The sequence below is a fragment of the Papaver somniferum genome, chromosome 9 (genome assembly GCF_003573695.1).
Source record: "Papaver somniferum cultivar HN1 chromosome 9, ASM357369v1, whole genome shotgun sequence".
Classification (NCBI taxonomy): Eukaryota; Viridiplantae; Streptophyta; class Magnoliopsida; order Ranunculales; family Papaveraceae; genus Papaver; species Papaver somniferum.
In genome coordinates, this window is record NC_039366.1 from 64,940,356 (window position 1) to 65,012,444 (window position 72,089).

Sequence of the window (72,089 nt, forward strand, 5' to 3'; positions counted from 1 at the left end):
AGTTGTGGGTGAGATCAGCTAAGGGAATCAAGTGCGCATTATCCTGTTGGGATCAGAGGCGTAGGGAGTATAATTGTACCTCGGATCAGTGGGAGACTGATTGGGGTTCAAGTATAGTCCAGTCCGAAGTTAGCTTGGAGTAGGCTAGTGTCTGTAGCGGCTTAATAAAATGTGTATTCAATCTGGACTAGGTCCCGGGGTTTTTCTGCATTTGCGGTTTCCTCGTTAACAAAATTCTGGTGTCTGTGTTAATTCTATTTCCGCATTATATTTGTTTATATAATTGAAATAATACAGGTTGTGCGTTTGAATCAGTCAATTGGAAATCCGACCTTTGGTTTTTGATTGATATTGATTGATCCTTGGACATTGGTCTTTGGTACTGTCCAAGTTATTCCTTGTGTTTGATTACAGACTCGCTGATTTCTATTAGCTTGAGTGAATCAAAACAAGAGAGAGATATTAACTCCTTGAGATACTTTTATCTAGATTGAGTATGACTGTCTAGTTGATTCTCTAGTAAGTGTTTCGGAGTTAGTCCATACAGATTGCTAATCGAAATATTGGGTGGTGTTGTTAGACCCCCGCTTTTTCACTTCGCAATGGTGTTCATCTCTCATTTTCCAGGCTCTACTAGTGATTCTGAGTCGTCTTCTAGTTCTTCCGCGTCTCGTCTTAAACCTGTTGACATCCAGCCCGATTTGCCGATTCCTGAGATTAGTTTCTCGTCTCTTTTCTTTTTTGCGTTGTGATTTCATTCGCTCGTTTGCTAAAATTTCATCGTTGGCGCTTGGATATGGGTAAAAAGCGTAAAGAGGTTGCTAAACCCGATATGGACGGTGTGCGACGTGTAGTCCCTAGTGGCGGTGGCTCTATTAAACACGCTCGGGTGGATGGTAGTGGTTCTTCCACCCCTTCGGAGAAGCAGAATGTTGTTCCTGACGTACCAGCCGTCCCCATTGTGCCAGAGAATCTCGAGGACGCACATATTCGTTTTCCTTTAGTGGTGAGTGTTGTCGATGCTGGAATGGATCCTGACACTCATACACTCGTTCACGGCTTTTGGGTTCCGAATGTTTTTGTCGCTAATTATAGGGATATTTTGGAGCGTAGTGGTGGTCACATGGCGAAGGCAGGTCTTCTGGATGTTCGCACTTTGTGCCACATGACCAAAAACCTCTTGGAAATCGCCGACCAGCTCACGCGGGTAGGGGATGATCCTATTGACGCGACGACAATGCGTGGCTGGGAGACTGCCGTGCGGTCGACAGTTAACATCAAGTTTCCAATACTGTGGTTAGAAGAATTGTTGGCGAAGGTGAAGAGTCGTAGTGACCCTCGTGGTCGGCTTACGAGTCAGATTTCTAAGCTAGAGGAGGAGCTGGACAAGCGCTCCGAGGCAACTGCTAGCAAGAAAGAGGTGCTGAATCAATTGGTTGTTGATGTTGGGGTGGCCAACGATGAGGTGATACGGGTTGAGACCGCATAAGCAGCGGTTCGCGCGTAGCTTGAGAAGAAACGACAGGAGGTGTATTCGCTTCAGTCTACTTAAAGCGCTTCCTCTTTATGTCGTCTTTTCCTTCGTCTTTCTTTGACTATGTTGGACCCTTTTCTCTCGGATGATTTGTTTGTTGTGTTGTGTTTTTTTTTGTGGGATATTATTATGGTGCTTGGTTAACTATTAGTTCGTTATTGGTGTTTCTTGTTATTCTTGGTTTCATAAAGCATCAACTATTTTGGAAGGATGTATAGGGTTGGGTGGGCGTTTTTATAACGCACTCACTACCCCTTTTTCTTTTTATCAGAAGAATGCAGTGAGATGGGCGATCGTTGATAGAACACGCCTACTCCATTTTTTTCTTATTTTATCAGAAGGAAGCGGTGGGTTAGGTAAGCAGTGATAGAACGCGCATACTCCCCTTTTTTTTCTCTTTTTATCAGAAGGAAGCGGTGGGTTGGGTAAGGGTGATAGAATGCACCTACTCCCTTTTTCTTTTTATCGAAAGGAAGCGGTGGGTTGAGTGAGTGGTGATAGAACGCACCTACTCCCCTTTTCTTTTTATCAAAAGGATGCGGTGGGTTGGGAGAGCGGTGATAGAACGCGCCTACTCCCCTTTTTCTTTTTTTTATCAATAAGAAGCGGTGGGTTGGGTAAGCGGTGATAGAACACGCCTACTCCCCTTTTCTTTTTATCAAAATCAAGCAGCGGTTTGAGTGAGCGGTAATAGAACACGCCTACTCCCCTTTTCTTTTTATAAAAAGGATGCGGTGGGTTGGGAGAGCGGTGATAGAACGCGCCTACTCCCCTTTCTTTTTATCAAAAGGATGCGGTGGGATGGGCGAGGGTTGATAGACCGCGCTTACCCCCCTCTTGTGTTCCCATAGCCTTTTGTAGATTTATCAGCCGATTGGGCGTCTTTGACATTCCTGTAGCCTTTTGTAGATTTGTTAGCCGATTGGGCGCCTTTGGCATTCTCGTAGCCTTTTGTAGATTTGTTAGCCGACCAGGCGCCTTTGCCATTTCAGTAGCCTTTTATAAATTTGTCAGCCAATTGGGTGCCTTTGGCATTCCCATGACATTTTGTAAATTTGTTAGCCAACTGGGCGCCTTTGGCATTCCCGTAGACTTTTGTAGATTTGTCAGCCGACCGGGCGCCTTTGGCATACCCGTACCTTTTTGTAAATTTGTCAGCCGATTGGGTGCCTTTGGCATTCCCATGGCCTTTTGTAAACGTCAGCTGACCAGGCGCCTTTGGCATTCCCGTAGCCTTTTGTAGATTTGTCAGCCGACCGGGCGCCTTTGGCATATCCATAGCCTTTTGTAGATTTTTCAGCCAGTCAGGCGCCTTTGGCATTCCTGTGACCTTTTCACATCATATTTCCCATGAATTCCAAAAAAAATAAATTATTATTACCACAAAAGAGGGTTGTTTACAATTTGTAGCCTCATCTTTCGTATTCTTACCTTTCCCCCCTCTTTTTAGTTCAATGGAGAGGAAATTGGTCGTACTCGGTTGCCTGCTTAGTTGCCTCGAGCTCCCCAGAGGCGCGCTTGTGCTGGAATATGCTTCTTATGGCAAAAAATTCTTCCGTCGGGTATCCCAATCTTCGATGGTAGTGGCAGTACTTGGACGCCTTCTTATCCATTTTGTTGACATCTACCACTGTCGAGGGAAGCTGGATTTCCTTGTCGATAACCCACTGGTTCAGTAATTCGACTGCGCGTTCCTCGCTGTAGGGCAAAGGGGGTGGTGGATTTGAGTCGCGCCTAGTCCATCCATTCCTTCATTGGATCCCATCGATGGTTTGGAGCTGGTCCCTTCTCTCCCTATTAGTGTTGGGTCTTGCATTGCGTAGCGCATCAGATGCGGTGCTAACTGTATGACGCCAAGCAGGGTCTATGGGTGTTTCTTCTATGCAGTCGGCGATCCTCTCAGCTTGCTTCTTTTAGCTCAACAAAAGTATGGATCCTGAAATTGATCAAACTCCCCTTAAAAGATGGGATTATTCCTCGCACACAAATTTCAACAAGCTTTCCTTCACCGATGTCTTCATGACAGTCTAGTGCCAAGCGCCGGAACCGCAAGATGTACTTTCCTATTTCTTCTCCTATCCGCTGTCCGCTCTTGCTCAAGTCTATTGTCATGATTTTCCTCTTGGATGAATAGAATTTCTCGAGGAAGAGTGTGGATATAGTTGGCCAAGAATCCACACTTTCCGCTTTTAAGTTATCATGCCAGGTGAATGTCGTGCCTGTGAGCGATTTGGGGAATTCACTTAGAAACAATTTTCCATCGGAGGCTCTGTCATTCATTGCTGATAGGAATCGGCTGAGATGTTCTCGCGCGTTCCCTTGTCCATCGTATATCTTGAATTCCGGAGAAGTGTGGTCCTCGGGATATTGATATTCTCGGATGTTTGCTGGGTATGGACTGCTTACGAGATAGTGACTGTCTTGTTTTATCACATGGTAATTTTGCTCCAAGTATTATGCAATTTCTTCCTGTGACGTCGATGTTGTCTTGTCGTTTTTGTGCCCTTCTCCCTTTGTCGTTTCTTCAAGAGCGCTTTGTCCTGCTATTACTGCTTGTGCTATCCAGTCTTCAAGCTCCTGCCTTCTTCGTAAGCGTTCTTCTAGTTCTTTTTGCATGCCTTGCAAGGCTGGCGATGTGGGTTTCGGTAGCTGGATCGCTCGCGTGTTCTTCCCTTGTGTTGCTATTATCTCTCTGTTTTGGGATCCATTTCCCGTCGATTGTTTGATAGCATCCTGGGCCGGCGTTTCTTCTTCGATGTCATCATCCTTCATTGTTACCTCATCAATGTTGATATGCCGACTGGTCTCTTGGTTTTCTATCGCGTCTGAGCTAGCGCCTTCTGGGTGTATCATGGTGAGCTAGGCACAAGCCTCCGGGTGTGGTCGCCAAATGTTGAGGGGTGATTTTAGTTTTGATTCTACCCGTCCTAGTCACACCAAATGACCTCACTTTTCTAGGAATAGTAAGAGAGAGAGTTGCCTTTTCATTGTACCTTGTCCTTCCTTATATAGACTTTCCCAAAGGTCCCTCCTTTTATGACATCATGACACATGTCCTAAACCTCCTTAATTACTTCTAATCCCATTCTTTAATATAACCTCTTCCTTATCTATTAATCCCTTCCTTGTCCTTCTTATCTCATGAGTATTTTCTCATTGGGCTTGGGCTTAACCCTAAGTCTCAATATCTCGTACTAGACTTACCTCCCCTCCTAGGGGCAACCCGAACCCGTTAAGGGGTATTATTTTTCATGTATCAACACCTATAATTTCCCCCTCTATAAATACTCAATTTCAAACTCATTTCAACTCACCAGAATTTCTAAATCTCTCTAGAATTTCTCAAACTCTCAATCTTCTTCAAATCTAAAACAATCACACCTTCTCTACTCTTCTTAATTTTTTGTAATATGAATTCACAATCTCAAAGACAAGGCAACGTTAAAGGTAAAAAGGTCAAAGTCCGGGGTGCAAAATACAACATCACAGAAGATGAATGCATTTTTCGTAATTATGTTTAATTTACCCAAGATTGTGTGGATGGTGCAAAACAGCATGGTAACACCATGTGGGATGACATATTTCGCAAATATGAAGAAAAAAAACCATGAACATTAGCAGTCGTGATGCAAAAGGATTGTCAGAATGCTTCATTGTAATCAATAGGGAAGTCGCCAAATATGTTGTTGCGATAATGCAAACCAAGAGAGGCATGGAGAATGGTCTTATGGATGGTGATGTTGAAAGACAGGTTAGTACATAATAGCAGCGAAAATATGGCAAAAATTTCGGTTTCGAAAGTTGTTATCATATTTTGAAGGTGTTGAGCAAATATAATCCAGATGTGTTAGCAGATATTCAACAAGTACCTGAAATGTCACCATACAATTCTTCTTCTCCAATAACAAATTCTTCACCATTTTCACCAGGTCCATCAAATTCTTCACCGGATACCCTAGGAAATTCAAATGTCAACTTAGTTTCAACAATGATGATGCTAATGTAAGAGCATTGCTCGATCAAACTCACAAGTGTTTGTATCTCAAGCTTGTTGTTAAATTTAGTTTTAAAAACTATATCTTGATTTCTAGTCTACAATAAGTTAAGTCTCTGATTAGGATAAAAGATGTAGTTGAGAAACAGACATCCCGATAGTCATCATTGTGTTCTACCGTTTGAAGGTGAAGATCAACTGAAGCTTTTGAAGAACTTGTCCAACAAAAGATAAGTGGAGATTGAACCACCTATTTCTCAAGTTATATTCACCTTTCTATCTTTGATACGTTGTCGCGTAACTAATTAAACTATCGTAACCATATCAAGAATTTCGAGTCAAGATCCTTCTTGTAATTAGTCCTCGAAATATGACCAAACTTAATGAGCATTTCATACTTGATGAATTTCGGTAAAGAACAATTTATTGTTCGCAATCAAAATCATGATTCAAGATTATCATTCGAAAATAGCCTGAAACAGTGACATGTGTCATTGATGTTATTCAGGAATGTTTTGAATCGATTTAGAAAAATATAGAACTACTACAAATTCAGATGTAAGACAGCGTACATATCAGTCTTACAAACTGGGAAAACTGTTATAAGTCTGAAGCCGTAATACATGTACTCTACACGTAACAGAGTAGTTATATGTCGACAAACAGATTTTTGGTATGCATATTAGTATGCACACCTTTAAAAGTATGTGAACTCGTGAATCTGGATCGGTATGCAAACCAGTACGCGTACTAGAAAGGAAATGTTGGTTACGTAACTGGTTTGGTATCCATACCGGTACACGTACCAGAAAAGTTTTGTGAACTTCGGAACTTGGTTATGTTTAAATGGTATCCATACCAGTACGCATTCCGAAATAGTTTTGTGTTAACTCCGGAACAGGGTTATGTTTAAATGGTTTACATACCGGTACACATGTAGAAAAAGTTATGTGAACTCCGGAACTCGGTTATGTTATAAAGATACATATCGGTATACGTGCCATGACATAATTATTCATGAACAGGTTAAGTACTTCTACTTTGTACGCCTACTTACCATGTCGATTAAATTCATACGCACATAAAATTATTTCTCCGAGATAATTAGCATTTGAATAATCTCTATTTATAAAAACACCATAGACATAATTGATCCCTTAATTGTGTTTCGAGTTCAGTCTTAAGTGTTTATGTAAATGCTCAAGCTTATAGTTCAACTGGCTAGCTTCGGCTATCCTTCCATCAGTGTGATCTTATACACGGTTCGGCTACGATTCGTCCTAACCAGAGTGTATATCTTGATTATGTAAGTTAGATTCAAAGATTCATCCAACGGTGGATATTGTTTGCTTGGTTCCCAAAGCTATCTCATCTTAAACCTAAAACAACCTATAGTTTGGATATCTATATAAGGAGAACCTCAAACAACTGGGATCTTTGAATCCCGACACTAATTTTTGGTGTGTCCTAGTTGTTACTAGATTCGTCCTCTCCAGAAACCCTTTTAGGTTTTAGCGACTACAAAGACTTCATAGGGATTCGTGAAGCTAGGTCCAACTATTTTTTTATTTGATAGCTCGAGTATCCTGATCTTGATCGATTGTTGAGATGCTCACTTGATCAAGATAGATGGTAATCATCAAAGTTCTCTTCGTATCAAAATTTGTTGATTCCACAAGTTTTATACTTGTGAGGTGAATAATAATCTAGGCTGCACTTCGGGTTGCATAAGTATGGATTTTGAGGTTAGCTAGACTTTGTCTATTGCTATCGATTTCCATTACCTTGATCTTTGATCAAAAAGGGAATCACATATATAATCTTATCTATGAGAGGTAGATTGCTTTAAAGTCTTCAATTGAGTTGAAGCAACTCTTAGTTAGTGTGACGTCAGCTAAGGGAAACAATTGCGCAGAGTCCTGCTGGGATTCAAGAGGCGTAATGAACGCGATTGTAACTGAATTGCTGGGAGGTTTTAATTTTGGTCTCAACTACATTCCAGTCAGAAGTTAATTGGTAATAGGCTAGTTTTTGTAGCGGTTTAACACAGTTTGGTGTTCAATCTGGACTAGGTCCCGAGTTTTTTCTGCATTTGCGGTTTCCTCATCAACAAAATTTATGGTGTCTGTGTTATTTATTTTTCCGCATTATATTGTTTATCTTTATCACTGAAATATCACAGGTTGTACCTTAATCAATCATAGTAGATACGTCCGACCTTGTTTGTTGGATATGACTTGATTGATTACTTGAGAAATTGATCTTTGGAATCACCCAAGTACTCCCACACGTAAATCAGGTTCACGGACTAGTCTCTGTAAACTTTATGATCGTGAGAGATAGAGATATAACTCTAGACCACATTCCTTGGTTGAAATTCATTAAGTTGAACTCTCGGAATTGTGTTGAGTTTGTCCATATAGATTGCCTAAGAAAAAGTTGGTGGTGTATTTTGGTACCCCCACGTTTTCAATTGGTATCAGAGCATGCAAACACGTTTAAGACCTAATAAGTTTGTGTTTGAAGCAGTCTAACTATATGGACATCAGTAAAATCTCTGATAAACGTTGCACCAGTTTAAAAGAAACTGTTTTTATGGATTCTATGAAGGAGTTTAAAAGAAACTGTTTTTATTTACGATTCAGCCATTCTTCACCGACCCATTCTTCAACCGATGGTTGTGGATATTTTTGTAGTTAGATTCTCAATGCACGGCTGGTGATGAAAAATTAACGGACATAGATGAATGAATGGATAATCCATCTCTTGTTTTTATCACCTCACATATACTTTACCCAAAACTTCTTTTATTCTCATTTTTCTCCTCTCTTTTCTCTTCTGGTTATTCCTTCGGCATGTGTAGTTGCAGGAAATCCCACAACACACCCCTTGTATTATCATGGCTATAATTTCTAGATCTAAACTTATTTGATATGAAAATAAAGATAAAAATAATGAAAATAGAAAATAAGACACAAGATTTACGTGGTTCGATCAATATGATCTACATCCACGGGGTTAGGGATCTTCACTATGATTGTTTGTAATTACATATGGATTACAATTTAGACTCCATTAATGAGTATTTGGAGCTCTCTCTCTGGTTTTTGGGGAAGAATCAAAAGATAATAATAATACAAGTTCCTTTTCTCTCTCATACCTTTCTCTTTATATAGATATTTACATAGTGGATGACAGCTTATATGTGATGGGATACAACTCACATTTCTCATAATTTCGAAATTACCGTGCGATGTTCTCCTAGGCTCACGTTGGATCTTAATTTGCACACATGCCACGTTCTCGCAAGCTTCCCTACATTCTCGCGAGATCTTATTATTGTGCCATATTTGGATCCTACGACATGTTTAGAGAAAAAAAGAAAAATCATTCCCCACTTCTCCTCTCTTTGGTTGTTTCCCCAACACCACTTAATCTTAATAGCCTTCATCTCATCTTCTTCTTCTGTCCTCTAGGGTTAGCTCCATTCACAGTTCACAGCTAGCATAACTACCATCTCCCATCACCACGAGCAACACCATCAGGTCCACTACCTCTTCTTCTTTTTCTTATTACCATTCTTTTGGTGATTATAATTTGTAGATGATTGAATTGGATTTTGATTTTGATGTTTTTCTTTTAGGGTTCGGAATTGATTCCTCCGAAAATATCTTGTAAGTTCCAAATCTGTTCTAGTTTCTTTAATTTACCTGTAGCTAACTAATCCTAGATCTATGCAAGATTTCATACATTTTCTTCTTGTTTTAATTTTGGGTTTTTGTTTTTGATTTATCTTGTTTATTTGTTTTCAGAAATCGCAGGAAAAAACATAAAGGGTATTTTTCAATTTTCAGAAATGGAGATAAAGCTCCTTCTGCGGATAATGAGGTTATGAAGGTTCATGATTTTAAATCCCCTAATTTATATTAGTCCACTGTTGTGTTTTTCTTTGAAAATATTTTTTCAGATTGCTTTAACTCCCCTAATTTTCATTAATTATGGTGTGGTTGGTCGATTGATTTCTATTAATGAAGCAGTTTAAGCCTCAAACCTCAATGGTTTAACCATCATACACAATGTTGATGTGTGCTTTTGGTTTCATAGATGTTGGGTTGGTTTTTGTTTATGATTTTGATTAGGTTGCCAACAGTAGATTGCTTTTTCCTTTTTGGTAGTTGAAGAAACTAATGTTGTTTACAAATCTCAGTTCTTTCCATTGCTTACAAAGTTTTACTTTTTGTCTTTTGACTAATTTAAGTTTGATTTTTTTTTTAAATATTGAGTTAGCTGCTCAGTTGCATGTTCTGAATTGTTAGCTTCCTTTTTTCAATCAAGACTTCTCTCTCTGTTGTAAATGTGTTTTATTTTCCTTTAATTATTATGTTTTTGTAGAGTTTAAAATATTTAGATCCTGGGAAATCAGGGAAATATAAAGGGATACATGTTCCTGGAAGATAACTTGAAGGTATAGTTTACTACTGTGGGACAACCTAAAGCTCAGAACTTGCAATTTTACGAACTTTAATATGCCATTCTCTAGAAAACACTTGTTTAATATAAAGTTATCTTCTTTCCCACGATAGGCGATGATCAAGCCTCATTATGTGGATCACATCCCAAAAGAAGTGCAAGGAATGTTGTGCAAGTTCTGGAATAGAATGATGAGAGAGAGGTGAAAGAGGAACTCTGTCGTGAGCTTAATCAGGTTATAGATCGAAACGTCGGTCATTTGTCAGGTGGAGAGATGCAAAGATTTGCTATTTCTGTGGTTGCCATACATAATGCAGAGATTTTTATGTTTGACGAGCCTTCCAGTTATCTTGATGTGAGACCAAGGCTTAAAGCTTCCCAAGTTATCCGATCATTGCTCAGGACAAATAGGTATCCCCTGCTTCAAAACTCTCATGCTACTAAATTCATTCATGCTGTCAAGCGGAACTCTGAATATGCTTTTACCATTGATGTTGTATGGGATAGGGAAGACAACATTTATCGCATACTGGTACAATTCTTTAGATTCATATAGTTTGATATGTGGTTTTTTACCATTGATGTTGTATGAACTCGAAATGAGTGGGGTACTTGTTTATGTTGCATCTACAGGCTGGTCTCTTGAAGTCAGATGAAGTGGAGAGTTCATATGCAGAAATACCTGAATTCAATGTTTCTTACAAGCCCCAGAAGATTAGTCCAAAGTTTCAAGCTTCTGTCAAGGGCTTGCTGCATCAAAAGATCCGGGATTCATATATGCATCCTCAGTTTGTGTCAGATGTTATAAAACCACTCCGAATTGAACAGTTGATTGACCATGAAGTGGTGAATTTGTCAGATGGAGAGCTGCAATGAGTTGCATTATGTCTTTTCCTTGGAAAGGTTTGCATTATTACGTTTTGTTTGCTTTGATCTTCAGTCACCTTTCCTTATGGTATTAATAAATTTTGCATATTACCACAATAATGATACGATGACCAAAAATTGATTTCATTGTGACTGGAGATTGGGCAAAGGATTACTCTAGATATATGTCTCAAGATGGAGTGGAGATGACACATGTATGTCGTTCGGGTTGATGTTTTTGCTCCATAGTATTTATTAAGAATTAGTTGTCATGTCTCGATTTGATTTCACCTAACGTGTATTCGTTCTTCCTTTCCTTAGCTGCTTTACCACCATGGATATGGATATGCACCCTATGGCGCTTATAGTCCAGCACGTTCTCCTGTTCCTACCATGGGACATGATGGACTGTACGGGCCTCAGCACTACCAGTATCCTATTCCTTACTATCAATCACCAACACCACCTCCCAGAGACTGTATTCATCTAACCAAACTTCTGCTGCGCCAACAGATGTTCCCACTACTGTTGCTGCATACCAGGCCCCTGCGTCAGTAGAAGCCGTTAATGGAAATGTTAATGGTGTCTCGAAAATCGAAAGCAAGTGCTGGTGGAAACAACAATAATGGGGCTGCACCTGTAAAATCTGCCAATTCCAAACTCTTATGGGAGGTTGTTTGTCTATTCAGAGAAACAACTGGTGGGGGTGGTGTTGTATAGTGATGATGACTGAGTTTTACCTTTTGCTTTTACAGAGGCAAGCCTTCTCAAGAATTAGAGAAAATGGATTTTGAAAAGATTCCAAAATTCAAAGCTGGGTCATTGAATAAAAAGGTAAGTTTACTTTCCTTTTAGTTTTTGAAAACATTTGGGTCTGAGATAACATTTGTACCTAGTATTAACGAGTTTAAGTATTTTCTACCAGATTTTTGAGAACAAAGGAGGCTTGGGATGTAACTCAACATCAGGTGACAAAGCCTTGGAAGTTCCACTTTGCAATTGATGAAAGGATTCATTCTGCAAGAACAGTTTTTGAGTTGTTTGACAAGGTACAGACAACATTATCACTTTGCTCCTCTTCTTATCTGAAATTATTATCTATATATATATAATTGGATATTCATTATCAAAAATGTTCTCTTACATCTTTCATTGCCATCACACTGAGCAGCCACTTCCAACTTCCAAGACTCACAACACAAAACCCATTTCATCTCCACAAATAGGTAACTTCTCAAACCACATTTTGCTTATGTTATATCATTTGTAACTTCTGAAGGTAATGATGAATGAATGATTGGCATGCAGCTGTAAAGTCTTCCACATTGTCAAAGGATAAGGCTGAGGTTAAGGGAGCTTCAAATCCCAACATGAGGTGACTATCAAGAATTCCTTGTAACTGCTCGGACCAAGCTTTGTTTATTCCTTCCATGCTCTGTTAGCTTTGCAGGTGTTCGATGTAGTCTAATTCATTTTAGACAAGCATGTCGTTAATTAGTTCTAAGGTTTAGATTGCTGATGGTTTAAATGCTCATGACATATTCACTAATGATGTGGTTGTGTATATATACATACCGCTTTACATCTTCAACACATGATCCGATAGACCACTTTGAATCCTATGGTATGTCCTGTAGTACCATCATCGTAGTGGCCACATATGCTTGGCAGTAACAAATATCATATGTTGTATGCTACACGAGGCTCTTAGAGTTGCTTTCATTAATGTCATTAGGAATGTCATAGACTTCTTATTATTACCCTGGAAAGCTAGTCCAGGATCGGAACGCTGAAAACCTGATTTTCTTTTCATGTGCAAATCATACATATTTCTGGATAGCTTTCACCCCCTTGTTGTAAGCTTTCAAACCCTCAAATGCACATTTTATGTTAATTACTCAGTACACGTATAAGTCTAGTTATACTTATATCCACCTTATATTGTTTTTTCATAACTTCACAAATCTGATCCTTGTTTCGATCTTGCTGTCAACATCATATCAATAGCTAATAGCAACTATGCAACTTTAACTTTGGTGATCATCACTATGAGGTTACTGATGCTACTTTATATTCGTGAATTTTTTTTCATCCAATTTGATTAAGCATATTCTTTTGGTTTGATCCTTTGCTGGTGGTGTTGTGTTCGATGTGGGTTTGAATTTTTGTTGTTGTTCTTGAACGGTGAATATGGGTGATATATTCAAATTGCCTAGGACTCTACCTTGCTTCAATTATGACAGGAGGGGCTTATTGTTTCTAGTCGGCATTTTTCCGTACTAGAAAGGGTTTACATTTAGTGATCACAATTGTTTATTTTTCAATTGCTTTCAGTTTTTATTTAAGATATTAAATTGGGACATTTTTTCTGTACACAGGGAGGGGATAATTGCTAGTGGAGATCGTATTTCAGATCCTTCTATGGATTTCGACTTCTAGTTATGGTGTTACTTGTTTTTTTGCTTAATGATACATTTGATTTATGTTGTTAGTCGTATGATTTTCCCAACCAATGCCTTCAGTACATCTGATAAAGGTGATGCAGATCCTAATTTTTTTTATATGCGACGCATTACAGGTTGATAAACTAGGAAGGATAAGACTCACAAAATGGATGTAAATGCAGTACACTGGAGTTCTCAGGTCTGTTTTATTTTTCTAAATTAAACACACTTCATGATGTTAAAGAGACCTGTCCCTGGCCTTATAACGATTACTTACATAAACTTATCATGCAGTGTAAATTTCTGAATTAAACAAGTCCCATATATTTAGGTTCAGATACACGTGGTTCTAGCTAATTCCATATGGGTTCTTTTCACTGTCTCTTATTGTATCCTCCTTCGCATTTTGTCATTAAACCAATCAAATATTGACTGCTCATGCTTGCACGTTCTATCAAAATTCTAGTCATTGCATTTTTCACTGCAACTGAATATCAGATAGTTTTTCCATAAGAATGCAAATCTCTAGAAGTGTATCTCTTGAATACTTTCTTTTTAGATCCGTCATAGCATAGCATACAAATAAGTTCACAACTATGAACAACAAGGAACTGAAAATTGTTCTCTTGAAAACAGGTTTTCAGAAAGTTGTTGCCTATGAGTGCAAAATTGTTCAAGGTGTGCTCAGCCATCAGCTCAAGCAGTTTGGAAACAAGGTTGTACTCAGTGTTCCTGAAACCACAGTTGATGATGCAGAATTCCACGAGAATGATGTTTATGCAATTGCTATGGAGTAAATCATTTTGCTGGTTAACTGAACTTGTCTTCCAACTTATTGTTAGTTAGGACTTAAACTTATATTGGTATGAACTCAGAATTTAAACCCTTTTTTGTGTAATTTGAACCGAATGAATCAATGAATGTTAAATGGAAAAATTATTTGAGTTTGCCGGTGCAAGTTTGATTTGATTCTCATTTGATTTGGTTATTGTTTTGAGTTTGATTTGATTCTCACTTGAATTCTCATTTGATTCTCATTTGAGTTTCATTTGTGTTTGATTTCAGATTTACTCAGATTCAGTCAGGCTAGACAGCCAATCTGAATCTATTTTTTTTGTATTCAGATTTATATCTGTGACTGATTGAAGTCAGTCATAAAGTATTAACAGTTGACACACGTTGATATAAGATTTTCAACACCCTAGAGACACGTCATAGTTGAAAAGACGCTCAAACAGCGACCCTTTCTTCGACCAACAAAGCAAGTCATAGATACGAGTTAAATGACTTGCTTTGGCGGTCGCGAAACTGTTGATTTCCACTATTGTGGCGATGTGGGTTTCGGTAGCTGGCGTGTTCTTCCCTTGTGTTGCTATTATCTCTCTGTTTTGGGATCCATTTCCTGTCGATTGTTTGATAGCATCCTGGGCCGCCGTTCTTCTTCGCTGTCATCGTCCTTCATTGTTACCTCATCGATGTTGATAGGCCAACTGGTCGCTTGGTTTTCTATCGCGTCTGAGCTAGCGCCTTCTGGGTGTGTCATGGTGAGCTAGGCACGAGCCTCCGGGTGTGGTCGCCAAATGTTGAGGGGTGATTTTAGTTTTGGTTCTACCCGTCCTAGTCACACCAAATGACCTCACTTTTCTAGGAATAGTAAGAGAGAGAGTTGCCTTTTCATTGTACCTTGTCCTTCCTTATATAGACTTTCCCAAAGGTCCCTCCTTTTATAACATCATGATACATGTCCTAAACCTCCTTAATTACTTCTAATGTCATTCTAAAATATAACCTCTTCCTTATCTATTAATCCTTTCCTTGTCCTTCTTATCTCATGGGTATTTTCTCAATGGGTGGGCTAGCCTAAGTCTCAATATCGTACTAGACTACCTCCCCTTCTAGGGGCAACCCGAACCCGTTAAGGGTATTATTTTCATGTATCAACACCTATAATTTCCCCCTATAAATACTCAATTTCAAACTCATTTCAACTCACCAGAATTTCTAAACGTCTCTAGAATTTCTCAAACTCTCAATCTTCTTCAAATATAAAACAATCCCACATTCTCTACACTTCTTAATTTTTTGTAATATGAATTCACAATCTCAAAGACAAGGCAACGTTAAAGGTAAAAAGGTCAAAGTCCGAGGTGCAAAATAAACATCACAGAAGATGAATGCATTTGTCGTAATTACGTTTAATTACCCAAGATTGTGTGGATGGTGCAAAACAGCATGGTAATACCATGTGGGATGACATATTTCGCAAATATAAAAAAAAAACCATGAACATCAGTAGTTGTGATGCAAAAGGGTTGTCAGAATGCTTCATTGTAATCAATAGGGAAGTCGCCAAATATGTTGTTGCAATAATGCAAACCAAGAGAGGCCTGGAGAGTGGTCTTATGGATGGTGATGTTGAAAGACAGGTTAGTACAGTACAATACAGCGAAATATAGCAAAAATTTTGGTTTCGAAAGTTGTTATCATATTTTGAAGGTGTTGAGCAAATATAATCCAGATGTGTTAGCAGATATTGAACAAGTACCTGAAATGTCACCATACAATTCTTCTCCTCCAATAACAAATTCTTCACCATTTTCACCAGGTCCATCAAATTCTTCACCGGATACCCCAGGAAATTCAAATGTCAACTTAGTTTTCAACAATGATGATGCTAATGTAAGAGCATTGCTCGATCAAACTCACAAGTGTTTGTATCTCAAGCTTGTTGTTAAATTTAGTTTTAAAAACTAAATCTTGATTTCTAGTCTACAATAAGTTAAGTCTCTGATTAAGATAAAAGATGTAGTTGAGAAACAGACATCCCGATAGTCATCATTGTGTTCTACCGTTTGAAGGTGAAGATCAACTGAAGCTTTTGAAGAACTTGTTCAACAAAAGATAAGTGGAGATTGAACCACCTATTTCTCAAGTTATATTCACCTTTCTATCTTTGAGACGTTGTCGCGTAACTAATTAAACTATCGTAAGTATATCAAGAATTTCGAGTCAAGATCCTTCTTGTAATTAGTCCTCAAAATATGACCAAGCTTAATGAGCATTTCATACTTGATGAATTTCAGTTAAGAACAATTTATTGTTCGCAATCAAAATCATGATTCAAGATTATCATTCGAAAATAGCCTGAAACCGTGACATGTGTCATTGATGCTATTCAGGAATGTTTCGAATCGATTTAGAAAAATATAGAACTACTACAAATTCAGATATAAGACAGTGTACATATCAGTCTTACAAACTGGGAAAACTGTTATAAGTCTGAAGTCGTAATACATGTACTCACTACACGTAGCAGAGTAGATATATGTCGACAAACAGATTTTTGGTACACATATTAGTATGCACACCTTTAAAAGTATGTGAACTCGTGAATCTGGATCGGTATGCAAACCAGTACGCGTACTTGAAAGGAAATGTTGGTTACGTAACTGGTTTGGTATCCATACCGGTACACGTACCAGAAAAGTTTTGTGAACTTCGGAACTTGGTTATGTTTAAATGGTATCCATACCAGTACGCATTCCGAAATAGTTTTGTGTTAACTCCGGAACAGGGTTATGTTTAAATGGTTTACATACCGGTACACATGTAGAAAAAGTTATGTGAACTCCGGAACTCGGTTATGTTATAAAGATACATATCGGTATACGTGCCATGACATAATTATTCATGAACAGGTTAAGTACTTCTACTTTGTACGCCTACTTACCATGTCGATTAAATTCATACGCACATAAAATTATTTCTCCGAGATAATTAGCATTTGAATAATCTCTATTTATAAAAACACCATAGACATAATTGATCCCTTAATTGTGTTTCGAGTTCAGTCTTAAGTGTTTATGTAAATGCTCAAGCTTATAGTTCAACTGGCTAGCTTCGGCTATCCTTCCATCAGTGTGATCTTATACACGGTTCGGCTACGATTCGTCCTAACCAGAGTGTATATCTTGATTATGTAAGTTAGATTCAAAGATTCATCCAACGGTGGATATTGTTTGCTTGGTTCCCAAAGCTATCTCATCTTAAACCTAAAACAACCTATAGTTTGGATATCTATATAAGGAGAACCTCAAACAACTGGGATCTTTGAATCCCGACACTAATTTTTGGTGTGTCCTAGTTGTTACTAGATTCGTCCTCTCCAGAAACCCTTTTAGGTTTTAGCGACTACAAAGACTTCATAGGGATTCGTGAAGCTAGGTCCAACTATTTTTTTATTTGATAGCTCGAGTATCCTGATCTTGATCGATTGTTGAGATGCTCACTTGATCAAGATAGATGGTAATCATCAAAGTTCTCTTCGTATCAAAATTTGTTGATTCCACAAGTTTTATACTTGTGAGGTGAATAATAATCTAGGCTGCACTTCGGGTTGCATAAGTATGGATTTTGAGGTTAGCTAGACTTTGTCTATTGCTATCGATTTCCATTACCTTGATCTTTGATCAAAAAGGGAATCACATATATAATCTTATCTATGAGAGGTAGATTGCTTTAAAGTCTTCAATTGAGTTGAAGCAACTCTTAGTTAGTGTGACGTCAGCTAAGGGAAACAATTGCGCAGAGTCCTGCTGGGATTCAAGAGGCGTAATGAACGCGATTGTAACTGAATTGCTGGGAGGTTTTAATTTTGGTCTCAACTACATTCCAGTCAGAAGTTAATTGGTAATAGGCTAGTTTTTGTAACGGTTTAACACAATTTGGTGTTCAATCTGGACTAGGTCCCGAGTTTTTTCTGCATTTGCGGTTTCCTCATCAACAAAATTTATGGTGTCTGTGTTATTTATTTTTCCGCATTATATTGTTTATCTTTATCACTGAAATATCACAGGTTGTACCTTAATCAATCATAGTAGATACGTCCAACCTTGTTTGTTGGATATGACTTGATTGATTACTTGAGAAATTGATCTTTGGAATCACCCAAGTACTCCCACACGTAAATCAGGTTCACGGACTAGTCTCTGTAAACTTTATGATCGTGAGAGATAGAGATATAACTCTAGACCACATTCCTTGGTTGAAATTCATTAAGTTGAACTCTCGGAATTGTGTTGAGTTTGTCCATATAGATTGCCTAAGAAAAAGTTGGTGGTGTATTTTGGTACCCCCACGTTTTCAATTGGTATCAGAGCATGCAAACACGTTTAAGACCTAATAAGTTTGTGTTTGAAGCAGTCTAACTATATGGACATCAGTAAAATCTCTGATAAACGTTGCACCAGTTTAAAAGAAACTGTTTTTATGGATTCTATGAAGGAGTTTAAAAGAAACTGTTTTTATTTACGATTCAGCCATTCTTCACCGACCCATTCTTCAACCGATGGTTGTGGATATTTTTGTAGTTAGATTCTCAATGCACGGCTGGTGATGAAAAATTAACGGACATAGATGAATGAATGGATAATCCATCTCTTGTTTTTATCACCTCACATATACTTTACCCAAAACTTCTTTTATTCTCATTTTTCTCCTCCTCTTTTCTCTTCTGGTTATTCCTTCGGCATGTGTAGTTGCAGGAAATCCCACAACACACCCCTTGTATTATCATGGCTATAATTTCTAGATCTAAACTTATTTGATATGAAAATAAAGATAAAAATAATGAAAATAGAAAATAAGACACAAGATTTACGTGGTTCGATCAATATGATCTACATCCACGGGGTTAGGGATCTTCACTATGATTGTTTGTAATTACATATGGATTACAATTTAGACTCCATTAATGAGTATTTGGAGCTCTCTCTCTGGTTTTTGGGGAAGAATCAAAAGATAATAATAATACAAGTTCCTTTTCTCTCTCATACCTTTCTCTTTATATAGATATTTACATAGTGGATGACAGCTTATATGTGATGGGATACAACTCACATTTCTCATAATTTCGAAATCACCGTGCGATGTTCTCCTAGGCTCACGTTGGATCTTAATTTGCACACATGCCACGTTCTCGCAAGCTTCCCTACATTCTCGCGAGATCTTATTATTGTGCCATATTTGGATCCTACGACATGTTTAGAGAAAAAAAGAAAAATCATTCCCCACTTCTCCTCTCTTTGGTTGTTTCCCCAACACCACTTAATCTTAATAGCCTTCATCTCATCTTCTTCTTCTGTCCTCTAGGGTTAGCTCCATTCACAGTTCACAGCTAGCATAACTACCATCTCCCATCACCACGAGCAACACCATCAGGTCCACTACCTTCTTCTTCTTTTTCTTATTACCATTCTTTTGGTGATTATTAATTTGTAGATGATTGAATTGGATTTTGATTTTGATGTTTTTCTTTTAGGGTTCGGAATTGATTCCTCCGAAAATATCTTGTAAGTTCCAAATCTGTTCTAGTTTCTTTAATTTACCTGTAGCTAACTAATCCTAGATCTATGCAAGATTTCATACATTTTCTTCTTGTTTAAATTTTTGGGTTTTTGTTTTTGATTTATCTTGTTTATTTGTTTTCAGAAATCGCAGGAAAAAACATAAAGGGTATTTTTCAATTTTCAGAAATGGAGATAAAGCTCCTTCTGCGGATAATGAGGTTATGAAGGTTCATGATTTTAAATCCCCTAATTTATATTAGTCCACTGTTGTGTTTTTCTTTGAAAATATTTTTTCAGATTGCTTTAACTCCCCTAATTTTCATTAATTATGGTGTGGTTGGTCGATTGATTTCTATTAATGAAGCAGTTTAAGCCTCAAACCTCAATGGTTTAACCATCATACACAATGTTGATGTGTGCTTTTGGTTTCATAGATGTTGGGTTGGTTTTTGTTTATGATTTTGATTAGGTTGCCAACAGTAGATTGCTTTTTCCTTTTTGGTAGTTGAAGAAACTAATGTTGTTTACAAATCTCAGTTCTTTCCATTGCTTACAAAGTTTTACTTTTTGTCTTTTGACTAATTTAAGTTTGATTTTTTTTTTAAAATATTGAGTTAGCTGCTCAGTTGCATGTTCTGAATTGTTAGCTTCCTTTTTTCAATCAAGACTTCTCTCTCTGTTGTAAATGTGTTTTATTTTCCTTTAATTATTATGTTTTTGTAGAGTTTAAAATATTTAGATCCTGGGAAATCAGGGAAATATAAAGGGATACATGTTCCTGGAAGATAACTTGAAGGTATAGTTTACTACTGTGGGACAACCTAAAGCTCAGAACTTGCAATTTTACGAACTTTAATATGCCATTCTCTAGAAAACACTTGTTTAATATAAAGTTATCTTCTTTCCCACGATAGGCGATGATCAAGCCTCATTATGTGGATCACATCCCAAAAGAAGTGCAAGGAATGTTGTGCAAGTTCTGGAATAGAATGATGAGAGAGAGGTGAAAGAGGAACTCTGTCGTGAGCTTAATCAGGTTATAGATCGAAACGTCGGTCATTTGTCAGGTGGAGAGATGCAAAGATTTGCTATTTCTGTGGTTGCCATACATAATGCAGAGATTTTTATGTTTGACGAGCCTTCCAGTTATCTTGATGTGAGACCAAGGCTTAAAGCTTCCCAAGTTATCCGATCATTGCTCAGGACAAATAGGTATCCCCTGCTTCAAAACTCTCATGCTACTAAATTCATTCATGCTGTCAAGCGGAACTCTGAATATGCTTTTACCATTGATGTTGTATGGGATAGGGAAGACAACATTTATCGCATGCTGGTACAATTCTTTAGATTCATATAGTTTGATATGTGGTTTTTTACCATTGATGTTGTATGAACTCGAAATGAGTGGGGTACTTGTTTATGTTGCATCTACAGGCTGGTCTCTTGAAGTCAGATGAAGTGGAGAGTTCATATGCAGAAATACCTGAATTCAATGTTTCTTACAAGCCCCAGAAGATTAGTCCAAAGTTTCAAGCTTCTGTCAAGGGCTTGCTGCATCAAAAGATCCGGGATTCATATATGCATCCTCAGTTTGTGTCAGATGTTATAAAACCACTCCGAATTGAACAGTTGATTGACCATGAAGTGGTGAATTTGTCAGATGGAGAGCTGCAATGAGTTGCATTATGTCTTTTCCTTGGAAAGGTTTGCATTATTACGTTTTGTTTGCTTTGATCTTCAGTCACCTTTCCTTATGGTATTAATAAATTTTGCATATTACCACAATAATGATACGATGACCAAAAATTGATTTCATTGTGACTGGAGATTGGGCAAAGGATTACTCTAGATATATGTCTCAAGATGGAGTGGAGATGACACATGTATGTCGTTCGGGTTGATGTTTTTGCTCCATAGTATTTATTAAGAATTAGTTGTCATGTCTCGATTTGATTTCACCTAACGTGTATTCGTTCTTCCTTTCCTTAGCTGCTTTACCACCATGGATATGGATATGCACCCTATGGCGCTTATAGTCCAGCACGTTCTCCTGTTCCTACCATGGGACATGATGGACTGTACGGGCCTCAGCACTACCAGTATCCTATTCCTTACTATCAATCACCAACACCACCTCCCAGAGACTGTATTCATCTAACCAAACTTCTGCTGCGCCAACAGATGTTCCCACTACTGTTGCTGCATACCAGGCCCCTGCGTCAGTAGAAGCCGTTAATGGAAATGTTAATGGTGTCTCGAAAATCGAAAGCAAGTGCTGGTGGAAACAACAATAATGGGGCTGCACCTGTAAAATCTGCCAATTCCAAACTCTTATGGGAGGTTGTTTGTCTATTCAGAGAAACAACTGGTGGGGGTGGTGTTGTATAGTGATGATGACTGAGTTTTACCTTTTGCTTTTACAGAGGCAAGCCTTCTCAAGAATTAGAGAAAATGGATTTTGAAAAGATTCCAAAATTCAAAGCTGGGTCATTGAATAAAAAGGTAAGTTTACTTTCCTTTTAGTTTTTGAAAACATTTGGGGCTGAGATAACATTTGTACCTAGTATTAACGAGTTTAAGTATTTTCTACCAGATTTTTGAGAACAAAGGAGGCTTGGGATGTAACTCAACATCAGGTGACAAAGCCTTGGAAGTTCCACTTTGCAATTGATGAAAGGATTCATTCTGCAAGAACAGTTTTTGAGTTGTTTGACAAGGTACAGACAACATTATCACTTTGCTCCTCTTCTTATCTGAAATTATTATCTATATATATAATTGGATATTCATTATCAAAAATGTTCTCTTACATCTTTCATTGCCATCACACTGAGCAGCCACTTCCAACTTCCAAGACTCACAACACAAAACCCATTTCATCTCCACAAATAGGTAACTTCTCAAACCACATTTTGCTTATGTTATATCATTTGTAACTTCTGAAGGTAATGATGAATGAATGATTGGCATGCAGCTGTAAAGTCTTCCACATTGTCAAAGGATAAGGCTGAGGTTAAGGGAGCTTCAAATCCCAACATGAGGTGACTATCAAGAATTCCTTGTAACTGCTCGGACCAAGCTTTGTTTATTCCTTCCATGCTCTGTTAGCTTTGCAGGTGTTCGATGTAGTCTAATTCATTTTAGACAAGCATGTCGTTAATTAGTTCTGTTGTTAAAGGTTTAGATTGCTGATGGTTTAAATGCTCATGACATATTCACTAATGATGTGGTTGTGTATATATACATACCGCTTTACATCTTCAACACATGATCCGATAGACCACTTTGAATCCTATGGTATGTCCTGTAGTACCATCATCGTAGTGGCCACATATGCTTGGCAGTAACAAATATCATATGTTGTATGCTACACGAGGCTCTTAGAGTTGCTTTCATTAATGTCATTAGGAATGTCATAGACTTCTTATTATTACCCTGGAAAGCTAGTCCAGGATCGGAACGCTGAAAACCTGATTTTCTTTTCATGTGCAAATCATACATATTTCTGGATAGCTTTCACCCCCTTGTTGTAAGCTTTCAAACCCTCAAATGCACATTTTATGTTAATTACTCAGTACACGTATAAGTCTAGTTATACTTATATCCACCTTATATTGTTTTTTCATAACTTCACAAATCTGATCCTTGTTTCGATCTTGCTGTCAACATCATATCAATAGCTAATAGCAACTATGCAACTTTAACTTTGGTGATCATCACTATGAGGTTACTGATGCTACTTTATATTCGTGAATTTTTTTTCATCCAATTTGATTAAGCATATTCTTTTGGTTTGATCCTTTGCTGGTGGTGTTGTGTTCGATGTGGGTTTGAATTTTTGTTGTTGTTCTTGAACGGTGAATATGGGTGATATATTCAAATTGCCTAGGACTCTACCTTGCTTCAATTATGACAGGAGGGGCTTATTGTTTCTAGTCGGCATTTTTCCGTACTAGAAAGGGTTTACATTTAGTGATCACAATTGTTTATTTTTCAATTGCTTTCAGTTTTTATTTAAGATATTAAATTGGGACATTTTTTCTGTACACAGGGAGGGGATAATTGCTAGTGGAGATCGTATTTCAGATCCTTCTATGGATTTCGACTTCTAGTTATGGTGTTACTTGTTTTTTTGCTTAATGATACATTTGATTTATGTTGTTAGTCGTATGATTTTCCCAACCAATGCCTTCAGTACATCTGATAAAGGTGATGCAGATCCTAATTTTTTTTATATGCGACGCATTACAGGTTGATAAACTAGGAAGGATAAGACTCACAAAATGGATGTAAATGCAGTACACTGGAGTTCTCAGGTCTGTTTTATTTTTCTAAATTAAACACACTTCATGATGTTAAAGAGACCTGTCCCTGGCCTTATAACGATTACTTACATAAACTTATCATGCAGTGTAAATTTCTGAATTAAACAAGTCCCATATATTTAGGTTCAGATACACGTGGTTCTAGCTAATTCCATATGGGTTCTTTTCACTGTCTCTTATTGTATCCTCCTTCGCATTTTGTCATTAAACCAATCAAATATTGACTGCTCATGCTTGCACGTTCTATCAAAATTCTAGTCATTGCATTTTTCACTGCAACTGAATATCAGATAGTTTTTCCATAAGAATGCAAATCTCTAGAAGTGTATCTCTTGAATACTTTCTTTTTAGATCCGTCATAGCATAGCATACAAATAAGTTCACAACTATGAACAACAAGGAACTGAAAATTGTTCTCTTGAAAACAGGTTTTCAGAAAGTTGTTGCCTATGAGTGCAAAATTGTTCAAGGTGTGCTCAGCCATCAGCTCAAGCAGTTTGGAAACAAGGTTGTACTCAGTGTTCCTGAAACCACAGTTGATGATGCAGAATTCCACGAGAATGATGTTTATGCAATTGCTATGGAGTAAATCATTTTGCTGGTTAACTGAACTTGTCTTCCAACTTATTGTTAGTTAGGACTTAAACTTATATTGGTATGAACTCAGAATTTAAACCCTTTTTTGTGTAATTTGAACCGAATGAATCAATGAATGTTAAATGGAAAAATTATTTGAGTTTGCCGGTGCAAGTTTGATTTGATTCTCATTTGATTTGGTTATTGTTTTGAGTTTGATTTGATTCTCACTTGAATTCTCATTTGATTCTCATTTGAGTTTCATTTGTGTTTGATTTCAGATTTACTCAGATTCAGTCAGGCTAGACAGCCAATCTGAATCTATTTTTTTTGTATTCAGATTTATATCTGTGACTGATTGAAGTCAGTCATAAAGTATTAACAGTTGACACACGTTGATATAAGATTTTCAACACCCTAGAGACACGTCATAGTTGAAAAGACGCTCAAACAGCGACCCTTTCTTCGACCAACAAAGCAAGTCAGAGATACGAGTTAAATGACTTGCTTTGGCGGTCGCGAAACTGTTGATTTCCACTATTGTGGCGATGTGGGTTTCGGTAGCTGGCGTGTTCTTCCCTTGTGTTGCTATTATCTCTCTGTTTTGGGATCCATTTCCTGTCGATTGTTTGATAGCATCCTGGGCCGCCGTTTCTTCTTCGCTGTCATCGTCCTTCATTGTTACCTCATCGATGTTGATAGGCCAACTGGTCGCTTGGTTTTCTATCGCGTCTGAGCTAGCGCCTTCTGGGTGTGTCATGGTGAGCTAGGCACGAGCCTCCGGGTGTGGTCGCCAAATGTTGAGGGGTGATTTTAGTTTTGGTTCTACCCGTCCTAGTCACACCAAATGACCTCACTTTTCTAGGAATAGTAAGAGAGAGAGTTGCCTTTTCATTGTACCTTGTCCTTCCTTATATAGACTTTCCCAAAGGTCCCTCCTTTTATAACATCATGATACATGTCCTAAACCTCCTTAATTACTTCTAATGTCATTCTAAAATATAACCTCTTCCTTATCTATTAATCCTTTCCTTGTCCTTCTTATCTCATGGGTATTTTCTCAATGGGCTTGGGCTTAGCCCTAAGTCTCAATATCTCGTACTAGACTTACCTCCCCTTCTAGGGGCAACCCGAACCCGTTAAGGGGTATTATTTTTCATGTATCAACACCTATAATTTCCCCCTATAAATACTCAATTTCAAACTCATTTCAACTCACCAGAATTTCTAAACGTCTCTAGAATTTCTCAAACTCTCAATCTTCTTCAAATATAAAACAATCCCACATTCTCTACACTTCTTAATTTTTTGTAATATGAATTCACAATCTCAAAGACAAGGCAACGTTAAAGGTAAAAAGGTCAAAGTCCGAGGTGCAAAATAAAACATCACAGAAGATGAATGCATTTGTCGTAATTACGTTTAATTACCCAAGATTGTGTGGATGGTGCAAAACAGCATGGTAATACCATGTGGGATGACATATTTCGCAAATATAAAAAAAAAAACCATGAACATCAGTAGTTGTGATGCAAAAGGGTTGTCAGAATGCTTCATTGTAATCAATAGGGAAGTCGCCAAATATGTTGTTGCAATAATGCAAACCAAGAGAGGCCTGGAGAGTGGTCTTATGGATGGTGATGTTGAAAGACAGGTTAGTACAGAATAACAGCGAAAATATAGCAAAAATTTTGGTTTCGAAAGTTGTTATCATATTTTGAAGGTGTTGAGCAAATATAATCCAGATGTGTTAGCAGATATTGAACAAGTACCTGAAATGTCACCATACAATTCTTCTCCTCCAATAACAAATTCTTCACCATTTTCACCAGGTCCATCAAATTCTTCACCGGATACCCCAGGAAATTCAAATGTCAACTTAGTTTTCAACAATGATGATGCTAATGTAAGAGCATTGCTCGATCAAACTCACAAGTGTTTGTATCTCAAGCTTGTTGTTAAATTTAGTTTTAAAAACTAAATCTTGATTTCTAGTCTACAATAAGTTAAGTCTCTGATTAAGATAAAAGATGTAGTTGAGAAACAGACATCCCGATAGTCATCATTGTGTTCTACCGTTTGAAGGTGAAGATCAACTGAAGCTTTTGAAGAACTTGTTCAACAAAAGATAAGTGGAGATTGAACCACCTATTTCTCAAGTTATATTCACCTTTCTATCTTTGAGACGTTGTCGCGTAACTAATTAAACTATCGTAAGTATATCAAGAATTTCGAGTCAAGATCCTTCTTGTAATTAGTCCTCAAAATATGACCAAGCTTAATGAGCATTTCATACTTGATGAATTTCAGTTAAGAACAATTTATTGTTCGCAATCAAAATCATGATTCAAGATTATCATTCGAAAATAGCCTGAAACCGTGACATGTGTCATTGATGCTATTCAGGAATGTTTCGAATCGATTTAGAAAAATATAGAACTACTACAAATTCAGATATAAGACAGTGTACATATCAGTCTTACAAACTGGGAAAACTGTTATAAGTCTGAAGTCGTAATACATGTACTCACTACACGTAGCAGAGTAGATATATGTCGACAAACAGATTTTTGGTACACATATTAGTATGCACACCTTTAAAAGTATGTGAACTCGTGAATCTGGATCGGTATGCAAACCAGTACGCGTACTTGAAAGGAAATGTTGGTTACGTAACTGGTTTGGTATCCATACCGGTACACGTACCAGAAAAGTTTTGTGAACTTCGGAACTTGGTTATGTTTAAATGGTATCCATACCAGTACGCATTCCGAAATAGTTTTGTGTTAACTCCGGAACAGGGTTATGTTTAAATGGTTTACATACCGGTACACATGTAGAAAAAGTTATGTGAACTCCGGAACTCGGTTATGTTATAAAGATACTATCGGTATACGTGCCATGACATAATTATTCATGAACAGGTTAAGTACTTCTACTTTGTACGCCTACTTACCATGTCGATTAAATTCATACGCACATAAAATTATTTCTCCGAGATAATTAGCATTTGAATAATCTCTATTTATAAAAACACCATAGACATAATTGATCCCTTAATTGTGTTTCGAGTTCAGTCTTAAGTGTTTATGTAAATGCTCAAGCTTATAGTTCAACTGGCTAGCTTCGGCTATCCTTCCATCAGTGTGATCTTATACACGGTTCGGCTACGATTCGTCCTAACCAGAGTGTATATCTTGATTATGTAAGTTAGATTCAAAGATTCATCCAACGGTGGATATTGTTTGCTTGGTTCCCAAAGCTATCTCATCTTAAACCTAAAACAACCTATAGTTTGGATATCTATATAAGGAGAACCTCAAACAACTGGGATCTTTGAATCCCCACTAATTTTTGGTGTGTCCTAGTTGTTACTAGATTCGTCCTCTCCAGAAACCCTTTTAGGTTTTAGCGACTACAAAGACTTCATAGGGATTCGTGAAGCTAGGTCCAACTATTTTTTTATTTGATAGCTCGAGTATCCTGATCTTGATCGATTGTTGAGATGCTCACTTGATCAAGATAGATGGTAATCATCAAAGTTCTCGTCGTATCAAAATTTGTTGATTCCACAAGTTTTATACTTGTGAGGTGAATAATAATCTAGACTGCACTTCGGGTTGCATAAGTATGGATTTTGAGGTTAGCTAGACTTTGTCTATTGCTATCGATTTCCATTACCTTGATCTTTGATCAAAAAGGGAATCACATATATAATCTTATCTATGAGAGGTAGATTGCTTTAAAGTCTTCAATTGAGTTGAAGCAACTCTTAGTTAGTGTGACGTCAGCTAAGGGAAACAATTGCGCAGAGTCCTGCTGGGATTCAAGAGGCGTAATGAACGCGATTGTAACTGAATTGCTGGGAGGTTTTAATTTTGGTCTCAACTACATTCCAGTCAGAAGTTAATTGGTAATAGGCTAGTTTTTGTAGCGGTTTAACACAGTTTGGTGTTCAATCTGGACTAGGTCCCGATTTTTTTCTGCATTTGCGGTTTCCTCATCAACAAAATTTATGGTGTCTGTGTTATTTATTTTTCCGCATTATATTGTTTATCTTTATCACTGAAATATCACAGGTTGTACCTTAATCAATCATAGTAGATACGTCCGACCTTGTTTGTTGGATATGACTTGATTGATTACTTGAGAAATTGATCTTTGGAATCACCCAAGTACTCCCACAGTAAATCAGGTTCACGGACTAGTCTCTGTAAACTTTATGATCGTGAGAGATAGAGATATAACTCTAGACCACATTCCTTGGTTGAAATTCATTAAGTTGAACTCTCGGAATTGTGTTGAGTTTGTCCATATAGATTGCCTAAGAAAAAGTTGGTGGTGTATTTTGGTACCCCCACGTTTTCAATTGGTATCAGAGCATGCAAACACGTTTAAGACCTAATAAGTTTGTGTTTGAAGCAGTCTAACTATATGGACATCAGTAAAATCTCTGATAAACGTTGCACCAGTTTAAAAGAAACTGTTTTTATGGATTCTATGAAGGAGTTTAAAAGAAACTGTTTTTATTTACGATTCAGCCATTCTTCACCGACCCATTCTTCAACCGATGGTTGTGGATATTTTGTAGTTAGATTCTCAATGCACGGCTGGTGATGAAAAATTAACGGACATAGATGAATGAATGGATAATCCATCTTGTTTTTATCACCTCACATATACTTTACCCAAAACTTCTTTTATTCTCATTTTTCTCCTCCTCTTTTCTCTTCTGGTTATTCCTTCGGCATGTGTAGTTGCAGGAAATCCCACAACACACCCCTTGTATTATCATGGCTATAATTTCTAGATCTAAACTTATTTGATATGAAAATAAAGATAAAAATAATGAAAATAGAAAATAAGACACAAGATTTACGTGGTTCGATCAATATGATCTACATCCACGGGGTTAGGGATCTTCACTATGATTGTTTGTAATTACATATGGATTACAATTTAGACTCCATTAATGAGTATTTGGAGCTCTCTCTCTGGTTTTTGGGGAAGAATCAAAAGATAATAATAATACAAGTTCCTTTTCTCTCTCATACCTTTCTCTTTATATAGATATTTACATAGTGGATGACAGCTTATATGTGATGGGATACAACTCACATTTCTCATAATTTCGAAATCACCGTGCGATGTTCTCCTAGGCTCACGTTGGATCTTAATTTGCACACATGCCACGTTCTCGCAAGCTTCCCTACATTCTCGCGAGATCTTATTATTGTGCCATATTTGGATCCTACGACATGTTTAGAGAAAAAAAGAAAAATCATTCCCCACTTCTCCTCTCTTTGGTTGTTTCCCCAACACCACTTAATCTTAATAGCCTTCATCTCATCTTCTTCTTCTGTCCTCTAGGGTTAGCTCCATTCACAGTTCACAGCTAGCATAACTACCATCTCCCATCACCACGAGCAACACCATCAGGTCCACTACCTTCTTCTTCTTTTTCTTATTACCATTCTTTTGGTGATTATTAATTTGTAGATGATTGAATTGGATTTTGATTTTGATGTTTTTCTTTTAGGGTTCGGAATTGATTCCTCCGAAAATATCTTGTAAGTTCCAAATCTGTTCTAGTTTCTTTAATTTACCTGTAGCTAACTAATCCTAGATCTATGCAAGATTTCATACATTTTCTTCTTGTTTAAATTTTGGGTTTTTGTTTTTGATTTATCTTGTTTATTTGTTTTCAGAAATCGCAGGAAAAAACATAAAGGGTATTTTTCAATTTTCAGAAATGGAGATAAAGCTCCTTCTGCGGATAATGAGGTTATGAAGGTTCATGATTTTAAATCCCCTAATTATATTAGTCCACTGTTGTGTTTTCTTTGAAAATATTTTTTCAGATTGCTTTAACTCCCCTAATTTTCATTAATTATGGTGTGGTTGGTCGATTGATTTCTATTAATGAAGCAGTTTAAGCCTCAAACCTCAATGGTTTAACCATCATACACAATGTTGATGTGTGCTTTTGGTTTCATAGATGTTGGGTTGGTTTTTGTTTATGATTTTGATTAGGTTGCCAACAGTAGATTGCTTTTTCCTTTTGGTAGTTGAAGAAACTAATGTTGTTTACAAATCTCAGTTCTTTCCATTGCTTACAAAGTTTTACTTTTTGTCTTTGACTAATTTAAGTTTGATTTTTTTTTTAAAATATTGAGTTAGCTGCTCAGTTGCATGTTCTGAATTGTTAGCTTCCTTTTTTCAATCAAGACTTCTCTCTCTGTTGTAAATGTGTTTTATTTTCCTTTAATTATTATGTTTTTGTAGAGTTTAAAATATTTAGATCCTGGGAAATCAGGGAAATATAAAGGGATACATGTTCCTGGAAGATAACTTGAAGGTATAGTTTACTACTGGGGACAACCTAAAGCTCAGAACTTGCAATTTACGAACTTTAATATGCCTTCTCTAGAAAACACTTGTTTAAATAAAGTTATCTTCTTTCCCACGATAGGCGATGATCAAGCCTCATTATGTGGATCACATCCCAAAAGAAGTGCAAGGAATGTTGTGCAAGTTCTGGAATAGAATGATGAGAGAGAGGTGAAAGAGGAACTCTGTCGTGAGCTTAATCAGGTTATAGATCGAAACGTCGGTCATTTGTCAGGTGGAGAGATGCAAAGATTTGCTATTTCTGTGGTTGCCATACATAATGCAGAGATTTTATGTTTGACGAGCCTTCCAGTTATCTTGATGTGAGACCAAGGCTTAAAGCTTCCCAAGTTATCCGATCATTGCTCAGGAAAATAGGTATCCCCTGCTTCAAAACTCTCATGCTACTAAATTCATTCATGCTGTCAAGCGGAACTCTGAATATGCTTTACCATTGATGTTGTATGGGATAGGGAAGACAACATTTATCGCATGCTGGTACAATTCTTTAGATTCATATAGTTTGATATGTGGTTTTTTACCATTGATGTTGTATGAACTCGAAATGAGTGGGGTACTTGTTTATGTTGCATCTACAGGCTGGTCTTGAAGTCAGATGAAGTGGAGAGTTCATATGCAGAAATACCTGAATTCAATGTTTCTTACAAGCCCCAGAAGATTAGTCCAAAGTTTCAAGCTTCTGTCAAGGGCTTGCTGCATCAAAAGATCCGGGATTCATATATGCATCCTCAGTTTGTGTCAGATGTTATAAAACCACTCCGAATTGAACAGTTGATTGACCATGAAGTGGTGAATTTGTCAGATGGAGAGCTGCAATGAGTTGCATTATGTCTTTTCCTTGGAAAGGTTTGCATTATTACGTTTTGTTTGCTTTGATCTTCAGTCACCTTTCCTTATGGTATTAATAAATTTTGCATATTACCACAATAATGATACGATGACCAAAAATTGATTTCATTGTGACTGGAGATTGGGCAAAGGATTACTCTAGATATATGTCTCAAGATGGAGTGGAGATGACACATGTATGTCGTTCGGGTTGATGTTTTTGCTCCATAGTATTTATTAAGAATTAGTTGTCATGTCTCGATTTGATTTCACCTAACGTGTATTCGTTCTTCCTTTCCTTAGCTGCTTTACCACCATGGATATGGATATGCACCCTATGGCGCTTATAGTCCAGCACGTTCTCCTGTTCCTACCATGGGACATGATGGACTGTACGGGCCTCAGCACTACCAGTATCCTATTCCTTACTATCAATCACCAACACCACCTCCCAGAGACTGTATTCATCTAACCAAACTTCTGCTGCGCCAACAGATGTTCCCACTACTGTTGCTGCATACCAGGCCCCTGCGTCAGTAGAAGCCGTTAATGGAAATGTTAATGGTGTCTCGAAAATCGAAAGCAAGTGCTGGTGGAAACAACAATAATGGGGCTGCACCTGTAAAATCTGCCAATTCCAAACTCTTATGGGAGGTTGTTTGTCTATTCAGAAACAACTGGTGGGGGTGGGTTGTATAGTGATGATGACTGAGTTTTACCTTTTGCTTTTACAGAGGCAAGCCTTCTCAAGAATTAGAGAAAATGGATTTTGAAAAGATTCCAAAATTCAAAGCTGGGTCATTGAATAAAAGGTAAGTTTACTTTCCTTTTAGTTTTTGAAAACATTTGGGGCTGAGATAACATTTGTACCTAGTATTAACGAGTTTAAGTATTTCTACCAGATTTTTGAGAACAAAGGAGGCTTGGGAAACTCAACATCAGGTGACAAAGCCTTGGAAGTTCCACTTTGCAATTGATGAAAGGATTCATTCTGCAAGAACAGTTTTTGAGTTGTTTGACAAGGTACAGACAACATTATCACTTTGCTCCTCTTCTTATCTGAAATTATTATCTAATATATAATTGGATATTCATTATCAAAAATGTTCTCTTACATCTTTCATTGCCATCACACTGAGCAGCCACTTCCAACTTCCAAGACTCACAACACAAAACCCATTTCATCTCCACAAATAGGTAACTTCTCAAACCACATTTTGCTTATGTTATATCATTTGTAACTTCTGAAGGTAATGATGAATGAATGATTGGCATGCAGCTGTAAAGTCTTCCACATTGTCAAAGGATAAGGCTGAGGTTAAGGGAGCTTCAAATCCCAACATGAGGTGACTATCAAGAATTCCTTGTAACTGCTCGGACCAAGCTTGTTTATTCCTTCCATGCTCTGTTAGCTTTGCAGGTGTTCGATGTAGTCTAATTCATTTTAGACAAGCATGTCGTTAATTAGTTCTGTTGTTAAGGTTTAGATTGCTGATGGTTTAAATGCTCATGACATATTCACTAATGATGTGGTTGTGTATATATACATACCGCTTTACATCTTCAACACATGATCCGATAGACCACTTTGAATCCTATGGTATGTCCTGTAGTACCATCATCGTAGTGGCCACATATGCTTGGCAGTAACAAATATCATATGTTGTATGCTACACGAGGCTCTTAGAGTTGCTTTCATTAATGTCATTAGGAATGTCATAGACTTCTTATTATTACCCTGGAAAGCTAGTCCAGGATCGGAACGCTGAAAACCTGATTTTCTTTTCATGTGCAAATCATACATATTTCTGGATAGCTTTCACCCCCTTGTTGTAAGCTTTCAAACCCTCAAATGCACATTTTATGTTAATTACTCAGTACACGTATAAGTCTAGTTTACTTATATCCACCTTATATTGTTTTTCATAACTTCACAAATCTGATCCTTGTTTCGATCTTGCTGTCAACATCATATCAATAGCTAATAGCAACTATGCAACTTTAACTTTGGTGATCATCACTATGAGGTTACTGATGCTACTTTATATTCGTGAATTTTTTTTCATCCAATTTGATAAGCATATTCTTTTGGTTTGATCCTTTGCTGGTGGTGTTGTGTTCGATGTGGGTTTGAATTTTTGTTGTTGTTCTTGAACGGTGAATATGGGTGATATATTCAAATTGCCTAGGACTCTACCTTGCTTCAATTATGACAGGAGGGGCTTATTGTTTCTAGTCGGCATTTTCCGTACTAGAAAGGGTTTACATTTAGTGATCACAATTGTTTATTTTTCAATTGCTTTCAGTTTTTATTTAAGATATTAAATTGGGACATTTTTTCTGTACACAGGGAGGGGATAATTGCTAGTGGAGATCGTATTTCAGATCCTTCTATGGATTTCGACTTCTAGTTATGGTGTTACTTGTTTTTTTGCTTAATGATACATTTGATTTATGTTGTTAGTCGTATGATTTTCCCAACCAATGCCTTCAGTACATCTGATAAAGGTGATGCAGATCCTAATTTTTTTATATGCGACGCATTACAGGTTGATAAACTAGGAAGGATAAGACTCACAAAATGGATGTAAATGCAGTACACTGGAGTTCTCAGGTCTGTTTTATTTTTCTAAATTAAACACACTTCATGATGTTAAAGAGACCTGTCCCTGGCCTTATAACGATTACTTACATAAACTTATCATGCAGTGTAAATTTCTGAATTAAACAAGTCCCATATATTTAGGTTCAGATACACGTGGTTCTAGCTAATCCATATGGGTTCTTTTCACTGTCTCTTATTGTATCCTCCTTCGCATTTTGTCATTAAACCAATCAAAATTGACTGCTCATGCTTGCACGTTCTATCAAAATTCTAGTCATTGCATTTTTCACTGCAACTGAATATCAGATAGTTTTTCCATAAGAATGCAAATCTCTAGAAGTGTATCTCTTGAATACTTTCTTTTAGATCCGTCATAGCATAGCATACAAATAAGTTCACAACTATGAACAACAAGGAACTGAAAATTGTTCTCTTGAAACAGGTTTTCAGAAAGTTGTTGCCTATGAGTGCAAAATTGTTCAAGGTGTGCTCAGCCATCAGCTCAAGCAGTTTGGAAACAAGGTTGTACTCAGTGTTCCTGAAACCACAGTTGATGATGCAGAATTCCACGAGAATGATGTTTATGCAATTGCTATGGAGTAAATCATTTTGCTGGTTAACTGAACTTGTCTTCCAACTTATTGTTAGTTAGGACTTAAACTTATATTGGTATGAACTCAGAATTTAAACCCTTTTTTGTGTAATTTGAACCGAATGAATCAATGAATGTTAAATGGAAAAATTATTTGAGTTTGCCGGTGCAAGTTTGATTTGATTCTCTTGATTTGGTTATGTTTTGAGTTTGATTGATTCTCACTTGAATTCTCATTTGATTCTCATTTGAGTTTCATTGTGTTTGATTTCAGATTTACTCAGATTCAGTCAGGCTAGACAGCCAATCTGAATCTATTTTTTTGTATTCAGATTTATATCTGTGACTGATTGAAGTCAGTCATAAAGTATTAACAGTTGACACACGTTGATATAAGATTTTCAACACCCTAGAGACACGTCATAGTTGAAAAGACGCTCAAACAGCGACCCTTCTTCGACCAACAAAGCAAGTCATAGATACGAGTTAAATGACTTGCTTTGGCGGTCGCGAAACTGTTGATTTCCACTATTGTGGCGATGTGGGTTTCGGTAGCTGGCGTGTTCTTCCCTTGTGTTGCTATTATCTCTCTGTTTTGGGATCCATTTCCTGTCGATTGTTTGATAGCATCCTGGGCCGCCGTTTCTTCTTCGCTGTCATCGTCCTTCATTGTTACCTCATCGATGTTGATAGGCCAACTGGTCGCTTGGTTTCTATCGCGTCTGAGCTAGCGCCTTCTGGGTGTGTCATGTGAGCTAGGCACGAGCCCCGGGTGTGGTCGCCAAATGTTGAGGGGTGATTTTAGTTTTGGTTCTACCCGTCCTAGTCACACCAATGACCTCACTTTTCTAGGAATAGTAAGAGAGAGAGTTGCCTTTTCATTGTACTTGTCCTCTTATATAGACTTCCCAAAGGTCCTCCTTTATAACTCATGATACATGTCCTAAACCTCCTTAATTACTTCTAATGTCATTCTAAAATATAACCTCTTCCTTATCTATTAATCCTTTCCTTGTCCTTCTATCTCATGGGTATTTTCTCAATGGGCTTGGGCTAGCCCTAAGTCTCAATATCTCGTACGACTTACCTCCCCTTCTAGGGGCAACCCGAACCCGTTAAGGGGTATTTTCATGTATCAACACCTATAATTTCCCCCTATAAATACTCAATTTCAAACTCATTTCAATCACCAGAATTTCTAAACGTCTCTAGAATTTCTCAAACTCTCATTTTCAAATATAAACAATCCCACATTCTCTACACTTCTTAATTTTTTGAATGAATTCACAATCTCAAAGACAAGGCAACGTTAAAGGTAAAAAGGTCAAAGTCCGAGGTGCAAAATAAACATCACAGAAGATGAATGCATTTGTCGTAATACGTTTAATTACCCAAGATTGTGTGGATGGTGCAAAACAGCATGGTAATACCATGTGGGATGACATATTTCGCAAATATAAAAAAAAAACCATGAACATCAGTAGTTGTGATGCAAAAGGGTTGTCAGAATGCTTCATTGTAATCAATAGGGAAGTCGCCAAATATGTTGTTGCAATAATGCAAACCAAGAGAGGCCTGGAGAGTGGTCTTATGGATGGTGATGTTGAAAGACAGGTTAGTACAGAATAACAGCGAAAATATAGCAAAAATTTTGGTTTCGAAAGTTGTTATCATATTTTGAAGGTGTTGAGCAAATATAATCCAGATGTGTTAGCAGATATTGAACAAGTACCTGAAATGTCACCATACAATTCTTCTCCTCCAATAACAAATTCTTCACCATTTTCACCAGGTCCATCAAATTCTTCACCGGATACCCCAGGAAATTCAAATGTCAACTTAGTTTTCAACAATGATGATGCTAATGTAAGAGCATTGCTCGATCAAACTCACAAGTGTTTGTATCTCAAGCTTGTTGTTAAATTTAGTTTTAAAAACTAAATCTTGATTTCTAGTCTACAATAAGTTAAGTCTCTGATTAAGATAAAAGATGTAGTTGAGAAACAGACATCCCGATAGTCATCATTGTGTTCTACCGTTTGAAGGTGAAGATCAACTGAAGCTTTTGAAGAACTTGTTCAACAAAAGATAAGTGGAGATTGAACCACCTATTTCTCAAGTTATATTCACCTTTCTATCTTTGAGACGTTGTCGCGTAACTAATTAAACTATCGTAAGTATATCAAGAATTTCGAGTCAAGATCCTTCTTGTAATTAGTCCTCAAAATATGACCAAGCTTAATGAGCATTTCATACTTGATGAATTTCAGTTAAGAACAATTTATTGTTCGCAATCAAAATCATGATTCAAGATTATCATTCGAAAATAGCCTGAAACCGTGACATGTGTCATTGATGCTATTCAGGAATGTTTCGAATCGATTTAGAAAAATATAGAACTACTACAAATTCAGATATAAGACAGTGTACATATCAGTCTTACAAACTGGGAAAACTGTTATAAGTCTGAAGTCGTAATACATGTACTCACTACACGTAGCAGAGTAGATATATGTCGACAAACAGATTTTTGGTACACATATTAGTATGCACACCTTTAAAAGTATGTGAACTCGTGAATCTGGATCGGTATGCAAACCAGTACGCGTACTTGAAAGGAAATGTTGATTACAGAACTGGTTTTGTATCCATACCGGTACACGTGCCAAAAAAGTTTTGTGAACTTCGGAACTTGGTTATGTTTAAATGGTATCCATACCAGTACGCATACCGAAATAGTTCCGTGTTAACTCCGGAACAGGGTTATGTTTAAATGGTTTACATACCAGTACACATGTAGAAAAAGTTATGTGAACTCCGAAACTCGGTTATGTTATAAAGATACATACCGGTATACGTTCCATGACATAATTATTCATGAACAAGTTAAGTACTTCTACTTTGTACGCCTACTTACCATGTCGATTAAATTCATACGCACATAAAATTATTTCTCCGAGATAATTAGCATTTGAATAATCTCTATTTATAAAAACACCATAGACATAATTGATCCCCTAATTGTGTTTAAAGTTGAGTCTTAAGCGTTTATGTAAATGCTCAAGCTTATAGTTCAGTTGGTTAACTTCGGCTAACCTTCCATGAGAGTGATCTTATACACGGTTAGGCTACGATTCGTCCTAACCAGACTGTATATCTTGATTATGTAAATCAGATTCAAAGATTCATCCAACGGTGGATATTGTTTGCTTGGTTCCCAAAGCTATCTCATCTTAAACCTAAAGCAACCTATAGTTTGGATGTCTATATAAGGGGAACCTCAAACAACTGGGATCTTTGAATCCCGACACTAATTTTTGGTGTTTCCTAGTTGTTACTAGATTCGTCCTCTCCAGAAACCGTTTTAGGTTTTAGCGACTACAAAGACTTCATAGGGATTCGTGAAGCCAGGTCCAGCTATTTTTTATTTGATAGCTCGAGTATCCTGATCTTGATCGATTGTTGAGCTGCTCACTTGATCAAGATAGATAGTAATTATCAAAGTTCTCTTCGTATCAAAATTTGTTGATTCCACAAGTTTTATACTTGTGAGGTGAATAATAATCTAGGCTGCACTTCGGGTTGCATAAGTATGGATTTTGAGGTTAGCTAGACTTTTTCTATTGCTATCGATTTCCATTACCTTGATCTTTGATCAAAAAGGGAATCACATATATAATCTTATCTATGAGAGGTAGATTGCTTTAAAGTCTTCAATTGAGTTGAAGCAACTCTTAGTTAGTGTGACGTCAGCTAAAGGAAACAATTGCGCAGAGTCCTGCTGGGATTCAAGAGGCGTAATGAACGCGATTGTAACTGAATTGCTGGGAGGTTTTAATTTTGGTCTCATCTACATTCCAGTCAGAAGTTAATTGGTAATAGGCTAGTTTCTGTAGCGGTTTAACACAGTTTGGTGCTCAATCTGGACTAGGTCCCGAGTTTTTTCTGCATTTGCGGTTTCCTCATTAACAAAATTTATGGTGTCTGTGTTATTTATTTTTCCGCATTATATTGTTTATCTTTATCACTGAAATATCACAGGTTGTACCTTAATCAATCATAGTAGATACGTCCGACCTTGTTTGTTGGATATGACTTGACTGATTACTTGAGAAATTGATCTTTGGAATCACCCAAGTACTCCCACACGTAAATCAGGTTCACGGACTAGTCTCTGTAAACTTTATGATCGTGAGAGATAGAGATATAACTCTAGACCACATTCCTTGGTTGAAATTCATTAAGTTGAACTCTCGGAATTATGTTGAATTTTTCCATATAGATTGCCTAAGAAAAAGTTGGTGGTGTATTTTGGTACCCCCACGTTTTCAATTGGTATCAGAGCATGCAAACACGTTTAAGACCTAATAAGTTTGTGTTTGAAGCAGTCTAACTATATGGACATCAGTAAAATCTCTAATAAACGTTGCACCAGTTTAAAAGAAACTGTTTTTCTGGATTCTATGAAGGAGTCTGAATTTTCGAACTCTCATAGATACGAACATCTTGATTCCATAAAACAGTTGGATGTTTATAAGTGTTATCCATATTATTTACTAATGATTCTTACTCAGAAGTAGAAGGGGAAGCATCCAAATAAAGTTCTGAAATTTTCAAGCGTATACAATTTCAGTCTTCTGAGGTCAGTCGGCTGAAACACAAAGTCAATACTCTCATTGGTATTATTTCTAAACATGATTCCAAAACAAGGATTTTCCTTAAGAACATGCCAAAGTGAAATCGAGAATTCTTTTACTCGAAGCTAAACTTAAATATAATACCTTGGAGATCGATCAACTGACGAGTAAGAACATTACTCTATGTTGCGATAGTGAATCAAAAAAAAAAACTACCATGAATACAACCGCTGCACAAAACGATGAGTTGGCAAAAGTAAGAACACCTGTTGTTCATGATATGCTAACAAAATCACAGTCAGAAACTGATGAACAAAGTACTATTACTTTGATAAGAGATGATCAGTTAAAATTCTCTGACCAAGAAAAACTGTGTCTCCAAGGAGGAAAAGTTATTTACAAGACGAGTATGATAAAACTACCTATTCTGATTTTATTGAAACTCAGAAAGTGTGCTTTTACTGCAACACTAAAGGACATGTTCAAAGAAAGTGTAAGCGAAGGTTGGAAAACTTTCAGTTTGACCGTCTTCAAAACACCATGGATTTAATTCTGAAAGGTGTGACTGATATTCGGATGTCTAAACCTTTTGGGTTGAAATCACATCCAAGCAAATGTGATTCTAAGAATGTCAGTACTTCATGGTCCACAAATATTCGAACAAGTCAAAAAGGTAGTATGCAAAATCGGTTCAAGGAGAAATCAGTGAAACCTTCATAGATATGGGTTCGTAAGGATACTCATACGCCTCTTTAAAAAGCTGATAAAACGATTCAACAAGCTAAAATGAATTTGATCATTACAAGATATAAGGATTCCATTGATAAACTGTCATTCTCCTCGAGGCAAGCAATCTTAGGTAAGGATTCTAATAGTGTCTCTTATTGTGATGACAGAAATTTCTATGATCATTTTTCACGTTCCAAAAGGATTTTCTTAGCAAGAGAAAGAGGTAAAAACAGTAAACTACAGCATAATTCCTCCCGTGAGCATATGGCTCACCCTTGTGCAAACTAGGAACAAGCTTTGGAACCTTATCCATGAAAATCCTTCTGGATAAGGATTACTGGGTGACAAATGCACTATTTATCTCAAAAAGTACTTAGGTGTGATGATCTATAATCTTTTCATATTGCAACCTTTACGTACTCTCTATGATAATTTCAATCAGACACAGATGTTGAAAATTCTTATTGAGCCAAGCTCCAAAAAGGTAAGGCATTCTCTAATAAAAATATTTACAGAAATATTAATTCTCTTGTGCTCTAAACACACGTTTATTGAGCTAAGAATGCATTAATATTCAAAGAAGAATATCTGTCATAAAAAAGGTAGAAAATTGCAGTATTGAAATTTGTCATGTGCTCTTTAAAAATTGTTTTCCACCCTCGAAAATTTGTGTCAAAAAACAGTTAGGAACGATGGATCCCATACCATGGGAATATAACATACCTTTTTTCTTTTGTGGCCGTACGAAAACCCTAATGACTGGATAAGTCATGAACCGACCGTCATCCCAGAGAATACCGCTTACAAACTCTTTTATATACCTTAACTTTGTGATTGAGAAATTCCCATCCAAGGTTCCGCACCCAAGCATGTATTTTATGTCACGAATTCTTGACAGCATGGAGAAAGCTCTTAATTGCGATGGTATTGAAACAAGAGGAAAAAAGAGAACTCTAGTTGATGACCTTCTGATGTGAATTGCTATTTTGCATATGATCATCAAGATGTTGAACGGGAAGAGATGATCTCTGCTGATTTTGTTTATGATTTTCTTAACCAATTTGAGGAAGCAAAACTAGAACTTGTTTAAACGCTAAAAGGTTTATATATGTTAAAGACTGAGTTGAAAAAGGTTTCTGCTGGCCTTATTCTCATGAAATCTCATGTTCGTGGACTTCTCAATGAGGATATTTTCTCTGAAGAGCTCGTGGATACAGCTGATGACAAATTCAAGGGTCTCAATAAGATGAATAGTCTGGAAAAATATTTTTTTGTTTTCTATTTCAAATACTAGGAAACTTCTTGTGAGAATTTATTCTTACTTTTGAGAAGGATAACTAGGATTTGGTATAGAAAAAATTGTGATTATACAAGCTATTTCCAACGATTTTCATCATGCATGTTTTTGGATTTATTTATTTAAATTTTAGAGTTTTTGGAAGATGAACTTGCAGTATGTAATCATTATTGGTTTAATTATTGCAAAAGTCTTATGAAATATATGTGCCTTTACGTCTTCGTGAATCGAACTGATATTTCATATATGCTCAGAAATTTAATCTATTATGTTTTTATAAATTGAAAATAGAACAAACTCTTTGTGAATTTCTCGTAGTATCGATCTATTTGTGATCACACTTTTGTGTTATTACTGTGTTATACATTCCGTAATATTTTCTTATGTTGAGTCATACCGATTTAAATTATCTTTTTGTCCGTAACTGACGTTGAGATTAATTTAAGTCGATTTTCAGGATACAAATCCATGTGATTTGTCAATGTACGAAAAAATTATTCTTTTTCATAAAGTAAGGTCACTCATGTTGTTCTCTTGGGAATGACATCAAATGGGAGTTCTTAAATGAACTTGTGCTTAATTGATATATCTTTGTGGGGAGTGTGGCTGTGGAATTTAAAGGAGATGCTTGTATCTTAAAACTCATAGATGAGCGCTAAGTATTTTCTTACTATGTGATATCATCTAAATAAAGTTGGTATGTAACCACCTTTGAATCCTGAAATATCTTTTAGTTGTATTCATTACGATCCCACGATTTTCGTACCTTTGACACTTATTGACAAAAAAAGGGAGAATTATTTAGCAGTTTCGCACTACATACATATGGTTTACTGATCATTATGTAAGTGGGAGTGAATCAATAATCTATAGGTTTCACCTATTATGCAAAAGATGTAAGTATTGATTAAGGAGGGGGGGGGGCATATCACCGTAGTATTACTTCAAAGTTGGGATACAATTTAACTTTGGGGAAGATTATAATACTATGTTTCTGTATAACGACGATTGAGAATATTTATTTTCAAAAGTTGTTATAGCTATGGATATGGATCTTCAACAACAACGATGCTGAGTTGAACACGTTCAAAATCATTGCAACTTGAAATAATGAAGAGTTCAAGGAGTTGAAGAAACCAAGGAAATCAAGGCAAGATGGATCCAAGGAGTTTTTCGAACCTTTATTTTTTATCCATATGTATTGATGGTTTTGTCACTAAAATTGACAAAATGGGAGATTGTTAGAGCATTGCTCGGTCGAACTCATAAGTGTTGCTATCTCAAGATTGTTGTCAAATTTAGATGTCAAAATTATATCTTGATTTTTAGTCTAAAATTAGTTAAGTCTCGGATTAGGATAGAAGATGTGGTTGAGAAATGTACATCATGGCAGTCATCATTGCGTTCTACTGTTTGAAGGAGAAGATCAACCGAAGATTTTGGAGAACATCTTCAACAAAAGGTAAGTGAAGACTGAACCACCTATTTCTCAAGTTTTATCCACCTTTCTATCTTTTAGAAGTTATCGTGTAACTAATTAGAATACTGTAAGCATATCAAAAATTTCGAGTCAAGATCCTTCTTGTAATTAGCTCTCGAAATATGACTAAGCTTAATGAGCATTTCATACTTGATGAATTTCGGTTAAGAACAATTTATTGTTTGCAATCAAAATCATGATTCAAGATTAGCATTCGAAAATAGCCTGGAACAGTGATATATATTTGTCATTGATGTTATTCAGGAATGTTTCGAATCGATATAGAGAAATATAGAACTACTATAAATTCAGATATAAGATAGTGTACATATCAGTCTTATAAAATGGGAAAATTGTTATAATTCTGAAGACGTAATACATGTACTGAGTACACGTAGTGGAGTAGCTATATTTCGACAAACAGATTTTTGGTACGCATATTAGTATGCACACCTTTAAAACTCTGTGAACTCGTGAATCCGGAATTGTACGCAAACCAGTACGCGTACAAGAAAGGAACTGTTGGTTACAGAACCGATTTGGTATCCCAACCGGTACACGTACCAGAAAGTTTCCGTGAACTCCGTAACTTGGTTATGTTTAAATAGTATCCACACCAGTACGCATACCGAAATAGTTCTGTGTTAACTCCGGAACTCGGTTATGTTTAAATGTTTTACATACCGGTACACGTACTAAAAAAGTTCTTTGAACTTCGAAACTCGGTTATGTTATAACGTATACAGACCACTGCACGTACCATGACATAAATGTTCACGAACAAGTTAAGTACTTGTACTTTGTACGCCTACTTACCGTGTCGATCAAATTCATATGCACATAAAATTATTTCTCCGAGATAATTAGCATTTGAATAATCTTTATTTATAAAAAACCATAGACATATTTGATCACTTGATTGTGTTTTGAGTTAAGTCTTACGTGTTTATGTAAATGCTCAAGCTTATAGTTCGGTTAACTAGCTTCAGCTAACCTTTCATGAGCGTGGTCTTATACACGGTTCGGTTACGTTTCATCCTAACCAGAGTGTATACCTTGATTATGTAAATCAGATTCAAAGATTCATCTAACGGTGGATATTGTTTGCTTGGTTCTGAAGATATCTTAGCTAAAACCTAAACCAACCTATGCTTTGAATGTCTATATAAGGGGAACCTCAAACAACTGGGATATTTAAATCTCGACACTATTTTTTGGTGTGTCCTAGTTGTTATTAGAGTCGTACTCTCCAGAAACCCTTTTAGGGTTTAGCAACTACAAAGATTTCATAGGGATTCGTGAAGCCAAGTCCAGCTATTGTTTATCTAATAGCTAGAGTATCATGATCATGATCGATTGTTGAGCTTCTCACTTGATCAAGATAGATATTAATCATCAAAGTTCTCCTCGTCTCAAACTTTGTTGTTTCCACAAGTTTTAATACTTGTGAGGTGAATAATAATCTAGGCTGCACTCCGGGTTGCATAAGTCCAGATTTTAAGGTTATCTATACTTTGTCTATTGCTATCGATTTCTATTACCTTGATCTTTGATCAAAAAGGGAATACATATATAGGATTGTTAGAGCATTTCTCGGTATAACTCGCATGCGTTGCTATCTCAAGCATGTTTTTCAATGTTAGTGATCAAAACTATAAGTCTTGATTTCTAGCCTATATAGTTAAAGGTCTCGGACTAGGATAGAAAGTGTAGTTGAGCTCAAGACTCCATGGAAATCATCATACAAGACGAAGGAATACTCAAGGAACTGGTGGATCTTCATCGACTAAAAGGTATGTGGAGACTTGAGCTTATCTGTCGCTCAAAAGTCTATCTACTCTATCTCCTATTCTTGAGACAAAAGCCGTTTTAATATATAAACTTTCATTATACACATTTTTTATTCCGAGTGTAACTCGCCTATCTATTTCTCGAAATATGTGTTGGTAAGCTTTCGCTTTAGCCAAATTCATCTTTACCTAGTGACGAATGTCATGTTATGTTTCAATCACTTTGGAAATTGCTCTGACAAAAAATGGTCTGTGAATAACGGCTATATAACATCCTCTGAGAATGTTTTAATGATTGAAATGAGAGTTTAGATTACATAACCATTAGTAGGACATAAGCATTGTTGTGGAAACACATATATGTATACGTCCTTATTCCTTGAACCAAAGTTTACGAACTTTGTTGATCAAAAGAAACGGAATGTGGCGTGAGCCAAGTCCGCGAACTCAGTCTGTGAACTGGCGGAAGTTCTCGACCCGAGAATTTCTACTGGAGTTTGTGAACTCCTTCCGTGAGCTTAAGTCCGCGAACCCAGTCCGCGAACTTGAGCAGGTTATATCTAAAATCGGTTGTTCTTGAACTCATGTTTATATAAACTAAGGAATGCTTTTGCAAATCGTGGCTATAAAGTTTATGAACCGATTCGAGTGAATCAAACCGTTTTTGCTTAGATTGTGTCTTGTGTAGTTAAACCGTTTTTCCTGGACAAGGTCCCGGGGTTTTTCTGCATTTGCGGTTTCCTCGTTAACAAAATTCTGGTGTCTGTGTTATTTCTTTTCCGCATCATATTTTGTTATATAATTGAAATATCACAGGTTGTGCGTCGTTCAATCAATTAGAATTTCTGACCTTTTAGTTGTTGATTTAAATTGATTGATACTTGTATATTGGTCTGTGGTACCATCCAAGTTATCTCTCTAGTATTTGATAAAGACTCGCAGATTTCTATTTGCTTGAGTATATATCAAATCGAGAGATTGAGATATAAACTCTTTGATATACTTTTTATCTAGATTGAGTCTGACTGTCTAGTTGATTCTCTAGAAAGTATATTAGAGTTCGTCCATACAGATTTCTAAGCGAAATATTGGGTGTGGTTGTTGTACCCCCACCTTTTCAAGGCTTACCCGTGGGAGGCAGATTGGATTAAAGTCTTCAATTTAGTTGAAGCAACTCTTAATTGGTGTAACACATCAGCTAAGGGATCAATTGCGCATAGTCCTGCTGGAATTCAAGAGGCGTAATGAAAGCGACTGTAACTTAATTGCTGGGAGGGTTTAATTCGGTCTCAACTACATTCCAGTCCGAAGTTCATTGGTAGTAGGCTAGTGTCTGTAGCGGCTTAATACAGTTTGGTGTTCACTCCGAACTAGGTCTCGGGGTTTTTCTGCATTTGTGGTTTCCTCGTTAACAAAATTTCTGGTGTCTATGTTTATTTATTTTCCACATTATATTGTTTTATTAGAGCATTGCTCAGTCAAACTCGCATGCGTTGGTATCTCAAGCATGTTTGTCAATGTTAGTGATCAAAACTATAAGTCTTGATTTCTAGCCTATTTATAGATGTCTCGGACTAGGATATGGATAGTGTAGTTGAGCTTAGATCTCTCGGCGTTCATCTCTTGAAGACGAAGAACTACTAAGGAGAGCTTATGAAACTTCTTCGACAAAAGGTATGTGGAGACTTTAACTCATCTATCACTTGGAAAGTCTATTTCTATATCTTGAAAATGGCTTTGTCGTTTCGACCAAGTTCATCTTATATCATGATAAAATTACCGAGTAACATCTTACATGGTTTGAGTGATACAATCATTTGATGTAGGCTTGGAATGTTTCGATAATAATTATTTCAATATCATGAAAATGGCTTTGATGCTAATAATGTGTGAAAACGGCTATTGTCATTATAACAGAATGTTTCAATGATTGAAATAAAGAGTTGATGATGTAACCATATTTGGATATAAGCATATATAGTATGTTCACACATTAGTGTATAAATCCAAAAACCGGGAACCAAGAGTATGCATAAGTGTGTATACGAAATTGGTGAAGGAGACAAGATAAGTATGCGTACCTGTACGCATACTGGCGGAAGTTTTCGAACCGAAAATATCTGCCGAGTTTGGGAATTACAAACTCTTAAACTAGCCACCTTAAGTATGCGTACCCGTACGCATACTGGCGGAAGTTTTCGAACCGAAAATTTCTGCTGAGTTTGGAAACTTAATAAACTCAAAATCTGGTTGCTTAAATACGCATACCCGTACGCATACTTAAGCTGGTTGCTTTGTCAAATCGGTCATTTCATGGACTTAAACATTTAAATCATAAGGAATGCAATCTTTGCAAACCGTAGCTATAATATTCATGATTGATTCAAGTGAATCAAACCGATTTGGTTTCGATTGTGTTTTCTATGCAATTGAACAACTCTTTAACTAGTTTCATTTGAGTCATTTGAACTAGTTATGGTTAAGATGAATAAGGTTGATATGAGAGTAATCATATGGCTAACCTCGGTTAACTATTTGTGAACCAACCTGGTGTACACGTTTAGGTACGGTTACATAAACCTAAATGAGGGTACATTTCATTTGTGTGTAACAAGCTAAATTCGATCTAACGGTTGAAAGATATTAGTTTGGTGAAATCAGGTTTTTCATCTAACGGTGAATATTAAATGGTTTGTTACCAAGGTAACTTGGATTGCAAACCCTGATTTGAAAACTATATAAAAGAGAACTCTAGCAACTGGGAAACCTAATCCACACACCTCTTGTGTGTTACTAGTTGCATAACTAGAGTCGATTCTCCTTTAACCTTAGGTTTCTTCTCGAGACCCTGTAGGTTAACGACTTGAAGACTTCATTGGGATTGTGAATCCAGACCCAACTATTATCTTCGTAGTTGCGTGATCAAATCTTGCTGTTTCTATTGTGTTGAGTGCAATTGAAATAATTGGCTCGAGATTTTATATCTCCAATAGGCAAGATAGAAAAGTAATCACAAACACTTCGTCTTATCGTTTGTGATTCCACAATAACTTGTTTCGCTAGTCGATTAAATTTATTGTGAGGTGATTGATAATTCTATGCTGTTCTTCGGGAATATTAGTCCGGGTTATCAGTTGGTTTATGTTCACCTTGATTAAGACGGAACAAAAACTCTTGGGTATTTCTGTGGGAGACAGATTTATTCAATCCTATAGACTTTTATGTGTGAGACAAATTTGTCTATCAAGTCTTCGACTATGGGTCGTAGCAACTCTTGGTTGTGGGTGAGATCAGCTAAGGGAATCAAGTGCGTAGTATCCTGCTGGGATCAGAGATGTAAGGATCGCAACTGTACCTTGAATCAGTGTGAGATTGATTAAGGCTCAACTACAGTCCAGTCCGAAGTTACTTGGTACGAGGCTAGTGTCTGTAGCGGCTTAATACAATGTGGTGTTTAATCTGGACTAGGTCCCGAGATTTTTCTGCATTTGCGGTTTCCTCGTTAACAAAATTCTGGTGTATGTGTTATTTCTTTTCCGCATTATGTTTTTTTATATAATTGAAATATGACAGGTTGTGCGTTAAGATCAATCAATTAGAATATCCAACCTTGGGTTGTTGATTTACATTGATTTACGCTTGAACATTGGTCTTTGGTACCGTTCAAGTTACTTCTCTTATTCAATCGGACTCGTAGATTTCTATTTGTTGATTGCAGATTGAATTAAGAGTTAGAGATATTAGACTCTTTGATATACTTTATTCTAGATTGAGGATGACTGTCTAGTTGATTCTCTAGAAAGTGTATTGGAGTAAGTCCTCTCAGATTTCCAAACGAATTGTTGGGTGTGGTTGTTAGACCCCCACATTTTCAATTGGTATCAGAGCAGGCAAACACATTAAATACCTAATAAGTCTGTGTTTGTAGCGATCTGATATGGACAAATGTGCTATCTCTATAAACGTACCACCAGTATTCGATGGCTCTAATTACTTGTGGTGGAAAATTGCTATGCGTTCCTTTCTTCAAGCGCGTGATTTTCAATCATGGGTTGATGTAGTTAACGGCTATGATGCTCCCGTTGTGGCAGTAGGGAATGCAACCGTTCCAAAGAACATTGGTGAATACAATGCTGCCAAGATACTTGCTGCAAAGCAAAACTCCGAAGGTTTGAATGCCATCATAAATGCCATTACCCCAGATCTTCAGCACCATGTGACTACCTGCACTCGGTCTAATGATGCGTGGGATATCTTAAAAACCGTATTCGAAGGAAATACCAGTGAGAAGGAAGCTAAGCTTCAAAACCTTAATTCCGATTGGGAAAACCTTCGTATAGCAGATGAATATTCATTCGATGAGTTTAATCACAAAGTGTCTGAAATTTTTAATGCATCTTTTGCATTGGGTAAGACTATTCCTGAAAAGGACATTGTGATGAAAATTCTCAGATCGCTGCCATCTAGATACGATTCTAAGAAGCATTCCATCGTTGAAGGAAATAACCTTGTGATGGTATTTTTCAATGATATTGTAGTAAGATGATTCGTTCACTTAGATTTTGAGAATTTGTTTTAAGACTTAATAAAGAAAATAAGGAAAAATATATATACACAATTTGTCACAAGATGAAGAGATGCTGAGACACGGGATTCCACTACTTTTCGTATTGTTATGGTTCAGTCATTAACTCTAGACAATATAGCTCAAACAAAAGAAGTTGTGACTCTAGTTCTTTGCTAAAAATAGATTTCGTAAAATATTATTTGTAAGCTAAAAGCGTGACGCATCTAAAGTATTTAGAACTAAGCATGCGACATCTAACAAAATAACAAATAATTAATAGAAATCATAAATGAATTAAATCTATGCAAAAAGTCAATAAAAGAATTAATGCATTTTCCACAATCATGAAAAGTTGCTTCCTCCGTCATCCCAGCGATGGGGTCTAGCTCCTCATACTCAAAACACGCTCAAAATAATTTTCCATAGCTCAAAAAGGTGTTTTATTGAAGAAAAGATATAAAGCAGTGTGTTTGTAACAGTTATAATTGTTACAAAACCTAGTGTTACAAATGAGTTGTTACAAAGTAGTTGTTACAAGAAAACTATAGATCAAAACTGTCGCAAAACAACAGTCTTATCTGGAAGAAAACGTAACGGTTTTTTCGACACTAGAAAACGACTGCTTTTTGCAGTCTATTGTTCTTCGTGTTCTTTTCTCGTGGCAGCAACAACAACTCTCTCCAACTCTAATTCCTACACTCTGTTCTCACCCCTTACTCTTCATCCCCTCGTCTAAAACTCCTCAACACCTTATATAGCCTCTCATGCACAAGAAATCTCTTCCATAACTACAAATATTTTTCATTACTCGGCATTAAGGAAAATATTATCGGGAATATCTTCTTACCTTTTAAACTTCCAAAACCAACAAGAACTCCTTCTTCTATGTTCTACACTTCCACACGTTTCTGATTTGGCAAAGAAATCTCTTTCAATCAATAAAATATATTCCAGAGAGTAAAATATTCTCTCACAGTTCACGTATCTCCCATAACCAATTCCAGAATATCAAGTATTTATCACTTGAAATCTTCTTGCATACCATTCCTGTTTTAATGCAACAGGATATTCCCAATCAATTCCAGCGAAAAGATCCCAACAAATCATCCCAGAAATCAACACAGGAAGTTACACAATCTGAAACTATTTTCCCGCCAAAATGTATTCTTTAAACAGTGAAGAAGATGGTGATGATTGCCTCTTATCCAGTGATAGTATGCGGATAACACGTTTCTTTCGGGGTGCCCCGGGCAACTTTTCGAGCCGAATTTCCACGCATGTTTATTTCTCCAAAGACACCTACACATACACAAAAACACCATAATAAGTACAAAATCGAGTACCAACATGGAGATAATTGAGGACAACTTAGACACAAAAATGTGTCTATCAAATACCCCCAAACTTATTATTTGCTAGTCCTCGAGCAAAACAAAAAAAATAAAAATAAAACCGAGTTAGTCTCGGGTGGGTTTAACAGAGGTGTACCCACAAAAACCATGACTTCTAATTGGTAACAAGTATCTAAAGAGCTATGAGGACATACATATTCTCAACCTATGTCCAAGTAACTAGAATGCCAGAGAAATTAAAGGTGTCAGCTCTAATGCTGACTGAAGAAAAGGGGAGACACATCCACACCACTGCTAGATAAAGAGATATCCGCTACACAGCTAGATAAACATTGTAAGATGCGTCCGCTGCTTTACAGCTGGATAAGATTAGGAGAGAGATAAAAATGAGAGGGACATCTGCTACACAGCTGGACTAATTACGTGTGATGAGTTAAACCAGTGCTAGAAAGATCTTGTGCCAGATTGAAAGCGGACTAACAAAGCAACCAAAATGCATCTTTCTTCGACTCTCTCACAGTGCTCAGTAGAAACAACGCCTTCTTCGGTCTTCAACTGTTGATGATAAACTCTCGAACCTCATAGAACCTTGACAATTAACTCTTCTCTTCGATTTCTTGCTTGACTTATAAATTTCTTCTTCCATATGGCCTTATTGAACAAAAAGAACGTAATGATGTTTCATTTTTCATTTTTTTTTTGAGTACAAAAAATTACAAGACAAAAATTTACAAGGCCATGAGAGAAGGACTTTAAAAACTTGGATCTTCGCAAATTAAGATGTCTTGGTATCATGAATTCCAACAACTTATATCATTTGCTCTTACAACTTCTTGTAACGAAGTCTTCAACTTTGATTTTTGAATTATTCTTTTTTATTGTTGCTTCTAAACCTTAAACGTCTTCAACTTTATTCATAGATTTTGATGTCGCTATGTCTGTTGATGATGATAAGTTTCTACTGAGAGAGAGTCGTAATCCAGTAACTATGATTACATTGTGAGGTTGCTTTGTCTTTCTGGCATTTCCTGACCTACTTGCCTTTCCATCATGGATGGTTAGGTCCATCACGGTTACCCTCTAAAAGGAACAAGTTCTCTCCTGAATTTCAAAGATCTCAATGTCTTTTTCTCTAATGTCTCAATAAGTTGTTATCCCTAGCATTCCAATTTCTATCTTTTCGGTGAGAAACAGTATGTAAATTTAGCTAACCGGATACCATGTGAGCTAGAAGTTTCAAAAGTGCAACTAAAAAGTTTCTCCCATACCCCCAAACTTAAATCTAACATTGTCCTCAATGTTCTAAAGATAAAATTAAAAGCATATGAACAAGGAGAAACTATTACCATTTGAAGCAAAAGAGTTAAGGAAAGATATTACCGTGTTGTATGAGATTGGGTTACCTACCAAGAAGTGCTAACTTTAAAGTCTTCAGCCAGACATCGGAAGGAATTAGTCACCTCATAGAATTATATAGAAGTAGCCGGAATAATTGTGGGTCATCTGGATCAAAAAGTGCTAACCACAAGAAGAGGAAACTGCAACAGACCAAGAATATATCGAACATACCCTTATTTAACTTTTTGTTTAAGACAACTATCTCCAGTTGTGGCTCAGGTTCAGGCTCTATAAAAGGGTCTAAATAAAATGTTTTCATAGGCAGGACTTCCTCAAAAGAAGGATTCTTAAGATCAGGTTGTAGAGTCTGGAAATACTCAAGTAGGAACTTAGAAGCACATAACAATACCTGAACAACTGCGGATCCTTAAAGTCAATTAGACTTGACTCACAAAACTGACCACAATGAAAGAGTTGGTCCTCCTTAAGCAAATGTGTCGACCCTATTCTCCTAAAGTAATTAGGTTTAGTCTCAAAACTTAATAACCGACACATCTTAAAATCAAATGTTCCCACAATTGGAAGAAAAGTATTTGGTGGGAAAACAAAGTCAATCTTGGTATCATATCCTGGGTTAACCACATCAACCAGAGGATGGGTTTCTAACAACTGAGCTTCTCTCTGGACATCATTAGGTTCAGGAAAAAGTGTACGAAGATAATCTTGTAAGATGGTTGAGGAACAAATGTCAAGTCCTACACGAGGGAACTTTTTAAGAGTTAAAGTACACGGAGACTGATAATCACCCCCAAACTTAGAGTTTTCTGTGTCTCTAGAAAGACTAGTCACAACTTCCCTAATTTCTAGGTCATCGGATTCCTGAAAATGGTCAATTGATTCTTCTAAGTCGGGTTCATCCTCACTCATTTCTACGAGTTCATTTTCTTTTTCTAAGTCTAATGTTTCTAAATTTCTAGACTCTAAAACAATATTCTTCGAATAAACTCGTTCCTCAAAACTATCATCGGCTTCGTAGACAGGAAATACTACATCATCTAAAACAAGGGTATCTCTAGTCAAATCCTCGTCCTTTTGAAGAATAATTAGTAAAATTATTTGGATTTGTACTAGAAACACTACTATCATTATAAAGCTCAATCGGTGTACAAATTCTCGATCACCGTGCCTACATATTTCATGTTCTTCATCAACACTATCCTCATCATAATCATCATTATAATAACATGAAAATGATCGAACCTCATCAAAACAAGTAGTGTTACCAATTCTAACCTCGTCATCTTGATTATGCAAATAACTATCTTTATTTTTAAGGGTATTATTGGAAAGTAAGATTATTTCGAGCAAGTCTTTCGTTCGTCTCAGCCATCAACTTGAGGGATTCCTCTATAGAAAGTTCTCTTTCGTCAAAAACTAAGTTATTCATTTCTGCTAACTTACGTGTTGACTCAGCTAATTTACGTGTTGACTCTAGTAAAGAGGAATTATCAGAAGGATCATAAAAAGGACTACTTTTCAATAGTTTCATTGTATCCTCCAAAGACGAGGAATTAGTGTTATAGTCTTCTTGCTCGTATGACCGGTGCTCACCATGGTATGACCCGTAACCTTCAAAAGTTTCGCGTTCTCAATCACTATTCACACTATGGTCATAAAAAGGATAATGTCCAAGCTGCTCAGTCGGATACTCATTGTATTGGCTATTATAATACCAGTTCGACATCCTAACTGCAGGGGAATTCTAAACAAGCACAAAGAAGGCTGATTCGACCACAACAAGCCTATTTTATCTAGCAAACAAAAATCATGATGGATACACTTAGATTGTTTCTAGACCAGCTTCTAATCCTTCGAAAGGGAATTCGTTACAATTTAAGCAAACCCCTCTGGAATCAATCCGAGTCAAAGCAAGTTGAATAGGGGCGAGGGAAGCTCAGTGGAGCTTTGATACCCAAGGCCTCACCGCTATTACAAGGCGGCGCAGTCACGCATTCAACTCACAGAAACCATCATGAACTTCGAAGTATGCTTAAAAGAGTAACCAATATTTCTCGAATGACTTTCCTATTAAGGTCGTTACCCTATCGGTCTCGTTCTAGTCAAAATTTTAGGCTTAGGTTCGCGTTTGGTTTCGTTTTCCTAAGGCGGACAAGAAGAGAACGGTGATGAAATCCGAACCCTTATCTTGTATGGCCAGGCCTTGCCCTTTACTAGGAAATTAGAACAGCCGTATTCGATTCCTCAACATATATGCATACAAAATCATCCAGTAAACCCGCTGACAGGAGATTCGCGGGTGTTTAGAATTCTTACCTCCCGTTCCAGATGGGGGATGAACCGTTGAAGTCGACTTGGTCCACAAATCCAATGTTGTGTACGAACCCGAGGGGCCGAGGTGATATCGTAATCACCGTCCTTCTCTGCAAACAGTTTATTTAAAATTACCCTTCCGTAGGGTTTTAAAAAAAAATGTCCAATGTCCAAAAATAAAATAAACATTACAAAAATAAAAACCTATTTACAGTTTCTAAAAAAAATCTTTATATACAAAAATCTTCTTCTTCACTCCTCTTGAATTCTCCTTTTCTTTCCTTCTTTGGCTTAGCTTTTGTTTTCAACACTTTCTTCTCTTTCTTTAGCTTGGATCCAATCTGAAAACAAACAAGAAATACCAAAAGGCGTAGAAAAAAACAAAAAATAATAAAAATGAAACCCAAAAATTGATGGTATTTTTCAATGGTGTTGTAGTAAGATGATTCGTTCACTCAGATTTGTTGAGAATTTGTTTTAAGACTTAATAAAGAAAATAAGGAAAAATATATATACACAATTTTTCACAAGATAAAGAGATGCTGAGACGCGGGATTCCACTACTTTTCATATTGTTATGGTTCAGTCATTAACTCTAGACAATATAGCTCAAACAAAAGAAGTTGTGACTCTAGTTCTTTACCAAAAATAGATTTCGTAAAATATTATTTGTAAGTTAAAAGCATGACGCATCTAAAGTATTTAGAACTAAGCATGCAACATCTAACAAAATAACAAATAATTAATAGAAATCATAAAGCAATTAAATCTATGCAAAAAGTCAATAAAAGAATTAATTCATTTACCACAATCATGAAAAGTTGCTTCCTCCGTCGTCCCAGCGATGGGGTCTAGCTCCTCATACTCAAAACACGCTCAAAATAATTTTCCATAGCTCAAAAAGGTGTTTTATTGAAGAAAAGATATAAAGCAGTGTGTTTGTAACAGTTATAATTGTTACAAAACCTACTGTTACAAATGAGTTGTTACAAAGTAGTTGTTACAAGAAAACTATAGCTCAAAACTGTCTCAAAACAACAGTCTTATCTGGAAGAAAGCGTAACGGTTTTTTCGACACTAGAAAATGACTGCTTTTTGCAGTCTATTGTTCTTCGTGTTCTTCTCTCATGGCAGCAACAACAACTCTCTCCAACTCTAATTCCTACACTCTGTTCTCACCACTTACTCTTCATCCCCTCGTCTAAAACTCCTCGGCACCTTATATAGCCTCTCATGCACAAGAAATCTCTTCCATAACTATAAATATTTTTCATTACTCGGCATTAAGGAAAATATTATCGGGAATATCTTCTTACCTTTAAACTTACAAAACCAACAAGAACTCCTTCTTCTATGTTCTACACTTCCACACGTTTCTGAGTTGGCAAAGAAATCTATTTAAATCAATAGAATATATTCCATAGAGTAAAATCTTCTCTCACAGTTCACGTATCTCCCATAATCAATTCCAGAATATCAAGTATTTATCACGTGAAATATTCTTGCATACCATTCTTGTTTTAATGCAACATGATATTCCCAATCAATTCCAGCGAAAAGATCCCAACAAATCAGCCCAGAAATCAACACAGGAAGTTACGCAATCTGAAACTATTTTCCCGCCAAAATGTATTCTTTAAACAGTGAAGAAGATGGTGATGATTGCCCCTTATCCAGTGATAGGGTGCGGGATAACACGTTTCTTTCGGGGTGCCCCAGACAACTTTTCGAGCCGAATTTCCACGCATGTTTATTTCTCCAAAAACACCCACACATACAAAAAAGCACCATAATAAGTACAAAATCGAGTACCAACATGGAGATAATTGAGGACAACTTAGACACAAAAATGTGCCTATCACCTTGATGATCTTTCCAGAAACACGTTGGTTGGAAAGCTAAAGATCTTTGATCATGGGCATACATCCAAAATTGGAAAGAATGATGCCTTCAAAGCACAAAAGAACACTGAATTACTTGATAAAAGTAAAAGTGTTTATGTCTCTGAGGATGATCTTTCTAAGGATGATTCATCAGATGAAGATCTTGACAAATCAGTCTCTATGATCACAAGATAGTTTAGGGATCTTCTATTGAAGAGAAGTAAACGGTTTTCCTGAAACAAACCTAGGTCGTCAGTTAAACCTCACAATCGCATTCCTCCTAAAAACAGGGATGCTGACGAGGCTGATGTAGAGAAGTGTAAAGTTTTTAGTGATTTTTCAAATGAGTGTCCGAACCGTAGAAAATACACTGGAAACTAAGGTCTTGTTGAAACTCTTGATGAAATGACTGATCACTATGATTCCTGAAAAAACGGGGGTCTAACAACACCACCCAATATTTCGCTTAGCAATTTGTATGGACAAACTGCAATATACTTTTTATGAGAATCAACTAGACAGTTAGACTCAATCAATAAAAAGATATATCAAAGAGTTTATATCTCAATCTCTCGATTTGATCTTTACTCAAGCAAACGGAAATCTGCGAGTCTTTATCAAAGAGAGATAACTTGGACGGTACCAAAGACTAATGTCCAAGGATCAATCAATATCAATCAACAACCAAAGGTTGGATTTCCAATTGATGATCTTTAACGCACAACCTGTATTATTTCAATTATATAAAATATAATGCGGAAAAGAAATAACACAGACACCAGAAGTTTTCTTAATGAGGAAACCACAAATGCAGAAAAACCCCGGGACCTAGTCCAGATTGAATACACATTGTATTAAGCCGCTACAGACACTAGCCTACTCCAAGCTAACTTCGGAATGGACTATAATTGAACCCTAATCAGTCTCCCACCGATCCAAGGTACAGTTGTACTCCTACGCCTATGATCCCAGCAGGACACTACGCACTTGATTCCCTTAGCTGATCTCACCCACAACCAAGAGTTGCTGCAACCCAAAATCACAGACTTGATAATAAACAGATCTGTCTCACACAGAAAAGTCTATCAAAGGATAAATATGTCTCCCATAGATAAACCCTAGGTTTTGTTCCGTCTTAAGATATAAAATCAAGGTGAACATGAACCAATTGATAATCCGGTCTTATATTCCCGAAGAACATCCTAGATTAATCAATCACCTCTCTACAATCCTTCCTGACTACACAGGCGGTTTGTCGAGGAATCACAAACAGTGAGACGAAGATGTTTGTGACTTCTTTATCTTGCCTATCAGAGAACTCTCACGATCTCAAGCCAATCAATTGATTGTACTCGTACGATAGAACATGCAAGATCAAATCACACAACTACGATAAAAGTAGTATCGGTCTGGCTTCACAATCCCAGTGAAATCTTTAAGTCGTTGACCTGGTTTTAGAGAAGAAAACCAAAGGTTAAAGGAGAATCGACTCTAGAGAGCGCACTAGTATCACACAAACGTGTGGGGATTAGTTTTGCACAATGCTAGATGTTTCCTTTATATAGCCTTCAAATCAGGTTTTTGCCTTAGTTACAAAGCAATCCTTATTCATCGTTAGATGAAAACCTGATTTAGATTCAAGCTAATATTTCTCAACCGTTAGATCGAAAACTTAGCTTGTCAGATACACTTGGGTAGACGTTTACTGGGTTTGTGAAAACCATGCCCAAATGTGTATGTGTATGTTGGTTCAACATAGTAACCCAAAAGGTTAACCATATGAGCATCTCATATTAACCTTCTTCTTCTTCACCATAACTAGTTCAATTGACTCAAATGAACTAGTTAAAGATTTGTTCAATTGATATGAGATCTTATGTAACTACACAAGACACAATTGAAACAAAGATGATTTGATTCGATTGAATCGGCTCATGAACATTATAGCCACAGTTTGCATAAAGTATTCCTTAGTAATTTAATGTTTCATGTTCAGAGCACATCCTTAGATCATAACCTCTTAAGTTCACAAACAAGTTCGCGGACTTAAGTTAATCGGTTGAGTTTTCCAAACTCAGCAGAAATTCTCGGAAAGAGAACTTCCGCCAGTTCGCGGACTGGGTTCGCGGACTGAGTTTGCTGACTTAGCACACAAACGAGTTTTGGAAAATCCAGTAGAAATTCTCGGTTGAGAACTTCTGATAGTTCGCGGACTGAGTCTGCGGACTGGGTTCGCGGACTTGGCAATCCAATTCCACAATCCTCCCGATTTCTCTTGATCAACAAAGTTCGAAAACTTCGGTTCAAGGAATACATGGTTATGTAATCTAAACTCTCATTTCAATCATTGAAACATTATCAGAGTACGCTATGTAGCCATTATTCACAGACCGATTCACGTCAGAGCAATTCTCAAAGTGATTGAAACTTTTCATGACTTTCGTCACTAGGTGAAGATAAACTTGATCAAAGTGAAACGCTTTACCAACACACAATTTCGAGATAAAAGATAACCAATGAATGCTCAGATCGAAATGTCAAATGTGTATAATCTAGTCTATATAGCATACGAATTTTGTCTCATAAGAAGTAAGAGATAGAATAAATAGACTTTTGAGTGATATATAAGTTCAAGTCTCCATGGTTCCTTGTATAGATCTTCTTCATTGTATGATGAATCTCCATGAAGTCCTTGAGATCAACTACACTTTTCTATCCTAGTCCGAGACTTAGCTATGTAGGCTAGAAATAAAGACTCATAGTTTTGATCACTAACATTGGCAAACATGCTTGAGATAGCAACGCATGCGAGGTCGACCGAGCTATGCTCTAACAATTCCAATGAAGACGAAGAATCAAGTGCTGCACTTTTTTGTGAAGATATCAATTTTGATAACTGTAGCAATACATAGATCAATCCTGATATTCTTACGTAAATAAACTCAACCAATCTGGAAGAAGAAATTAACCTTTCTGTTGGAAACTCTCTGTCTGACTTTTCAGGTTCCACTCTGTGCCTAGCAGCTTGCACATTCTGGGCGTCTGAATCAGCTTATCCATCGACATGCTCTTATTGTTCACTCAATAGTCATGAACTTTCAAAGTGTTTCAATTATAAACACAAGATAAGACATGTCAAGAGACTTCAACGAAGAGCAAATCGCCTAGCAAACAAGCTCAAACTTGTTCAAAAAACCGCGGAGGTATGTAAGATTTTATCCTCTTCAAAGAAGTTGGTTTCCAAAGATAGGTCAAGACCACTAGAGAAAAAAGTATGGTCTAAACATTTTGATAGACATGGATCTATGAATTCCCTTCAAAAGGGTCATGGTGGAAAAATTTTTGTTCACCACAACACAACTTGATTGTGTTGTTTTGGTGCATCTTGTCTCATGTGCCTGATTAAAAGATACAAGTTTGTGCACATCTCAGGCTTAAAAATATAAGAAAAAAATCTTTTTGTTTTGGTTTTCTTAGATTTGTTGTATGATTTGGAATTCTTTCATATCTAATTGATATTGGAAGGAACCTCCCTGTTTATCAAAAGAGGGTTATTCTCGATAATTCTACTCTCTTTAGGGTTGTGAATTGTGCGTGCACGAACCTGTACTGTTTAAGGTTCCGTGACCCTACATTCTTTTTTTCCTTCTCTGAAACTCTTTTCATCTTAAGACTGCCTGTTGAGTTTATATTGTGATTTCCTCTCACAAATCCATACACCTATGGAGACTCCAAGCATCATGTGTTCTAATGGAAAAGATGTTGATATGATTGTTAAGCCATCAATCATGAAGGAAAAAGAAAAATCTCCATTGCCTCCAACTTTGAAAAGAAAAAGAAGGAATGTGAGGAAGCCAAGAGTTGTTCCTTCAAATTCTCAGAAGTTTTCTGATGTTCTTGAAGAATTGAAGGAAGCAAGGAAGGAGATTAAACAAATAAAGGCTTTTGTTATGAGAACTCTCGAAATTCAGAAGGCCCTGGTTCGATATCATCAGCCTAGAAGGTTTGTTGGAATTGACTCCTTTCTCCATGAACCCTATGTACCAATGGTTGTTGACGACAAGGAGTTCAGGGATGATAAATAATTCTTCAGAGGTATAAATGTCTAGTAAATCTTCTTTTAGAGAATTTATTTCTTGTTTTTAGAAGAATAACTATGGTTTGGAATGGCCATTATTGTGAGTACACATAGCTATGTCCAACGATTTTCATCTTCATGTTTTTAGATTTATTTATTTAAATTCTATGTTTTTGGAAGATGATTTTTTCAATTTTATATATTGCAAATTGTTATGGGATATGTTGTTTACGTCCGTGAACCTGTGATTGTCCCATACTTGTTCAAAAGTTATCTCTATTATGTCGATATGATTGATAGAAGATAGAATGAACTTTTTACATTACAAAAGTTAAAGCCTTTTATGTCATTGATTTGATTGAAGAAAGGATAAAACTTTTGCCAAGGATTAAGCCTATTGTATGTCATTGTGCAAATAGTGATGGAAAATAGGATGGGTCCTTGTCTATTCCGCAGTATTCGTCGATCTCCGATCCACATTTTTGTGCATATACTGTGTTGCTCCGTAAGGTTTCTTATGTTTGAGAATGACCAACTAAATTGATCATTCTCTTTTGGTTATTTTAGTTGTTGCTCCGTAAGTTATCTTATGTCGAACATGACCAATTGAATTCATCACTTTTGTGGTTAATTTGGTTGTGTATTCCAAGTGAATTAATTATGGTTTTTCTTGTGGTTAATTTAATTGTGCATTTCGATTGGATTAATCATGAATTCTTTTATGGATAATTCAATTGAATACTTTGGATTCAAATTTATGTTTTCATGTGATTTGATTTTGTCCAAAGAAATCCTTCTTTTCTTGTGAAAGTAAGGTCGCCTTTGTTGTTCCTTCAGGGATGACATTTTATGGGGGGAGAGTTCATATTGAACTTGTGCTTAATTGCCAAATATTTGTGGGGGAGTGCGGCTGTGGAATTCTAGGGGTTATCTTGTATCTTTATTAACTCCTTGATGAATGCATTTATCTTCGGCTTTATAATTGCATCTTAATAAGTTGGTATGGTATTCTCTTTTAGTCATGAAGTATCTCTGTGGAAATTTCATGAGAATCCCACTAGTTTTCGTACCTTTGCAAATTTATATTGACAAAAAGGGGGAGAATTAATGTGTACTGTGATACTACAAATACATATGGTTTACGGATCATTATGTAAGAGGGAGTAGTTTCCATGTTGAGATAAAGTATGACACTTTATAACAATGATTGAGAGCATTCTGTTTTCTCATTATTATAGCTACGGATCTTCAACAACTATGATGCTGAACTTACAACCTTTAGGATCATGGAGTACTTGGAAGTGGCGAAGATTTTGAGTCGTGTTGAAGATGCTTAGGAGATCAAGCATGTGGATGGGAAGCTACAATTTTTATCTATTTGGTAATCCGTATGTATTGTTAGTTTTGTCACTAAAATTGATAAAGGGGGAGATTGTTAGAGCATTGCTCGGTCGAACTCGCATGTGTTGCTATCTCAAGCATGTTTGTCAATGTTAGTGACCAAAACTATAAGTCTTGATTTCTAGCCTATTTATAGATGTCTCGGACTAGGATATAGATAGTGTAGTTGAGCTTAGATCTCTCGGCATTCATCTCTTGAAGACGAAGAACTACTAAGGGGAGCTTATGGAACTTCTTCGACAAAAGGCATGTGGAGACTTGAACTCATCTATCACTTGGAAAGTCTATTTCTACTATCTCCTATATTGAGACATAAGTCGTGTTACGATATAGTTTTCTCTATACACATTTGAGATTTCGAGATGAGTAATATCTCGCGTACATATTTCTCGAAATATGTGTTGGTAAGCTTTCGCTTTAGCGAAGTTCATCTTATATCATGAGAAAATTATCGAGTAACATCTTACATGGTTTGAGTGATACAATCATTTGATGCAGGCTTGGAATGTTTCGATAATAAATTATTTCAATATCTTGAAAATGGCTTTGATGCTAATAGTGTGGGAAAACGGCTATTGTCATTGTAGAAGAATGTTTCAATGATTGAAATAAAGAGTTGATGATGTAAACATCTTTGTATATAAGCATATATAGTGTGTTCGCACATTAGTGTATAAATCCATAAACCGGGAACCAAGAGTATGCATATGTGTGTATACGAAATTGGTGAAGGAGACAAGATTAGTATGTGTACCCGCACACATACTGGCGGAAGTTTTCGAACCGAAAATATCTGTTGAGTTTGGGAATTACAAACTCCTAAACTAGTCATCTTAAGTATGCGTACCCGTACGCATACTGGCGGAAGTTCTCGAAACGTAAATTTCTGATGAGTTTGGAAACTTAACAAACTCAAAATCCGGTTGCTTAAGTACGCATGCCCGTACGCATACTTAAGCTAGTTACTTTGTCAAATCGGTCAGTTCATGGACTTAAACATTTATATCATAAGGAATGCAATCTTTGCAAACCGTGGGTATAATGTTCATGATTGATTCAAGTGAATCAAACCGATTTGGTTTCGATTGTGTTTTCTGTACAATTGAACAACTCTTTAACTAGTTTCATTTGAGTCATTTGAACTAGTTATGGTTAAGATGAATAAGGTTGATATGAGAGTAATCATATGGCTAACCTCGGTTAACTATTTGTGAACCAACCTGGTGTACACGTTTAGGTACGGTTACATAAACCTAAATGAGGGTACATTTCATTTGTGTGTAACAAGCTAAGTTCGATCTAACAGTTGAAAGATATTAGATTGGTTAAATCAGGTTTTTCATCTAACGGTCAATATTGAATGTTTTGTTACCAAGGTAACTTGGATTGCAAACCCCGATTTGAAAACTATATAAAGGAGAACTCTAGCAACTGGGAAACCTAATCCCCACACCTCCTGTGTGTTACTAGTTGCATAACTAGAGTCGATTCTCCTTTAACCTTAGGTTTCTTCTCGAGACCCTGTAGGTTAACGACTTGAAGACTTCATTGGGATTGTGAAGCCAGACCCAACTATTACCTTTGTAGTTGCGTGATCTGATCTTGTTGTTTCTATCGTGTTGAGTGCAATTGAAATAATTGGCTCGAGATTTTATATCTCCGATAGGCAAGATAGAAAAGTAATCACAAACACTTTGTCTCATCGTTTGTGATTCCACAATAACTGTTTCACTAGTCGATTAAGTTTATTGTGAGGTGATTGATAATTATAGGCTGTTCTTCAGGAATATTAGTCCGAATTATCAATTGGTTCCTGTTCACCTTGATTTATCAAAAGACGGAACAAAAACTCTTGGGTATTTCTGTGGGAGACAGATTTATTCAATCCTATAGACTTTTCTGTGTGAGACAGATTTGTCTATCAAGTCTTCAAATTTGGGTCGTAGCAACTCTTGGTTGTGGGTGAGATCAGCTAAGGGAATCAAGTGCGTAGTATCCTGCTGGGATCAGAGACATAAGGATCGCAATTGTACCTTGAATCAGTGTGAGATTTATTAGGGTTCAACTACAGTCCAGTCCAAAGTTAATTGGTAGTAGGATAGTGTCTGTAGCGGCTTAATACAGTGTGGTGTTCAATCTGGACTAGGTCCCGGGGTTTTTCTGCATTTGCGGTTTCCTCGTTAACAAAATTCTGGTGTCTGTGTTATTTATTTTCCGCATTATATTTTGTTATATAATTGAAATATCACAGGTTGTGCGTTAAGATCAATCAATTAGAATATCCAACCTTGGGTTGTTGATTTACATTGATTGACACTTGAACATTGGTCTTTGGTACCGTTCAAGTTACTCCTCTTATTCAATCGGGCTCGCAGATTTCTATTTGCTGATTACGGATTGAATTAAGAGTTAGAGATATTAAACTCTTTGATATACTTTATTATAGATTGAGTATGACTGTCTAGTTGATTCTCTAGAAAGTGTATTGGAGTAAGTCCTCTCAGATTGCCAAACGAATTTTTGGGTGTGGTTGTTATACCCCGCATTTTCATGTTTATCTTTATAATTTAAATATCATGGGTTTTATGTTAATCAATCATAGTAGATACACCCGACCTTGTTTGTTGGATACGACTTGATTGATTACTTATGAAATTGATCTTTGGAATCACCCAAGTACTCTCACACGTAAATCAGGTTCACGAAATAGTCTTTGTAATCTTTCTGATTGTGAGAGATAGAGATATCACTCTAGACAATATTCCTTGGTTGAGATTCATTAAGTTGAACTCTCAGAATTGTGTTGAGTTTTTCCATACATATTGCCTAAGAAAAAGTAGTTGTTCATTTCGATACCCCCGCGTTTTTAGCTAATAAAGAAAGGAAGAAACAGAGCCAGACTTGCTATAACATTAGCTCAAGAAGGTGGAAGCTCCGATGGATTTAACATGGTGGAGTTTATGGAACATCAGAAGACCGTCGAGAAGCAAAGAGCAGTTGATAGGAAATTTCAAGCCAGAGAGAGTAAAAAAAGTCGTCTTTCTTAAGAAAAATTTGTGAATGACTATGAGAAACATAACATTCTTCGAGTTGACACTTCAGTTATGAATCCCCGACAAAAACATTTGTGGCAAATATAATTTGACAGGATTCAAGGACATATTGTACAACAAGCTAGATATAATGATGATGAGTTCGATGTAGTAGAACCTCTAGATGGTTGATGTATTAATTTAAGTTTTAATATTAAGTGTTGCATTTTAATTTGACATGTCATTTTTGCATTCTACTTAATATTAGTTTGAAATAAAAAGTTGATTAATTTGAAATTTTGTTGCAGTCTACTTAAATAAGTTTCACTCATTAACTTAATATTGAATAAAACAAACTACAAACAAATTAACAGTTTAAACTAAAATACATCACTTAATAATTAGGCCCACCTGCTCTTCCATACTCTTCCCAAAGATTCACTATCAGATCTTCTCTTAATTGGTAATACATATTCTGGTTCCGAATGTAATTAGTCATTTTTCCATAATTTATTGCAGGCAAGCCTCTTTGTGGTTGAATCTCAAGCCTCAGATCTTCATCTTCATAGTTAGTCCACTCTTTATCGTGATGGGTTTCCTGAATTACCATGTTATGGAGAATTATGCAAGTGAGCATTATCTTGTGCATTTCACGAGGACTCAACCCACGATATGACCCACAAATGATAGTGAATTTCCTCTTCAAAATTCCAAAAGCGCGTTCCACATCCTTCCTCAACGCCATTTGACGTTCGTTAAAATGCTTGTATGAATGGCCCAATGTACCGGCAGGGGGCTGACAGTAACTTCGAATCAAGGTTGACCATTTTGGATAGATACCATCCGCAAGATAATACACATGAGTGTACTGATGGCCGTTGATCATGAAACGGACTTGAGGCCAAATTTCATACTTCAGATCTTCAAACAGAGACGACTTGTACAAAAAATTAATATCATTCTGTGAACCCGGAAGACCAAAAAAGGGTGTCATATCCAACAATCATAAGATGCATCAACTTCAAGGATAACGGTTGGTTTCGGATAATGACCCTTATATTCACCAAGCAATAAACATGGCATCCTTGCCATACGTACCCAATACATACAATCAAGACTACCTAGTATTCCCGGGAATCCCCTATCATCATTCTCCCTCAATATTTTCCTAACATCTTTCTCGGTTGGTTTCCGTAAATATGTTGAACCAAAATGATTAATTATTACCTCGCAAAACTGTTAGAGCATCGCTCGGTCGAACTCACAAGTGTTGCTATCTCAAGCTTGTTGTCAAATTTAGTTTTCAAAACTATATCTTGTTTTTTAGTCTACAATTAGTTAATTCTCGGACTAGGATAGAAATGTGGTTGAGAAAAAGTGGATCACCGCAGTCATCATTGCGTTCTACCGTTTGAAGGCGAAGATCAACCGAAACTTTTGGAGAACTTCATCAATAAAAGGTAAGTGTAGACTGAACCACCTACAATTTGTAAAGTTATATTCACTTTTCTATCATTTGAGACGATGTCGCATAACAAATTAGACTATTATGCATAAGCAAGAATTTCGAGTCAAGTTTATCTTGATAATTAATTCTCGAAATATAATAACTAAGCTTAATGAACATTTGTTCATACTTGATGAATTTCGGTTAAGGACAATTTATTATTTGCAATCAAAATTATGATTCAAGTTTTATCGTTCGAAAATAGGCTGGAACAGTGATATGTGTCATTGATGTTATTCGGGGATGTGTCGAATTAATTTAGAGAGAAATATAGAACTATTGTAAATTCAAATACAAGACAGTGTTATCAGTCTTACAAACAGGGAAAACTGTTATAAGTCTGAACCCGTATTACATGTATTCGTACACGTAATGGAGTAGCTAAATATCGACTTACAGATTTGTGGTACGCATATTCTTATGTATATTATAAAAAAATTTGTTTAACTCGTGAACCAGATCGGTGTGCATACTTGTCTGCAAACCATTTTGGAACTCTGGTTACGAAACCGGGATTAGTCCAAACCGGTACGCAAACTAAAACAGTTTTGTGTTCTCGAACACATTTTAGTACCCGAACCGATACGCAAACTATAATAGTTTTGTGAACTCCAAAACCGGTGAAAGTCTTAAGGTTTCCAAACCGGTACACAAACTTAAATAGTTCTGTTAACTTCAGAACTTGGTTCAGTTAAATGTTTACAAATCGGTACACGTATTATGAATGAACCGATTCACGAACAACAATGGTATTTGTACCTTGTACACCTACTAACCATGTCGATTATATTTTCAAGTACGATTAAATTATTTCTACGGGATAATTTGCATTTGATTAATTCTCTAAAAACACTAGACTTACTTGATCACATGTTTGTGACTCAGAGTTAATGTCTTATGTGTTCATGAAAATGAAGATTAAGCTTTTAAGTTCAAATCGGCTAGTTTCCGCAAACCATGTTGAACATAGTCTTTGTACACGGTTCGGTTATGGTTTCACCAAACCAGAGTGTATATATTGTTTATGTGAATCAGATTCAAAGATTCATCTAATGGTGGATATTGTTTGCTTGGTTCCAAAGCTATCTTAGCTTAAACCTAAAAAGCAACCTATGCTTTGAACGTCTATAAAAGGGGAACTTCAAGCAACTGGGATCTTTGAATCCCGACAACACTTTTTGGTGTGTCCTAGTTGTAACTTGAGTCGTCCTCTTCCTAACCCTTTTAGGGTTTAGCGACTACAATGACTTCATAGGGATTCGTGAATCCAGGTCCAGTTATCCTTCTTTGATAACTTGCATATCCTGACCTTGATCGATTGTTGAGCTACTCACTTGATCAAGATAGACAAAAATCATCAAAGTTCTCTTCATCTCAAACTTTGTTGATTCCACGGGTTTTATACTTGTGAGGTGACTAATAATCTAGGCTGCACTACGGGTTGCATAAGTCCGGATTGTAAAAGGAAATCATATATAAGATTGATCTGTGAGAGGAAGATTGGTTCAAAGTCTTCAATAGAGTTGAAGCAACCCTTAGTTGGTGTGACATCAGCGAAGGGAATCAATTGCGTGGAGTCCTAATGGGATTCAAGAGGCGTAAGGAGCGCGACTGTACCTTAATTGGTGGGATACCTTTCAGGGACAACTACATTCCAGTCCGAAGTTAATTGGTAGTAGGCTAGTGTCTGTAGCGGCTTAATACAGTTTGGTGTTCAATCTGGACTAGGTCCCGAGATTTTTCTGCATTTGCGGTTTCCTCGTTAACAAAACTTCTAGTGTTTATGTTATTTCTTTATCCGCATTATACTGTTTATCTTTATAATTGAAATATCACAGGTTGTGCGTTGATCAATCACAGTAGAGACATCTGACCTAGTTTGTTGGATACGACTTGATTGATTCTTGGACATTGGTCTTTGGTACCGTCCAAGTAATCTCTTTGTGATGTTCACGGATTTGATTCTGTAAACGCTTTAATCGCAAGTGACAGAGAGATATAACTCTAGATACTATTTCTTGATTGAGTTTAACTCTCAGAGTTGTATTGAGTTTGTCCATACAGATTGCCTAAGAAAAAAGTGCTGGGGTAATTTGGTACCCCCACGTTTTCAAAAACAATGAAAGGAAAGTGAATGAAGTTGTTTTGCCCATACGAAGGTACTCATCGTTTGCATCCGCTGGTTTGCCATAACCTAGGATCCTTAAAGACGAAGTAATTTTTTGTTCGGGACTATGACCTCTAATATTCAATGCATCAAACTGATAATTAAATTGAGGCTCTGCTCGTCAAAGCTCTTCAATAATCTTTTTCACCAGAAGCCGAGGCACGCGGAATCGACGTTGAAAATCTTGATCAGAGTACACACAATTGGGAAGAAAATAATCGTGCATCAGCCTCTGGTGGTAAAATTCCCTCCGTCGATACATATATCTTCTCGAGAATACTTCTTGTAGCTCTGGAACTCTAGGTATTTGGCCCGTGTGTACGAGCATCAGAGTGTCGATTAGTTTATTATATTCAGCTTACTCATCGTTAAGATCTTGCAACCTCCTTTGATGCATTTCTTGCTATAATATAAACCGATTCATAAGAACATTCCTCTCTTCATTGTCTCTCGCCATTGATGATTATGAAATTTAAAATTGAGAATACAGATAGAGAAATTGGTGAAATATATGTAAAACTAGGTGTGAGTAATTTGAAGAAGTACAAGGCCGTATATATAGGAACCATCAGGGGGAAAATAGCCGTTGCAAAATAACTACTGATCGATAATCATAATATCGCCAGCGATATTATGTAAATCGCGCGATGGGTTTGATGACGCCAGCGACATTCATAATATCGCCAACGTTGTTGATAATAACGGCCGATAAAACTTATGTCGCTTTGTGGTTTTCCCATAATGGCACAACTCTTTGCCATGCCACCTGGCATGTCAAAAAGGTTTTTTTAACCTTGTGCACAGGAATAAGCCTTGAGTGTGGTATTTTTGATGTTTTTTTATATCGATCGAGTATGCCCCTTGTATAAGCCATTATGGGCCAGATATATCTATGTAGATCATCTGTTATATCCTTATGGGTGCTTTTCATGGATTTTCCTGTACATTATTTATTTGGTGGGGCTAACAATAACATGATCTCATTATCTCAGTTTAATGAAAGTCTGTAGTAAATTTGAATTAAGGTGCTAAGGTGTTGAGGTGAAATTCAAAGTTGACTGGCAAAATTTTGCCAATCAACTTTGAAAAACGAAGAACAAAGAGAGCGAATAAACTGTCAACTCCGCACAACCATGAAGAACCAACAAAAGGAACTAACAAATTATTCATATAAACTCCAAGTTGCTGATGTTTTCAACGAAGAACAAATGGCTACAAAGATTCTAAAAGTTTAGTTTGCTGATCTATCAAACCAAAATTTTGAAAAGTACAGCTCAGGAATGTGATCCTCCCTCTGTATCTATCTTTTCTCATTGCCACAGGCAACATGTAGCCCATGTGTATCATATTTCTAACCAATGGGTATGGCATACAGACACCCATAGAAGTTTTAGGAACAAACCAATGTACAGCTACGGAAGGTGAAAATTTAAACCTCAGAAGAGAACAAATATATGAAAATTTAAACCTAGGAAGAGAACAGAATATATGCATCAACTGCAAATGCATTTTCTCAGCTCTACTCTTGACAAAAAAAGGAGCGAGAAATACAAAAACAAGACACTTCGAAACCAATTAGTTTCCTCAATCCTAGGGTTTTATAAAGTAACGTGTTACGAAAACAACGTTTGAGATTGCAATACAACAGGCAGATGAGATGGCAAAAAGTACAGGGGATAGTTTCAAGTTAGCACGCTAATATTTTTACTTATGTCAACAATAAGTACAGTAAAATATTTATCCTGCCATTTTCTATATGTATAGATAATAACCTTCATCGTCTCTATAAACAGATTGTCTTGGCAGCTAGATGGGTAAGAGAGTGTTTGTGGTGACTGGTTCGGAGCTTCTTGTACTTCTGTATAAATGAACTCAAATCTATCTCCTTCTCAAGAAGTTGTTTATGAAGGACCTCGGATTCCTCATCAGTCTTATTCACAGCATCTGTGAAATCCATGTCAAATTCAATTAGCTCCAGTTGTCTACAAAGGAAATTTCATGGATAATAAAGAACCAAGAAACCAGTTCTACCATACCTAGTACTTTCTGAAGCAAAGTGCCAGGGGAATAAAACTTTAAGGTTTCTTCCTTCTGTCTTTCCAGTTCATTCAGTCTCTCTTCAGCTGCAGCCAGCTCCGTTGTTCGGATAATTCTACACTATAATTCAAATCGACTAACAGAGGTTAGTAACACGCCAAGTTTTTGACCAAATAGAAGAGGAAATTCCCCATCATTCTCACCTGATTCCTTAGCTCCACAATGCGTGGCTCATTCTCTATGTTTTGTCCTATTTCAAAAAGATAAAAAAGATATTTCAGAACAATGTCATGCATAAAAAACCTTGGCGGAGTATAGCAGTAGCCTTGAGAAATATACTAACTTGCTAGCTGCAATGTTTCCTTTCGCAGTTCATCCCGAAGCTAAATGGACATGAGGAGAACAACTAAGAAGGTCAGAAACTCAAACTCCGTGCACGTAAAAGATCTTTGATAATGGTAGGACAGTGAATGTACTACAATAACTAAGAAAAATATAGGCAAATAGCTGTATATTTTGTGGACATTTTAAGAGAATTTAAGCATGCCAACATAGTCTAAAATCATATACTAGCAGCATTTAGTGACGGTTGTCATCCACTAACCTCCAATAATTGTACTAGGCTTCACATACCAATCATGGTGTCTAAACTTCATAAAACAAACACATATTCTCTAGCTTTGGGAGTATTAAAGACACCCTCAGGTTTCCAGTTGAGGGCTCTGAGTTGCCTCTCGTTTGCTCGTACACTATATATTCTATACCCTCACATTGTGATTTTTCATTTCCTTTTTCTCACATCAACCAGCAAACTGAAACCTTACTGATTGTATCTTCAATTCACTTTTCGAAAGAAGTTGAGTTGTTCATACATGACTAAACATTGGTCTATCTGATTCTTTCACATACCTAACAACACGTCACTTAAACTCTGAGCAACCAAACACGCTACCAGAAACCATGAACCATTATACACATTGATCTACGTATTTACTCACAAATGAAGCTACAAAATCATTTACTCTCTAATCTCTACGAACTACAAACAACTGCTACTTACATTGTTTTGAGTCTTCACTTGATCAAGTGAGAATAAGAATTGATTGTAAGCTTCTCTATCAGTTAATAGCCTCCGTAACTCATCAACGCTATGTTTCAAACCGTGGTAGACAACCCAAACAAGTAAAATTAGCATCTCTAAGTTAAAAATCTCACTTATAAAAAAAAAGGGAAGAATCAAATTTGTGTTAGAATCATGTTTTGAAACCTTTTGTCCTTCAATTGGTAAATAATTCCTGCAGCTTCAGCTGGAGAAAGCTGAGTTTGAGATTGCGATTGAGGCCGATCTGAAGAAGGCCTTTGCTGCATATTAAAACTAGACGAAGAACTACCACCGCCTGGAGTAGAAGGACGAGACGAATTAGAAGAACTAACCACTGACGGTGGATACCATGAAGTTTGTCCAGGTCC

At 36.7% G+C, this 72,089-nt stretch overlaps 1 protein-coding gene and 4 long non-coding RNA genes across 18 annotated transcripts in view; 4 read left to right on the plus strand and 1 right to left on the minus strand.

Moving 5' to 3' along the window:
- Positions 1–8,878: 8,878 nt before the first annotated feature.
- Positions 8,879–14,286, plus strand: LOC113310584. Of its 7 annotated transcripts, none has more exons than XR_003341254.1 (15): positions 8,879–9,073; positions 9,172–9,202; positions 9,341–9,425; positions 9,921–9,993; positions 10,112–10,409; positions 10,632–11,080; positions 11,187–11,275; positions 11,379–11,537; positions 11,621–11,699; positions 11,791–11,914; positions 12,037–12,091; positions 12,174–12,240; positions 13,244–13,309; positions 13,444–13,508; positions 13,946–14,286. It is a non-coding gene; the product is annotated as an uncharacterized LOC113310584 (long non-coding RNA). The 7 variants fall into 7 exon arrangements; XR_003341251.1 differs by having other exon boundaries at positions 8,880–9,073; positions 10,632–10,901; positions 11,025–11,080; positions 11,187–11,537; XR_003341248.1 differs by having other exon boundaries at positions 8,880–9,073; positions 11,187–11,537.
- A 5,047-nt stretch (positions 14,287–19,333) lies between these two features.
- LOC113310517 lies at positions 19,334–24,750 on the plus strand. 7 transcript variants are annotated; one of them, XR_003341188.1, is made up of 15 exons: positions 19,334–19,528; positions 19,629–19,659; positions 19,799–19,883; positions 20,380–20,452; positions 20,571–20,868; positions 21,091–21,539; positions 21,646–21,734; positions 21,838–21,996; positions 22,080–22,158; positions 22,250–22,373; positions 22,494–22,548; positions 22,631–22,697; positions 23,708–23,773; positions 23,908–23,972; positions 24,410–24,750. It is a non-coding gene; the product is annotated as an uncharacterized LOC113310517 (long non-coding RNA). The 7 variants fall into 7 exon arrangements; XR_003341185.1 differs by having other exon boundaries at positions 19,335–19,528; positions 21,091–21,360; positions 21,484–21,539; positions 21,646–21,996; XR_003341182.1 differs by having other exon boundaries at positions 19,335–19,528; positions 21,646–21,996.
- A 5,049-nt stretch (positions 24,751–29,799) lies between these two features.
- Positions 29,800–31,233, plus strand: LOC113314279. 2 transcript variants are annotated; one of them, XR_003342348.1, is made up of 5 exons: positions 29,800–29,996; positions 30,097–30,127; positions 30,266–30,350; positions 30,843–30,915; positions 31,030–31,233. It is a non-coding gene; the product is annotated as an uncharacterized LOC113314279 (long non-coding RNA). The 2 variants fall into 2 exon arrangements; XR_003342349.1 differs by having other exon boundaries at positions 30,266–30,341.
- A 325-nt stretch (positions 31,234–31,558) lies between these two features.
- Positions 31,559–32,607, plus strand: LOC113313584. The gene is made up of 3 exons (XR_003341947.1): positions 31,559–31,993; positions 32,100–32,450; positions 32,531–32,607. It is a non-coding gene; the product is annotated as an uncharacterized LOC113313584 (long non-coding RNA).
- A 37,539-nt stretch (positions 32,608–70,146) lies between these two features.
- The window catches only part of LOC113314399 (vacuolar protein-sorting-associated protein 37 homolog 1-like), a 2,295-nt gene continuing 352 nt past the window's right edge, over positions 70,147–72,089 (minus strand). The window contains exons 2-7 of the mRNA XM_026563196.1: positions 71,887–72,089; positions 71,680–71,767; positions 70,963–71,002; positions 70,823–70,869; positions 70,619–70,739; positions 70,147–70,526 (exon numbers count right to left, since the gene is read on the minus strand). The exon at positions 71,887–72,089 is cut by the window's right edge and continues 49 nt beyond it. Coding sequence (XP_026418981.1) covers positions 70,366–70,526; positions 70,619–70,739; positions 70,823–70,869; positions 70,963–71,002; positions 71,680–71,767; positions 71,887–72,089 — 660 coding nt within the window. The 3' untranslated portion in view covers positions 70,147–70,365. The remainder of the gene's footprint in view (positions 70,527–70,618; positions 70,740–70,822; positions 70,870–70,962; positions 71,003–71,679; positions 71,768–71,886) is intronic.